The 72089-nt window shown below is 47.4% G+C and overlaps 1 protein-coding gene across 1 annotated transcript; it reads left to right on the forward strand.

Annotated features, from left to right (window-relative positions):
• Nucleotides 1–20619: 20619 nt before the first annotated feature.
• VEGFC (vascular endothelial growth factor C) lies at nt 20620–56337 on the forward strand (the record flags this gene model as incomplete). Its single annotated transcript, XM_029077054.2, has 6 exons — nt 20620–20836; nt 23332–23522; nt 42627–42778; nt 52415–52524; nt 53804–54137; nt 55750–56337. Coding segments are annotated over 6 exons (1119 nt in total), but the record flags the coding sequence as incomplete, so codon positions are not given.
• Nucleotides 56338–72089: the final 15752 nt, after the last annotated feature.

Raw genomic sequence — 72089 nt, forward strand, 5'->3', positions numbered from 1 at the left:
AGAGAAGTTAAGTGACTTGCCCGCAGTCACACAGCTAACTAGTGACGGAGCCGGGAGTCGATGTGACCAAAACCAAAACCTGATTAGCTTGTGCGTACCCCAGCACCTAGAACAATGCCTGACACATAGTAAGCGCTTAACAAATAACATAAAAAAAGAGAGGTCAGTCAGTCGTATGTATTGAGCACTTACTGCGTGCAGAGCACTGGTCTAAGCACTTGGAAGAGTTCATTAGAACCCTAGAACAGACACGTACCCTGCCTCAACAAGATGGCAGGCTGAAGGGGTTAAAGGGGTCTCTCACATTTGGGAAAGAAAGCCGACAAAATGTCTAAAGCAGAAAATGATGTACAAAAATTAAAAGCCCAAGTTCTCTCTTCACATGTGCACTCATTAATCTTTGCCCGAGATTTTTATTAGCATCATCTGTTCCACTCCTGTTTCCCTGTCTGGAGATTCGCACTCGTAACTTCTTACTGTTTTCCGGAGACCCTTTCCTGCTGTCTCTCCCCCTCACTCCCGCCTCCCCCCGCATCTTCCCCCAAATCTTTCCCAGCTGGGATCTTTTCTCTTCCTCTGTCGCACCAGATGAAAAGGGGGAGGGGTGTTATTTTTTCCCAAACAGTAAACTCAGAACAGTTTCTTGCAGTGATCACTGAGTTTATCTTTTTTGCCCCGCTCCCAGAGGGTTTTCAATTAAATTATGGGAAAAAGTGTGAGATGAGGGAGGGGCAAGGTGAGAACCATCATGGGTTCCAAACCCACCTCTGTGACTGAATAATGGCATTTGATAAGAACCCAGGTCCTCTGGCTCCCAGGCCTATGCTCTTTCCACTAGGCCACACAGTGTCTCTTGATAATAATAATAATAATGATGATGATGATATTAATGGCATTCGTTAAGTGATCGCTATGTGCTAGACACTGTTCCAAGCGCTGGGGTGGATACAAGCAAATCGGGTTGGACACAATCCCCGTCCCACACGGGTCTCACCGTCTTAATCCCCGTTTTATAGGTGAGGTAAATGAAGCCCAGGGAAATAAAGTGACTTACCCAAGGTCACGGAGCAGACATGGGATGGAGCCAGAATTAAAACCCAGGTCCTTCTGACTCCCAAGCCTGCGCTCCGTCCACCAGGTCATTCTGTTTCTTAGTGACTTTGCGGCCGTAGGCAAGTCTCAACTTCTCTGCCTCATTTTCCTCATCTGTCAAAACGAAATTCAAAACCTGTTCTCCGTCCCCTTTTACCACTGAGCCCCATGTAGGATGGGGTCTCTATCCCTCCTGATGTTGTCGTCAGGGCTTGGTACAACGTTTGATACGTAACATCTACTAAATACCGCAATTATCCTTGATCATACTCTGTTGCTTTGCCTATTTGTGATTTATTTTCACATGTTTCCCCCACTAGATTGTAAACCTCCTTGCAGGCAGAAATTGTATCTACCAACACTGTTGTATTAAACTCGGTGCAGCGTTCTCATCTGTCGACTGGGGATCAAGACTGAGAGCCCCATGTGGGGCATGGACTGTGTCCAACCTGATTAGTTCATACCTACCCCAGCGCTCAGAACAGTGCCTGGCACCTAGTAAGCGCTTAACAAATACCATAAAAAAAGAAAAGAGAGGGAGATGAGTCAGTCGGTCGAATTTATTGAGCGCTTACTGTGTGCAGAGCACTGGACTAAGCGCTTGGGAGAGGACGCTATAGCACTATAACAGACGCATTCCCTGCCTCAACAAGCTTGCAGCATCCGAACCCACGACCCGTGACTGCCAAGCCCGGCCGCTTTCCGCTGAGCCACGCTGCACAAGCTGAGTGACTTGCCCGAGGTCACACAGTAAGGACCACCACCACCTCACGTCCGTCACGGTGCAGAGTCGAGGCCTCGGAACCAGACCAGAGTAGCCCCCAGAGCCGCCTGCTAGCCAGTCGGGATGTCTCTGAGATGGTCCCGCCATTTTGGAGGCCTCTGACTGGAGGACAGAGTGCAGGAAGGGAATATTAGAGGTCCGGTTGCCAGCCGGTTCCCAGCCTGCCTGGAACCACCGTCCCCGTCGGGATAATGAGACGTCCCGGGAGGTCAGTCAGTGATGCCGGGATACTGGGGTGCGCTTGACTTTAGCCTTTCGGGTAGAGGAGGCTTGGAGGGTCTCAGTTAACAGCATTTTTTTGATGGTATTTGGTAAGCGCTTGCTATGTGTCAGGCGCTGTTCTAAGCGCTGGGTAGGTACGAGGTAATCAAATTGGACACAGTCCCTGTCCCACCTGGGGCTCACAGTCTAACTCAGGAGGGAATAGAATTTAATTCCTAAGTTAAAGTAGAGGAAACTGAAGCACATATGGGAGAAGCAGCGGGGCTCAGTGGAAAGAGCCCGGGCTTTAGAGTCAGAGGTCATGGGTTCGAATCCCAGCTTGGCCACTTGTCAGCTGTGTGACTGTGGGCGAGTCACTTCACTTCTCTGGGCCTCAGTTACCTCATCTGTAAAATGGGGATTGAGACTGTGAGCCCCACGTGGGACAACCTGATTCCCCTGTGTCTACCCCAGCGCTTAGAACAGTGCTCTGCACATAGTAAGCGCTTAACAAATACCAACATTATTATATGGGTGAAGTGACTTCTTCAAGGTCACAGAGCAAGGGGTTGGCCGAGCCGGGATTGGAGCCCAGGTCTTCTGACTCTCAGACCGGGCCTCTATCCCCTATTCCACGCTGCTTCTTAGTGACTTGGCAAGATGACGGCCCTGGCCTTTTCACCAGTGTCTCGGAAGGTGGCACGAAAATTCATTTCCATAGTGGTCCGGATCCGACGCGGAATCCGTGGACAGATACATCTTTTAACACTCACGGTCCTGGACTTTGATGTGATTGTTTTGCTCAGTCCATCATACTTAGGGCACAGGCCTGGGAGTCAGGTGGGCCTAGATTCGAATCCCGGCTCTGCCACTTGCCTGCTGAGTGACCTTGTGCAACTCACTTTACTTATCTGTGCCTCAGTTACCTCATCTGCAAAATGGGGATTGAGATTGTGAGCTCCAGGTGGCTCGTATCCACCCCGACCTAAATACAATGCCCGGCGCATAGTAAGCACTTAACAAATATTATCGTTATTATTATCATTATTTACTGAGTGGCTACCGGGAACAGAGCACTGTACTAAGCACTTGAGAAGGTACAGTAGAGTTTAAGTTCAGTTAATTGTATTTATTGAGCACTTATTGTGTCCAGACCATTGTATTAAGTGCTTGGGAGAGTGTAATATAACAAAGTAATAGATGCATTCCCTCAAGAAGTTGACCGTATAAAGGGGGAGAAGGACATACAGTAATTTTCAAATGGGAGAAAGAAGAGATTGGAAAGTTGGAAGTGTGAAAGACTAAATGATTAATAGTAGTGTCAATAAATGGATGTGGACAAGAATGCTCCGGTGTTTGGGAATGTATAAGTACCGTTAGCTCGCTGTGGACAGGGAATGTTCAATAGTATTTATCGAGCGCTTACCATGTGCAGAGCACTGTACTAAGCTCTTGGAACGTACAAATCGGCAACAGATAGAGACAGTCCCTGCCCTTTGACGGGCTCGCGGTCTAATCGGGGGAGACGGACAGACGAGAACGATGGCGATAAATAGAGTCGGGGGGAAGAACATCTCATTAAAACAATAGCAAATAAATAGAATCAGGGTGACGTACATCTCATCAAACAAAACAAATAGGGCGACGAAGATAGATACAGTCGAGCGGACGAGTACGGTGCCGAGGGGGTGGGACGGGAGAGGGGGAGGAGCAGAGGGAAAGGGGGGAGAAGTTTTAGCTGCGGGGAGGTGAAGGGGGGGCAGGGTAGAGGGAGCACTCTTGTACTGTCCTGTCCCAAGAGCTTAGTACAGTGATCTGCACACAGTAAGCGCTCAATGAATACCCTCCTACTCCACCGCAGCCCACACACGGGGTTCCTCTAATGCTAACCTTCTCGTTGTACATCAGTCTCGTCTATCTTGCTGCCAGCTTCTCGCCCACATCCTACCACATCCCTCCCTCCCCACAGGAGACAGATAATTGCTCTCCCCCACTTCAAAGCCTTATTGAAGGCACATCTCCTCCAAGAAGCCTTCCCCGAGTAAGCCCCCCTCTCCGCTTCTTCCACTGTGGAGGTCGGGGAGAGCTTTGTCAGGGGAGTCCGGGGGCCGTGGTGGTAATGGGAAGCCCCTCATTATCCTCGTCGACCAGGACCCACCACCAACTCCTCCCTATCTCCTTCCCCCTGACAGCTGGAGCTGAGGTCAAGAAGACCTGCTTAGTGGAAGAAGGCAGCCTGAAACAGCGTGGCGTGGTGGGAAAAGCCCAGGCCTTGGGAGTAAAAGGATCTGGGTTCTAATCCCGACGCTCTCTTCCTTACTGTGTGACCTCGGGCAAGTCACTTAGCTTGTGCAGCGTGGCTCCGTGGAAAGAGGCCGGGCTTGGCAGACACAGGTCATGGGTTCGAATGCCGGCTCTGCCACTTGTCAGCTGTGTGAGTGTGGGCGAGTCACTTCACTTCTCTGTGCCTCGGTTACCTCATCTGTAAAATGGAGATTAACTGTGAGCCTCACGTGGGACAACCTGATTACCCTGTATCTTCCCCAGCGCTTAGAAAAGTGCTCTGCACATAGTAAGCGCTTAACAAATACCAACGTTATTATTATTGTCTGGGCCTCAGGTTCCCCAACTGTAAAATGGGGATTCAATACCTGTTCTCCCTCTTACTTAGACTGGGAGTTCCATGTGGGTCAGGGACTGTGCCCAGGCTGATTAACTTATATCTTCCCCAGAGCTTGGAACAGTGCTAGACACACAGTGAGTGCTTAGCAGATACCATAATAATATTAAGAAGGCAGGTCTGAGGGTTTACATGTCAGTAGTATTTTTTAGGATGTATCCTCATCTCTGTAACAGCCAATAGAGGCCAAGACCTGGTCTTCTTTGTAGTAAATCTTGACTTTTGGGATTCCCCCAAAATTGAATTCTACCATAGATAAACTCTGTTGACCTTCATGATGCCCTGCTGGGACCACCAAGACCACCGATTTAAAAGCCAATAGAATAGGAATACCTGGAAAATATTTAGAAAGGAAGCTGTCACGGTCTTCCTTGTTTATAACTCCTTTAATTCTTTTCCATGCTATTCAGAATTTTCTGCTTACTGGGGAAACATTCCACTTTAATCTTCTTTTGATTTTCCTTTTTTTTTTTTTTCACTTTAGTTTCCGGAGGCACTCAGTGCTTTATTTAGGTCAGCAATTCACTGCCCGCATGAAGTTGGTGAACCCTGAACTGACCCTAACCAAATAAAATAATTCTTACAATAACTGTGTATAAATCATTGCATAGCTCTGAAGTTGAGTAAAGGGAAAAAAGTCCTACACTAGATTCTGGAACTTAAAGGAGGTGACTTTCTCTTCCTTTCATTGACTTTTCCAGGTGTTTGAAAAGTAACACAATGAAAGAATTAGCCAGACGTATTCTGCCTTGTCAGAATTTAATGTATTGTGGGAAATAAGGGTGAGCCCTTTTTCAGTGGAGTCAAGCAAAGCGAGGGAGAATTGAATTTATTTTCAACCGTCACCTCAGTGAACTCCTTGGAATAGTTGCGAGAGATGAATTGATGTGACTTTTCCTTTCTACCTTGAGTTTCAAATTATTTTTTATTCTCTACTCCATGTGGTTCAGCGGTCGTATATACCGAAGCTGTCAATTGAGCCCCTAATGCTGTTTTCCTGCTGCGACGGGACTGTTCCGAAAGGGAGTTCAGATTTCTCCGCTTTAGAGCTCTCAGGGTAAGAGGGGGATATGCGGGATTTACGATCCCAGGACACCCCGTCCCGCACCCCTTGGTCGGTCTGTCCCCTCTCAGGGTTCGCATTTCTGCAGCACCATCTGCTCAGCGTCATAGGTCTTACCCCTAAGATGAGAACAATTCTCTCGCTCCCTCCTGCTTCTTATGGGAGACACAGTGTGACCAGCTGGAAAAGAGCACTGGTGTGAGAGTTAGGAGTCCTGGGTTCTAATGCCGGCTCCGCCACTTGTCCGCTGGGTGACCTCGAGCAAGTCATTTCACTTCCCTGGGCGTCATCTGCAAGCTCAGTAGGGGCAGAGAATGTGTCTGCTATTCCAAGCGCTTAGAACAGTGCTCTGCACAAAGTAGAGCACTCAATAAATATTGTTGATTGATCATGATTGACCTGTAAAAAGGGGATCCAATACCTCTTCTCCCTCGTACTTAGAATGTGTGGGACAGGGACTTAATCAGACCTAATAATAATAATTATGGTACCTGTAAAGTGCTTACTATGTGCCAAGCACTGTTCTAAGCACTGGGGTAGTTACAAGGTAGTCAGGTTGGATAGAGTCCCTGCCGCACGTGGGGCTCGCAGTCTTAATCTCTATTTTACAGATGAGGTAACTGAGGTACGGAAAAGTGAAGTAACTTGCCCAAGGTCACATAGCAGATGTGATGGAGCCAGAATTAGAATCCAGGTCCTTCTGACTCCCAGGCCCACATTCTAACCACTAACCCATCCTGCGTCTCACTAAGGAACTCTTCTGTTTTCTACCTGATCTGATTAACTGGTATCTACCCCAGTGCTTGGCACATAGTAAGCGCTTACCAAATGCCACGGTTCTTATTATTGTTATCCTCAAGCTCATTGTGGGCAGGAATGGGTCTGTTGTTATATTGTACTCTCTCTAAGCACTTAGTACAGTGCTTTGCACAGAGCGCTCATTAGATACATTGAATGAATCAATAAATATCATTAGAGTGTCAGGGCAACGCGGCTTGGTTCATTCATTCTTTCATTCAAGTGCTTCCTGAGTGCTTCCTGAGAGCCCAGTGCTAGGACTCAGGAGACTGGGCTACTCTTCCCAGCTCTGCCACTAGCCTGCTGGGTGACCTTTGATAAGTCACTTAACCTGTCAGCTCCTGGTAGTCAGGGCCATGTCTTCCTCTTCCATTATACTTTCCTGAGCATTTAGACAATAAATGCGTTCCTGCTATTTCCACTTAACCTCTCTGGACCTCAGTTTCCTCGTCTGAAAATTGCTTCTCCGTGCTCTACGGCTTAGTTAGTGAGCCCCGAATGGGTTAGGACCTGTGTCTCATCTGATGGTCTTGTCTCTAACGCAGTGTACATAGTAAGTTCTTAATAGAGAAGCAGAGAAGTTTAGAGAAGCAGCATGGCTCAGTGGAAAGAGCCCAGGCTTGGGAGTCAGAGGTCATGGGTTCTAATCCCGGCTCCGCCACCTGCCACTTAAGGGCAAGTCACTTAACCTCTCTGTGCCTCAGTTCCCTCATCTGTAAAATGGGGATTAAGATTGTCAGCCTCACGTGGGGCACCCTGATTACCCTGTATCTCCCCCAGCGCTTAGAACACTGCTTGGCACATAGTAAGCGCTTAACAAATACCAACATGATTAATAGATGCCACAGTCATTATTATGAAGTCAGAGCTGATCGGGACACAAAAGACATTCATACCCAAACCCTTGTCCACTCACTCCTGCCAGAGAACTCAGCTGGACCTCTAAAATGACAAAGCAGTTCTCCCTGCAGATGTTTCCTTTTTCTTAATTCTTGACTGGAAACGAAGGATTTTTGAGAGGCGTCACTGTAAAGAGCACAGGAACGGGGATCCAGGAGACGTGGATTCTAACCCGGCTCTGCCACTTGCTCACTGTGTAACCTCAAGCAAACCACTTAACCTCTCTGGTGCTCGGTTTCTTCATCTGTGGGGATTCGGTACACTTAATTCACTTCTCCTTAGGACTGTGAATCCCATGAGACACAGGGACTGGGTCCTGATTATCTTGCATCTACCCCAGAGCTTAGCACTGTATTTAGCATCTAGTAAGTACTTAACAAATACCACAATTATTATTTATTTTAAAGCCCATAACATTGGCCGGGGAATCCCCTCGGTAAGTGCAGAAAGGTATCGTTAGATGTGTTTCTATATAGCAATCATCATCATCATCATCATCATCATGGCTCAGTGGAAAGAGCCTGGGCTCGGGAATCAGAGGTCAAGGGTTCAAATCCCGGCTCTGCCACTTGTCAGCTGTGTGACTGTGGGCAAGTCACTTCACTTCCCTGTGCCTCCGTTATCTCATCTGTAAAATGGGGATTAACTGTGAGCCTCATGTGGGACAACCTGATTACCCTATATCTACCCCAGCGCTTAACAGTACTCTGCACATAGTAAGCTCTTAACAAATACCAACATTATTATTATCATTATCATCATCAGTGGTATTCCTTGAGGGCCTACTGTGCGCAGAATGCCATATTAAGCGCTTGGGAGCATACAATACAGCAGAGTTGCTAGACACCTTCCCTGCACACAATGAGTTTACAGTATTTCACTTTGTGTATATCCAAATTGGCTGGATTTTTCTTGCATCCGCATTGGCCGGATCTGTCCTATATTCATTCATTTTGGCTGGATCGATCCTGCATCCGGACTGGCTGGATCTATCCTGTGTCTGGATTGACTGGATCTATCCTGCATCTAGATTCCCCATTTGGAGAATGGGAGGAGGGATTTGCTACTGCCCCAAAATAGACGTTCCTATTAGGGAGACACCCCTACTGTAAATAGAATCAATCAATCGATGGTATTTATTAAGGGTTTATTCTGTGCAGAGCACTGTACTAAGCGCTTGGGAAACTACATTCCAGCAGAATTAACGGACATATTCCCCACATTTCCCAGGAGTTTACAGTCTAGAATTCAGACAAAGTCTCGGACACCTGGCATCGGCCACCTTGGGCAACTCCCCTTCTAGACTGTAAAATCACCGTGGGCAAGGGAAAGTGTCTGTCTATTGTTATACTGTACTCTTCCAGGAGCTTAGTACAGTGCTGTGCTTACAGTGAGTGCCCGATAAATACATTTGACTGACTGACTGACTTGGTCATAGTTGCCCTGCCGTCTTGGCAGGAAACTCAAGGATGGCACTGTTCCCGTCTCATTTAAAATGCCCGGAACGTCTACCTCCATCGGCTCCAAGAGGAAGTGAACCTCTGTCTCCTTCCGTGGTTGCCAAAGTCTCCCCGGCCCCACCAGCGGCTCTGAGAGAGAAATTCTGCTTGCTGATAGGGGCTCTGCAGCGGTGAGGTTGCATTTTCTACATTTTCCAAATAATTGGAAGCAGCCAACTCCATCCAGATGTTGTCTTGCAAAAACAGGACCCGGGAGTCTCTGTTTTGCCCCGACTATGTGTCGCGTGCAGAATGTAAATATTGAACCGTGAATCATTAGTTTTTACGAGCAGCCTTGCCATATGTGGTTAACCATCATGGAGCAAAGTTAAAGACAACACAAGGAACATCCTGCAGGCATCAAGGGGTCCCTTTTTCCTCTTAACCAGCGGTGTCTGAGCAATCGATCGGTCAGTCGTATTAATTGAGAGCTTACCGCATGCAGAGCGCTGTACTAGGTGGCTAGGTGAGAAGCAGCGTGGCTCAGTGGAAAGAGCACGGGCTTTGGAGTCAGAGGTCATGGGTTCGAATCCCAGCTCGGCCACTTGCCAGCTGTGTGACTTTGGCAAGTCACTTAACTTCTCGGTGCCTCAGTTACCTCATTTGTAAAATGGGGATTAAGACTGTGAGCCCCACGTGGGACAACCTCATTCCCCTGTGCCTACCCCAGCGCTTAGAACAGTGCTCGGCACATAGTAAGCGCTTAACAAATACCAACATTATTATTATCAGGTGCTTGGGAGGCTACAACAGAGTTGGCATATACGTTCTCTGCCCACAACGAGCTTATAGTCTAGAGAGGACCTGAACTGCCAGGAGCCAGAAAAGTGGGCTCGACTGGGTTGTCATAGAGCAGTGTGGCCTCGTGGGTAGAGAGCAGCGGGCCTAGGAGTCAGAAGGACCTGCGTTCTATTCCTGGCTCTGCTACTTGTCAGCTAAATGACCTTGGGCTAGTCATTGAACTTCTTCTGGCCTCAATGACCTCATCTGTAAAATGGGGATTAGACTGTCAGTCAGTCCATCGTATTTATTGAGCTCTTACTCTGTGCAGAGCACTGGACTAAGCACTTGGGAGAATACATTATAACAAACAGAAACTGTCCCTGCTTACAGTGAGTTTACAATCTACAGGGGGAGACAGACGTTAATAAATAAAATACACATACACACACACACACACACACACATGTGTGTGCCGTGGGGCTAGGGGATGATGAAAAAGGGAGCAAGTCAGGGCTACGCAGAAGGGAGTAGGATAAGAAGAAAGGAGGATTTAGTTAGGAAAGGCCTCTTGGAGGAGAGGTGCCTTCAAGAGAACTTTGAAGTCGAGGAGGAGAGTCATTATCTTTTGGATCTGAGGAGGGAGGGCGTTCCAGGCCAAAGGCAGGATGTGGACGAGAGGACGGTGGCGAGATAAAGGAGACTGGGGTACAGTGAGAAGGTTAGCATTAGAGGACCAATGCGTGCAGTCTGGGCTGAAATAGGAGAGCAGTGAGGTGAGGTAGGAGGGGGCAAGGTGATTGAGTGCTTTAAAGCAAGTAGTAAGGAGTTTCTCTTTGATGAGGAAGTGGGACGGCAACCACTGGAGTTCCTTGAGAAGTGGGGAAACATGGCCTGAACGTTTTTATAGAAAAATGATCCGGGCAGCGGAGTGAAGTATGGACTGGAGTGAGGAGAGACAGGAGGTAGGGAGGCCAGCAAGGAGGCTGATACAGTAATCGAGGTGGGATAGGATAAATGATTGGATTAACATGATAGCAGTTTGGATGGAGAGGAAAGGGTGGATTTTAGTGACGTTGTGAAAGTGGAACCGACAGGATTTAGTGACGGATAGAATATGTGACTTGAAAGAGAACGTGGATTCAAAGATATGAGAGAGGAAGGATGGTGGTGCCGTCTACGGTGATGGGATAGTCAAGGGGAGGATAGGGTTTGGGAGGGAAGGTAATGAGTTGTATTTCAAACATGTTAAGCTTGAGACGACCAGAGGATAGCTAAGTAGAGATGTCTTGAAGGCAGGAGGAAATGAGAGACTGGAGAGAAGGAGAGAGATCAGAGCTGAAGATGTAGATTTGGGTATCATCCACATAGAGGTAATAGTTGAAGCCACAGGAGCGTGTGAGTTCTCCAAGGGAGTGGGTGTAGATGGAAAATAGAAGGGGACCCTGAACTGAACTTTGAGGGACCCCCACAGTTAGGGGGTGGGAGGCAGAGGAGGAGTCTGTGAAAGAGACTGAGAATAAATGGTCGGAGAGATAAAACGAGAACCAGGAGAGAACAGTGTCACTGAAGCCGAGGTTAATAATAATAATAATAATGTTGGTATTTGTTAAGCGCTTACTATGTGCCGAGCACTGTTCTAAGCGCTGGGGTAGGCACAGGGGGATCAGGTTGTCCCACGTGGGGCTCACAGTCTTAATCCCCATTTTACAGGTGAGGGAACTGAGGCACCGAGAAGTTAAGTGACTTACCCAAAGTCACACAGCTGGCAAGTGGCAGAGCCGGGGTTCGAAACCATGACCTCTGACTCCAAAGCCCGTGCTCTTTCCAGCGAGCCACGCTTTTCCAGAAGGGGGTAGTCAGCAGTGTTGAAGGCATCTGAGAGGTCGAGGAGCATTAGGATGGAGTAGAGGCCGTCGGATTTGGCAAGAAGGAGATCACTGGTGACCTTTGAGGAGGCGGTTTCTGTCGAGTGAGGGGGAGGGAAGCCAGATTGGAGGGGATCCAGGAGTAAATTGGAGAAGAACTTGAGACAGCGGGTGTAGACAACTCGCTCAAGGAGTTTGGAGAGGAATGATAGGAGAAAGATCGGGTGATAACTGGAAGGAGCCGTGGGATCGAGGGAGGGATTTTTTTAGGATAGGGGAGCTATGATGCGGGTTTGAAAGCGGTGGGGAAGAAGCCAATGAAGAAAGCTTAACAAATATTGCAAAAAAAGCAAGGTGAATAGTCATTCAATTATCTATTCAATTTTGTAAAAAAATTTGATTACCCTCTTTGTAATGCTTTTATACCTAACTCCCCTACTAGTGAGTAAGCTTCTTGTGGATAGAAAATGAATTACTCCCAACCACTTACTACTGTGTATTGCATCCAGTGAGTACCCAATAAAACTCTCACTAACTACTAATAAAGCAAAGACTAAACTAAACTAAACTAAAGCAAAGGCCAAACTATACTAAGCGCTTACTGGTGGAAATGTGATGGGTCAGTGGGTTGAAAATATATACTTCTTCATCTGACCAACATAATCCCGTGAACTTCTCAAGAAACCGAATAACCGGGGCCTTATCCTTTCAGACTATTCCAACTGGAAAGTCTTGAAAGAGGATCCGTCAAAGGAAGTATGTTGGGAAAGGTAGCCCGTCACGTCAAACGAGGGTGCAGACCTCTGAAACATGGCCATTAGGGACATCTTGTATCCGTTCCTGCCATAGTTAAATGGAAGAGGTGAAAATCTTCTGTGTTTTTAGACATCGTGCTTCTGGTTAAATAATTCAACTTCTGTTTAATTCAACAATGTTTCCTAGCAACCAACTTTCTTCCTTGCCACTAAAGCAGCTCATCAGGAATCCCGTCAGCAGAGAATCAACCCGAAATTCAGTCTGGAGAATATATAAAACAGGTGTGCCCCTAGACTTCAAAGAGCAGCTGCAACATCTAATATCATAGACTAGATTGAAAGGGCTGAAATTGCACTGTAAGTGGCTCTCGGACTATCCTGGGGAACGAATTGAAACCATCCCGCTTTATTTCTGCTCCATCTTCACCTCGATAAACAGATTTTTTTTCAAGTGATAAATTCCTCTGCCACGGATTGATGTTTGTCATGTCCATCCAAATTCTCCCAGAGCCAAAAGGGCTCTCCCAAACACATTTATCTACATTTACATATCATTTACAGAGATTTTTGACTTGTTGAGAGCATTCTCACTTCAAGCGAGGGGAAAACAGATTCCTGGGGAGAAGCTGTTTGATTCATTTCAAAGTCAGAGAATGGGGTTTGAGTTGGAAGGAGTATTTCATTCATTCAATCATATTTATTGAGCACTTACTGTGAGCAGAGCACTGTACTAAATGCTTGTAAGAGTACAAGACAAAACAGACACATTCCCTGCCCACAGCAACCTTCCACTGGGCCCATTAGTAAGGATTCATTATAGAACGTAATTCTTCAACAGGTCTCTCTGGTTAGGTCTGACTCTCACTCACCCTGCTATTTTTTTTTTTTTAATAATGAGAAATTTTGTCGACAAAGGATCCCAATAAAAGTGGAATCTATAACTTCTTTGTGGATCGTGAATTTTTGATTGTGAGCCTCCTGAGGGCCAGGGGCCACATCTGATTCCCACCTCTGTTTTGATTCATGCATTTAATCTTATTTACCGAGTACTTACTGTGCGTGGAGCACTGTACTGAACGCCTGGGAGAGTACAATATGACAATAAACAGGCACGTTCCGTGCCCACAATGAGCTTACTCTTTCCAGTGTTTAATACAGAATAACTCCAGTGGTTGCCCATTTACCTCCGCATCAGACAGAAACTCCTCACCATTGGCTTCCCTTCTCACCTCCCTCCTCTTCGTCTACAGCCCAGCCCGCACACTCTGATCCTCTGCTGCTAACCTCAGCTAATATAATATGCCTCGTTCTCACCTGTCCCGCCGTCGAACCCCTGGCCTACATCCTCCCGCAGTCCTGGAACGCCCTCCTTCCTCACATCCTACAGATCATGACTCTCCCCCTCACTTCAAAGCCTTATTGAAGGCGCGTCTCCTCCAAGAGGCCTTCCCTGACTATTCCTTTCCTATTCTCCCACTCCCTCTGAGTCGCCCTGACTTGCTCCCTTTATTCAACCCCCCACCAGCCCCACACCACTTACAGACATATTCATTCGTTCAGTCGTATTTATTGAGTCCTTACTGTGAGCACAGCACTGTACTAAGCGCTTGGGGGAATAGCAGACTATAGAGTAGATATAAATGATCCCTGTTCACAATCAGGCCCTGAGGCCTATTAAAGTCTAGTTCGATTCTCTATAACAAGGGAGTGAATGTCTCCCTCTGAGACGGGGCTTTGGAAAACCAGCGTCCATCATTTTGACAAATGCTTGACAACTGTGAGGGAGAAAGATTTGAAAAATATAATGTTCTTACGTCTCCCCTTCCTAACAAGAGGTTTGCTTCCTCAAGCAGCCAGGCAGTCACATATTTGCTGAAATGGCTTCTGCCAGGAAGCATTTACAAAATGCTGGCTTTGGCTCCAACAGCTAGAGAACGTTTAAATTTCCTTCTTTTTAAAAAAAAAATCGTATTCACAGTCTTAATCATTTATTTATTCCTATTAACATCTGCCTGCCCCTCTAGACTGAAGCTCATTCTGGACAGGGAATGTTTCCGTTTATTGTCATATAATACTCTTCCAAGTGCTTAGTAGAGCGCTCTGAGCACGGTAAGCGCTCGATAAATGTTATCAAGTGAATGAATGTTCGTTAGTTATGGCTTTTCACCTACCCACCTCGGGAAAACATCTTGATTTTTTCCGAGGAAAGCACCGTAGTGAGTCCCCTTTCCCTCTTCTATGAGTCTGGTAACCACAGCAAGTGAGCAATTGCTCTTTTCTATTCTGGGTGTGAAAGGAAGCTAAGGACTTCAGCCCATACTGCCAATGTGGTCAAGGCACGAGGGCCTGTGTGCAGTTGTGCATTGTGAGGCCTGTTTCCAATCCCTTCTCTTTATCTGGAGAGGACATGTGCTTTTAGGTGTGGCAGATAGTTTAGGCACGATTGCTCCTTTTTCTTTTCCATGAATTTCTGAAACTTCCCAGAAATTGTGGAGCGAGTGAAACAATTAGAAGCTGAAGTGACACTTACATCGCTCGAAGTTGGCAAGTCAGTGGTGTGGACACCCGGCATTTGGATTTCAGATGACTGACTGCCAATTTCCACTTGGCTGGCTGGCTCAGATAATAATAATAATAATAATAATTATGATACTAGTGCCACGCACTGTTCTAAGTGCTGGGGTAGATACAGGTTAATCAGGTTGGACACAGTCCCTGTCCCACATGGGGCTTACAGTCTTAATCCCCATTTTACAGAGGCAGTAACTGAGGCCCAGAGAATTGAAGTGACTTGCCCAAGGTCACCCAGAAGACAGGCGGAGTAGCTGGGATTAGAACCCAGGTCTTTCTGACTCCCAGGCCTGTGTTCTAACCACTAAGCCAGATGCACAGGTAACTGTAGTCCTTACAGGACGGAGCAGTGTGGCCCACTCCAAAGAACACATGACTGGAAGTTGGAAGGCCTGGGTTCTAATCCTACCTCTGCCATGTGACCTTTGGCAAGTCCCTTAACCTCTCTGAGCCTCGGGATCCTCATCTGGAAAGTGGACTAAGGTACCAGAAGTAACGTGGTGTAGTGGAGAGAGCCCAGACCTGGGAGTCAGAAGGTCATGGCTTCTAATCTCGACTCCACCGCTTGTCCGCTGGGTGACCTTGGGCAAGTCACTTCACTTCTCTGGGCCTCATCTTTAAAATGGGGATTGAGACTGTGAGTCTCACGTGGGACAGGTACGGTGTCCAACCTGATTTGAGTGTATCCACCCCAGATCTTAACACAGTGCCTGACACATAGTAAGCGCTTAACAAATACCACAGTCATCATTATTATTACTTGCTGTCAATCAATCAATGGCATTTATTGAGTGTTTACTGTATGAGTGCTTGGCCCACTGTAAACACTTAACAAGTACTATTATTATTACAGTGTAAGCTGTTTGGCAGACATGTTTTTTTTCTGTTTTTTAAAATGCTATTTGTTAACCATCATAATAATCGTGTGACTTGTTAAGAGCTTACTCTGTACGCAAGTGCTGTGGGGCTGAGAGAAAGGTGATAACCATTCAAATCAAGTCCAGGAACGAGACCCTTTCTTCAAGCAGAAGGTCTCACCCTGTGAGTAAGTAATTCATACCCAAAAGGAGAACATTCGTCTTTCTAAGATGCTTGCTCGCTCTTCAAAATAGGGGAACCTCTAAAATAGCCGTGGCGAGAACCCCGCCAAGCAGGCGAAAGAAAAGCAGAGCCTTAAAGAAATTTTAACGAGGAATGTTTAGAAACCTAGCCCTTGTGGTTCTGAAAAAATGAATCCGGTTATATTCCGTCCAGGAAAAACCCTCGGGGTCTTGGGCTAACCTAATCGGAAATGGGGAAAATTCTAAATTCCACAGAAATTCACTTATTGGTCTCCGCAATTAAGCAGTGAACTAAAACGCAAGGGCATTTTTGGAAAACAGCCTCCTAGAAATGAAGTGTGACTGTGTGATATTTTTTATTTCTATTAATGTCTATTAACCCCTCTAGACATACGCTCATCGTGGGCAGGGAATGTGCTCATTATATTGTTATATTGTACTCTCCCAAGCGCTTAGTACAGTGCTCCGCACATAGTAAGTGCTCATTAAAAGCGATTGCCCAAGTGACTGACTAGAATCCCACCCAAATGAGGTAAATTCTTGTCATGTCTGGCGTTAGGTCATCGAGTCATTTCCGACCCATAGCGACACCACGGACCCATCTCTCCCAGAACGCCCCGCTCTTCATCTTCAATCTTTCTGGTAGTGGATCCAGAGGGGTTTCTTGGTAAATATCCAGAAGTGGTTTACCATCGCCTCCTTCCTCACAGTAAACTCCAGTCTCTGCCCTTAACTCTCTCCCATGCCGCTGCTGCCAGCACAAGTGAGGTTTGACTTGTAGTAGGTTGCCTTTCACTCACTAGCCACTGCCCAAGCAAGTAATGGAATGGATGGGCCTCTGCTTGCCTCTCCCTCCCGTAGTCAGGACCAGTAGAGTACTGGAAGTTCTCCAGGTGTGACCTTGAGAGTGAAAGGTAAATTCTTACAGAAGGAGAAATGACAGAAAATGAAATTTCTAGGCATCACGACCATTCACTCTCACCTGCTCTCTTTTCTTCCTCAGCAAGAGAAAAGTCCGTGTCAGCTCACTGGTGACTGAATACATTCTCTGTTTTGTATGAGAGAAGCAAAATATTTATGTAATAAAGACCAGTGTACTGCATTCCTCTGCCAATCAAGTCTAGCCGATCAGAGGGTTAGTCTTGCTAGAACAGATAGCGAACTTCGGGAGTAGCGGCAGAAGCCACAAGTGGCCACCACATGATCCAAAGGATGATGTATACGTGCACACGGGAGTGGGAGTTTTGTCCAGACACTTGCAAATATGGAGAGGAATTCACTTTCAGTAGTATCAAAAATAAGAGGGATGTTGCTCCACGACTTGTCCGCTGTGTGACCTGGAGGAAGTCACTTCACTTGTCTGGGCCTCAGTTACCTCATCCGGAAAATGGGGATTAAGATTGTTGACCCCATAGCGGGACAGGGACTGCTTCCGATGGGATTTGCTAGTAACCACCTCAGCGCTTAATACAAGGCCTGACACATAGTATGCGCTTAACGTACACCACCATTATTATGCATGTATTTTCTCTGCCCCGCTCTCTCTCCCTCTCTCTCTTCCCCTGTCATTTCCCTTTTTTCCTTTTGGGAGCTGGACTGAAGAGTCTTTTCAGTCTGAAAAGACAGAGGCAGAGGGGAGACATGTTAAAAGTTGGTCAAACTATGGCAGAGAGGAAAAGGAGAACCTAGAATTGTTATTCACCAAATCCCACCCACCTGGAAGGAATTTGGGGGGGCACCGAAGCTTGCAATGGTACCTTTTACTCATCCTCTTCCTCCCCCTTCTCCTCTTCCTTTTCCTCGCCGGTTGCATTTATCCAGTGCCTACTGAGTGAGCAGCTTTTCTAAACTTTTGGAAGCGCACAGCAGAAACCAGATACTCGATCACTGCCCTCTGGGCTTACAACCGAAGGCAGGATGTGGCAGATTCCAAACAAAAGAAAAGACTTCTTCACCCAGCTGGTGAAAGGATATGGAATGTGTAGCCACAGCCTGCTGTGCAGCTGAGAATCTGAGCATGAGCCAGAGGGGCTTGGATAAGTTTATGGGAGAGAAGTTCACGATTGATTACCAGGGGAAATGTTAGGGATGAAACAGGGGAAGAGTTAGGGAGATCGGAAGCTAAATTCTACTTCAACATTATTTATTTAAACTTTTTGATCGTACTCGTTAAATGCTTATTACGTGCCAAGCACTGTTCTAAATGCTGGGGTGGATACAAGTTTGTCAGTTTGGACACAGTCCCTGTGTCACGTTGGGTTCACAGTCTTAATCCCTATTTTACAGATGAGATCACCAAGGCCCAGAGAAGTGAAGTGAGTTGCCCGAGGTCACAAAGCAGACAAGTGGTGGAGCCTGGATTAGAACCCTGGTCCTTCTGCCTCCCAGGTCCCGGCTCTCTGTCTTCTAGGCAACAGTGCTTCTCAGCAATTCCTCTGAGCTCCTTTAAGACAGTACATGTCAGAGAGCGAATGCAATACCCTGCGGGTTTTCTGACCCAGTGGTATTTGTTAATTTATAGAGGTCTTTGTACCTCAATCTGTGACCTTTGGGCACTTGACCTTCTCCCCACCCCTACCCCCCAGCACTTATATACATATCTTTAAATTATATATAATAAATTGCTTATTGATTCATATTCGTGTCTGGCTCCCCTCTAGACTATAAACTCGTTTTGGGAAGGGAATGTGTCTGCTAATTTTGCTGCACCGTACTCTCCCAAATGCTTAGTACAGTGCTCTGTACATAGTAAGTAGTCAATAAATTGATTGATTGATCAGTACGTACTAAGTGCCAATCACTGTTCTAAGCACTGGAGTAGATACGAGTTAATTAAGTTAATAACTGTTTAGGAGAGGCATTGGGAATACTGTGTATAGGCTGAGATACTCAAGCAGTCATTTAGACATCGGACTCTTTGAAAAAAAATTGGCACTAATCAATTTTGACAATGAAGTAGTATGTCTTTCATGGGGAAAAAAGTATTAGTTGTATCTGTAATTCCATGACACTTTGTCATCACATTTTCAAATCCACTCGAACCACTCTATTTTGGAATTCACGAGTCACCATTTGTGCTCTGGACTTAAGCAGCTCCTAAATTTTAGCAGCAAAGCCTAGCCAATCAGTCAATCAGTATTGTGTGCTTACCATGTGCAGAGCACTGTACTAAGAACTTGAGAGAGTCCAGTAGAATTGGTATGCATGATCCCGGTCTCAAGGAGCTTCCAATCTAGAGGAGTAAGCACTCAATAAGGGCTCAATAAATACGATCGAATGAATGAAGGAGAATATTAATAAAGTGAATTGGTAGACATGATTTTTGCCCCCAAGGAGCTCCCTTGTCTTATCTTATGTTGTCAGCTCCGACTCATAGCAATTCCATGGACACATCTCTCCCAGAACCTCCCATCTCCATCTGCAGTCGTTCTGGTAGTGGATCCCGAGAGTTTTCTTGGGAAGAATCTGGAATCGATTTACCATTGCCTCCTTCTGCACAAGTGAACTTGATTCTCCGCCCTCAATTCTCTCCCGTGCCCCTGCTGCCCAGCAAAGGGGAGTTTTGACTTGTGGCAGATGGCCTTCCACCAGCTCAAGCTAGGAATGGAATGGACGGGCCTCTGCTTGACTGTCCTTCCCGTAGTCGAGACTGGTAGAGGACTGGGAACTCTCCAGGTGCCACCCTGAGATAATAATTACTACCGGACGATCGATTGACTGATAAGAAATGAGCAACCTGGCTCTCTCACCCTTAGAGCCAGAATTGGTAATAATAGTAATCATAATGGTGGCTTTTGTTTAGACAGTGTGTGCCAAGGACTGTACTGAGCGCTAGCAAAGATACAACATAATCAAGGCAGAAACAGTCCCTGTCCTTCATGAGATTCACAGCCCGCTGGGAAGGAGAACGGGTGTTTTTTTTTTCCCAGAAAAGGGAAGTGACTTGCAGGCAAGCTGCGTGGTCTAGAGGATAATAGGGGCCTGGGAATCAGAAGGACCTGGGTTCTAATCCCAGTCCCGCCACTTGCCTGCTGGGTGACATTGGAAAAGTCACTTCATTTCCCTGTGTCTCGATTACCTCATCTGTAAAACGGGGATCAAAACTGTGAGAACCATGTGAGACGGGGACTGTATCCGACCTGCTTAGCTTGTAAATCAATACCTCAGAGCTTATTCCAGTGCCCGGCACCTAGTAAACTCCTAAGAAGTGCCAATTAAAAAAAAGGGGGGGGGGGGGACAGAGTCAGGATTAGAACCCAGGTCTTCTCCCTTGCTGGTCTGTGCGCTTTCTATTAGGCCATACTTGGTGGAAACCATAGCCATCTACGCCTCGGGTACCCGGGGAGGAGGAAGCAGCATGCCATAGTAGCTTCAGAGTCAGAAGGTCATGGGTTCTAATCCTGATTCTGCCCGTATCTGCTGCGGGACCTTGGGCAAATCACTTCGCTTCTCTGGGCCTCAGTTCCCTCCTCTGCCAAATGGGGATTAAGAGGGTGAGCCTCACGTGTGACGGGGACCATCCAACCCGATCTGCTCGTACCTACCCCGTCGCTTCGTACGGTGTCCGGCACCTGGTAGGCGCTTAACGGATAGCACAACTCTTAACTGACCTCGCGTGTCTCTTTAACAGGCTCCCGCAGGCAGCGAACTGGAGGAGCAGTTACGGGCCGTGTCCAGCGTGGATGAGCTCATGACGGTTCTCTACCCGGAGTACTGGAAAATGTTCAAATGTCAGCTGAGGAAGGGCGGGTGGCAGAGGCCCCGGGAGCACGCCACCTTCGACGCCAGGACCGAGGACACCGTCCAATTCGCCGCGGCCCACTACAACACCGAAATCTTGAAAAGTAAGCGCGGCCCGAGAAGCGGGAGACGCCGATTCCAACTGGAGGGCCGGTTTGGATCGGATGGTGTGACGGGTCACCTACCGTGACCCCGAAAGAAATGGAGTCCGCCTTGAGATGTTTAAACTTCCGAGCCACCGAGTCGCGTGGACTTTGTCCGCGTTGACTAAAGGAAAAAAATTGACCTCTTAAAATAATCCATCCTGCGGGCCGGGCTGTCCCGGGGGTGATCTCCCGAGTGAACTCTCGGGCTGTGGATCCCTCCCCGGTGAAAGGAAGTGAGCCGTAAGGGGAGTTCTCCTGGATGCTCCGTTCTTTCGTCCGGATCCTCGGTTCGGTTCGAGGGGGAGAGATGTCAGCTTTAGAGCCCTCAGGCGGGACTTCAGAAATCCAGCCCTCCATCCATACATGCCCCATCCCCTCTCCGGGCTCTTTGGGATAGTCAGTCAGTCAATCAATCATATTTATTGAGTATTTACTGCGTGCAGAGCACCACACTTAGGACTTGGGAGAGTACGGTATAACCATATAAAAGACTTTTTCCCAGCCCACAATGAGCTTCTGGTCTAAACTCCACATAGAAGTATTCCCCAACCGTGATGAGGCAGAAAAGAGCTGATTCGATCGTTCATTCATTCGATCCTATGTGCAGAACACTATCCTAAGCCTATCCTTACAGTCTAGAGGGGGAGACGGACATTAATAGAAATAAATGCTTAAATTATAGATATGTGCATAAGTGCTGTGGGGCTCCTCCCTCTTCTACACTGTAAACCCGGTGTGGGGCAGGGATTGTCTCTCTTTATTGTTGAATTGTACTTTCCAAGCACTTAGTACAGTGCTGTGCACACAGTAAGCGCTCAATAAATACCACTGAATGAATGAATGAATGAATGAGGGGGGATAAATAAAGGAAGCAAGTCAGGGTGACAGGGAAGGGAGAGGGGAAAGGAGGACTTAGTGAGGGAAAGCCTCTTGATCTTCAAGGCCTTCGCTGGAGGCCGATGGATTTATTACAGCCGTTTAGAGAACCCATTTTTGTCTGGAAGCTTCCGTGGCACCCCGAGAGGTTGATTGGACGGACCGGACTGTTGGAACCAGGGTCCCCCTGGGCTGACCAGGCAGTGCTGCGCTTGTTTCCTCAGCCAAAATTTCTCCTAAGGCCCTGGGGGGGGGTTGGGATGGAGCCATGGCCAGAAGTAGAATACCCATCCATTTTCTGCCACGCCACGGTCAGGTGGGAACGTGCGTCTGCACAGATCTTCCGGCCCCAGGTGGACCCAGGTGGTTTGTGTGTATGTGGGTGAGGGGGCCTGGCTTTCTGAAGTGCTGCCTGAGGACTCTAAACCTGACACCTCTCCCTCTCGTACCGAGGATCCGGAATAATGCAGAGTTCACTCAGGAGAACTCTCCTTGTGGCTCATTTCTGTTCACCGGGGAGGGATCCACGGCCCAGGTATTTCGGTCCCCGGGGCTCCGTCCAGATGCCTCGCTGGCACACATTAGATGAGGGAAAGGGGTGGCAATAGAGATCTCTCAGAGATCCCAGCCCGAGTCACATTTTCCAGGGCATTTAAGTGCCCTGAAAAATGAAGGCTTGGTGCTGCTTATCTGTGCTCAGAAACCTCCAAAAAAGTGCCTACCCAAACAGACTTAGCTTCATCCCTCAGGGCACCCGCCAAGGCAACCAGCCATCGAGGTCTTATTCTAAAGCTAGGAAAAGCCAAACACTGAAAATATGTGGTATTAACAAATACCACAATTATTATCACCATTATTATTATTATGACACCCGTTCCGAGGGGGAGGCCGATAGTGAAGGACGGCTTGGAGTTCCAGGCAGCGGCGCCTGACATTCTAACAGACCAAGCTAAAAATTGGGCCACGGGGGAGGAAATGCAGAGTTTCCTGGGGGTTTCCTTTTATAAAATTGCAATTTCTTCTGGTAAGGGGGTTGGGGGCGGAAGGGATTTTCCCCCACAGAGCTGCAGACTGGCAGCGAAAATCCCCGAGACTGACCTCACGGATCTGGAAACAGACGGCAGCAAGCCACAGTCTCAATCAATCAGTCGATCGTATTTACCGAGCGCTCGCTATGTGCACAGCACCGTTCTGAGCGCGTGGGAGAGTACAATACAACGGAAATGCCCCTGCCCTTAACGAGCTTCCAGTCCAGAGGGACTACGGTCTAGTCTCCTCCCCTCCCCTTCTAATTGCCGGAGGCAGAAGTCCCTCTCCCCGGTCCCCCCAGGCGAATGAATGACCGTCACCCCTTTCCCTCGTCTAATGACAGGAGTATGGGATCCCCGTCAGATCCGTCATCCACCGCCTCTGGGTTTCACAGAGCAGATCGGGGCCTCTCCTCTGCCTCTTTCTGCAGCATAAAACCCTCCCAGGTATAAACTCATGTGTTGATCTGCTTCTAATTGTGAGTTCCTGCTGCTGTGTTTTCTCTCTTAGCTTCTTTATGACTTATGGACTTCCCTATAACTCGGCAGGTATTGATAATGAGTGGAGAAAAACTCAGTGCATGCCACGTGAGGTGTGTATAGATGTGGGGAAAGAGTTTGGAGCAGCAACAAACACCTTCTTTAAACCCCCATGTGTATCCATCTACAGATGTGGGGGTTGCTGCAACAGTGAGGGACTACAGTGTATGAATACCAGCACAAGTTACATCAGCAAGACGGTAGGTGTATCCTCTGTGCTTCTGAGTTATTCTCGCCATTCCATCTGTTAACCACGTGGAGAGTTAAGGTGGTTTCCGGGGCTTCACTGATCGCCTCTTTCGTCCCGTTATGACGGTCGCAGAAAACTTGGGTTGTATTTACTCCTGCGGGAATACTAACGGAAACGAGATTTCTTCCAGGTTGATGATGCTTTTCATTTTAGACAAGAGTTGCCTCGCCAGGATTGGTAGATTAAAACGTCACCAGGGTCCACTTCTCCCGCTGGATAACGCTCAAAAGGAAGATCGTTCCCCTTTTCCTCGACTGCTGTGGGTCGGGAAGCCACACTTAGACCGGAAATACTGACGTCGTCTTCCAGTAACGTCTTCGGACTTCTCCAGTAGGTCCGGAAATCACCCTCGTTCCCATTTTCTTCAGACTTTTTCCAAAACAAGCGTGATTTCCTGGAGCGCCAAATTGTGTGTTGGTCTCCTGGAAGGATTCGGTCTCCCGGAAACGTTGGTTCCCTGGCATCGTTCATGATGGTCTCCGAGCAACACGTCGGTCTCCCAGAAATGTCGGTCCCCTGGCACCGCTCGAGTTGGCTTCCTAGCAACATCGTGGTCTCCCAGCAACGCTCACGTCGGTCTCCTGCTAACCATTTCTTGCATCAGCAGGTTGCCTTGGCATGACACAGGTCTCTAATTCTCCCCATATTGAATCCTCAAGAAGTGTCTCCTTAAACAAAGTGACTTGCCCAAGGTCTCACAGCCTGTTTAGAGAGACTTCCAAGTAAACCAGCTCAAAAGGTCAAAGATGGGACAAGGTAGTCAAATAAGTGTCCACCAACCTCAACTGTTTGAAAGCCAAGAAAGAGGGTTCGTTGTATATGAACCAAAGTTAGACTCCTTGATACTTTTGTAGCAGGGTGTCTAAAACACAGAAGAGTGTAGCGCTTGCTTTCAATTGCTAGGTTGTTGGATGAACTGATATCAGCTTACAAGGTAACTGACCTAATTTACTTCTGAAGGAGAAATAACTTTTATTTAATCCTTTTGGAGGAGTTGTGAGCAAAGAGAGCGGAGTTAAAGAGGACTTTAGCAAGGCAGAGGAGGCTGCAGAGACCTGTGAAGACAATATTTCCAGTTAATGAGTTGGGGGGAAATCTACAAAAGAAAAAGAGCCAGACCCACCTCTTGACACATTCTTATCTTGGCCAGTTAAAAAAAGAAATCTTATTGTGGAAATCAATCTTGCAGCACCAGAGGGCAGAGCTCTTTCTGAAGATATGCGGTTCACAATTCTGTTGAATTAAGTGAGATTGAGGAGAGCCACTATTCTTGATCCTAAATTTAGTAGCCCATATTACAGAATTCAAATTAGCCAGCTGTTGTTTCTTTGGGTTTTTTTAACAGTGTTTGTTAAGCACTTACTGTGTGCCAGGCACTGTGCCGGGGTAGATAGAAGTTAATCATATTGGACACAGTCCCTGTCCCACATGGGGTTCACAGTCAAATCTCTTTTTTACAGATGAGATAACTGAAGGACAGAGAAGTGAAATGACGTACCCAAGGTCATACAGCAGACCAGTGGTGGAGCTGGGATTAGAACCCAGGTCCTTCTGATTCCCAAGTCCATGCTCTATCCATTTGGCCAAACCGCTTCCACTCTTAAACTACTTAATCCCCATTTTTACAGATGAGGCAACTGAGGCACAGAGAAGTTAAGTGACTTGCCCAAGGTCCCCCAGCAGACAAGTGACAGAGCTGGGATTAGAATCCAGGTCCTCTGACTCTCAAACCTGTGCTCTTTCCTCTAGGCCACTTCTCGTGTATAAAGATGTATCTTCTCAGTGGAATTCTGCAGAGTGGGGATGACGTCAGCCATCCAGCTAAAATTAGTGGAGATGTTTTTTCCCTTATAATTTAATGTTAATTTTGGTATTTAAGTTCTTACTATGTGCCAAGCACTGAGGTAGAGTATAATGTCCCATATGGAGCTTGCAGTCTAATAGGGAAGGACAACAGGTATTGAATCCCCATTTTATTTATGGAGAAATTGAAGAACAGAGAAGTAAAGTGACTTACCTATTGGTACACAGTAGGCATGAGGCAGAGCTGGGTTTAGAATTTAGGTCCTCTGACTCCCAGATAATAATAACAATAATAATTCTGGCATTTGTTAGGTACTTACTATGTGCCTGTCCTAAGTGTCGGGGTAGATACAAGCTAATGAGTTTGGACACAGTTCCTGTCCCACATGGGTCTCAAATTCTTAATCCCCATTTTGCAGATGTGGTAACTGAGGCCCAGAGAAGTTGAATGATTCGCCCAGGGTCATCCAGCAGACAAGTGGTAGGGATGGGATTAGGAGCCGGATCTTTCTGACTCCAAGTCCCATACTCTAACCACAAGACCACGCTGCTTCTCTTCCACGGAGGCAGATAACTGTTTTTGGATCCAGAAAGCACGTGTGCTGCCTCCAAAGTCTCCTGTCCCCGAGAGGCCTGAGAATCATTTAGGTCCCTGCCCCGTAGCCCTCAGTACTCTGAGGCAGCAGCTGTCAATCAAGCAGACTTCTAGCCAAACGGGAAGCGTGCCCAAGTAGTAATAATAATAATGTTGGTATTTGTTAAGCGCTTACTCTGTGCAGAGCACTGTTCTAAGCGCTGGGGGAGATACAGGGTCATCAGGTGGTCCCACGTGAGGCTCACAGTCTTAATCCTCATTTTCCAGATGAGGTAACTGAGGCACAGAGAAGTTAAGTGACTTGCCCACGGTCACACAGCCGACTAGTGGCAGAGTTGGAATTCGAACCCATGACCTCTGACTCCCAACCCCAGCCTCTTTCCACCGAGCCACGCTGCTTCTGCCCAGAGCAAAAAAGAGCCTTGCATGCATTGAATTTCAGCTAACATTATGCCTTTCTTTGCTTATGAGACCAAGGAGTCTGGGATCGATCTTGAATAACAGTGGTGGCAAGGATTAAATACTTATTATAATAATGATGGTATTTGTTAAGCCCTTACTAAGTGTGAAGCACTGTTCTAAACGCTGGGATAGATACAAGGTAATCAGATTGTCCCACGTGGGGCTCACAGTCTTCATCCCCATTTTAGATGAGGTAACTGAGGCACAGAGAAGCTAAACGACTTGCCCAAAGTCACACAGCTGATAAGAGGTGGGACCAGGATTAGAACCCATGACTTCTGACTCCCAAGCCCGGGCTCTTTCCACTAAGCCACATGCTAAGCGCTAGGGTTGATATAACATAGGCCGATTAGATACAGTCCAGTCACTCAGTCTAAGAGGGAGTGAGAACTGATATTTAATTCCCATTTTACAGATGGGGAAACTGAAGCTCAGAGAGGTCAAGTGATTTATCCAAGGTCATGCAGCAGGCAGGAAGCAGGGTGGCCTAGTAGAGCGCCACGGGCCTGGGAGTCAGAAGGGCCTGAATTCTGATCCTGGCTCTGCCACTTGTCTACTGTGTGACCTGAGGCAAATCACTTCACTTCTCTGTGCCTCGTTTCTCCCATTTCTAAAATGGAGGTTAAGACTGTCAGCCCACCTGATTAGCTTGGATCTTCCCCAGTGACTTAGAGCAGTGCATGCCAAACAGGAAAGACTTAACAAATGCTATTTATTATTATTATTATTAAGTGACAGGACCAGAGTAGAAGCCAGATCTCCTAACACCCATTAGTGAGTTCTTTCCACTAGGCCACACTAAATCCCAGTATTCAGGCAAGGAGAGTGTCTGTTGTATTGTTGTACTATAGTCTCCCAAGCACTTAGTACAGTGTTCTGCACCGACTAAGCGCTCAATAAATATGACCGGCCGACAGACCGAGAGTGGAACGATGGCATGGTGTGGCTGAAAGCATAAGACATTTCAAAGAGCCATCTTCTTAAGGAATTCACTTGATTCTGAAATTTAATCTTTCCCATTCACCCTAAAATAATTGCTTTGAAAGCAACACAGCTGCCCTTTGCTACTCACCAGGAAAGAAAAATGACCCTACACCTTTGTCTTCTATTCTCATGCCTAAGAGGAAACTGGAAAATTCTATGCCAGCTAGGTAGAATGAAGAGTGTTATGCCAAAACACTTACTCTTAATCCCGTTTCTCGAAATCCATGCAGGCTGTTGGGAAACTAAAGGGCAAGCCGAATTTATAATACAGGAAATGGAAACCACTTATTCGTAGAGCTATTGACCATGCTGATGGTGTTAAATCAATTAATCGATTGACTGTATTTATTGAGTACTTACTGTGTGCAGAATACTGTACTAAGCCTTTGGGAGAGTACAATATAATAGAGCTGCTAGATACGTTCCCTGCCCACAGTGAGTTTACAATCTAGAGGAGGAGCTTAAAACCAAAACTATTTGGTTCAGCTGTGCTGATTTGTAGTTTCTCTGTCCCATCAGTTAATTTTAGCCTTTGCATAGCCTGAGCACTCAATTTTCCTGTTGAAATTCTGGAAGAAAAATAAAAATCCATAAATTCTCAGAGCTGATATATTATCAAAGAGAAGAGTGAAGTGAGAATTTTACCAACATTCACATCCCTTACTCTGAAAGGTTTTACAGGAGCAAGTATTTTTGTCAAGAACATAAAAAGCAGGCAGTTTACCTCAGGAGTTTTATTTCTCGACACCCCTTAGGATTTTTATATTTTAAAAAAGAATACGCATTTCCCTGGAGGGAGTTGAGGGTAAATTCCTCAGAGGACTTTTCAGTGAAAACAGAGGTTTTGAAAGGAGAGAAATCCTCCCACCAAGGAACAGTGTGTTTACACCTTTGATATGAAACCAGCTTATCAACCTTTTAGACTGTGAGCCCATTTTGGGGCAGGGATTGACTCTATCTGGTGCCAAATTGTACATTCCAAGCGCTTACTACAGTTCTTCTCTGCACACGGTATACGCTCAATAAATACGATTGAATGAATGAATCTGCCACTAGAAACACACTTTATGCACAGGCCAAGGTTGGCGACCATACCAAACTGCCAACACCAGCCTTTTAGAAGGCCAAAGAATCTTTACAAATCCTGCACCTTTATTTACATTTGCCATTTCACCTTCAAGCTAATCAAAGAGTTGGTCACCGTCATCATCAGTAGTATGGTTTGAGTGCTTACTGTGTGCAGAGCGCTGTACTGAGCTCTTGGGAGAGTACGACACGACAGATTTGGGAGACACGTTCCCCAAGCGTGGTTGGCTAAAGTGTTAAATTGTCCTAGGGGAACTGCTATTTTTGCTTAAATGGTGGTTAGGATGTGCTTGGTATTAGTAGGTTGTGGGGGAAGGGGCAGGGTGCTGTGTGATTGACAGGTGATGCCGGGAGATTCTCCTGGATCCGTCGCCTCCCCTCCTCTACACTGTCAGCCCTTGAAATCTGGGCCGACCCAGCCCAGGAGTGTGGTGGAAGGGGAAAATTTAAGGGAGAGAGGGGGGATAATCCAGAAGAGATATGGGTAATTGAGGCAGGCAATTGTGCTGATGTCATGGAGGTTTTGGAACAAGAGCTGCCTGCCTGCTTTGCAGCTGTTCCAGCTGCCATGTCGGCCTGCCCTGTGTTGAATCGTGGCTGAAAGTATCTTCAAAGGAAAACTCCCCTCCCACAGCCCGTTTCATTCAATCATATTTACGGAGCGCTTACTGTATGCAGAGCACTGTACCTAGCGCTTGGGAGAATACAATGTAACAATAAAAAGACACATTTCCTGCCCACAGTAATAATAATGATAATGTTGGTATTTGTTAAGTGCTTACTATGTGCAGACCACTGTTCTAAGCACTGGGGTAGATACAGAGGAAACAGGTTGTCCCACGTGAGGCTCACAGTCTTCATCCCCATTTTATAGATGAGGGAACTGAGGCACAGAGGAAGTGAAGTGACTTGCCCACAGTCCCACAGCTGCCAAGTGGCAGAGCTGGGATTCGAACCCATGACCTCTCACTCCCAAGCCCGTGCTCTTTCCACTGAGCCATGCTGCTTCTCCAAGGAGCTGTGGAGTCCTAGAACCCTCTAGTTGGAAGGAGTCAGGAATTCTTCCTGTACCTTCCTCACCGAACTCCGGTTTCGAAACCACAGCTCTGCCAAATATTCATAGCAATGATAATAATAAACTGTGCCTAGTGGATAGAATTCGGGCCAGGGAGTGAGAAGAACCTAGGTTCTAATTCCGGCTCCGCCGCTTGTCTGCTATGTGATCTTGAGCAAGTCACTTCACTTCTCTGTGCCTCAGTTCCCTCATCGGTAAAATGGGGATGAAGACTGTGAGCCCCATTGTAGGACAGGGACTGTGTCCAACCTGACTAGCTTGGGTCTAGCCCAGTGCTTAGAAAAGTGCTTGACACATAGTCAACACTTAACGAATATCATGGTTACTTAGAGCACCCAATCACCTCTCTCTCTCCCCCACCTGATCTGGCAGATTTCCTCCTACGACCCAGTCCACACATTTTGTTCTTCTAACGTCAACTCATTCGCTGTACCCCGATCCCGTCTATCTCACCACCCATCCCTCATCCACATCCCGTCTCTGGCCTGGAACTTCCTCCTGCTTCTTATATGACAGACCGCCACTCTACCCGCCTTCAAAGCCATATTAAAAATACATCTCCTAATTTCCCCGACTCCTTCTCCCTTCTGCATCACTTACGCACTGGAATCTCTAAGCTTTAAGCAGTTTGCTCTTCACCCCACTTTCAGCCCCTCAGTACCTGTATCCCTCTCCATAATTTCTAATATCCGTCTCCCCTTCTAGATTGTAAATTCCTTGTGGGCAGGGAATGTGTTGGCCAACTTTCTTGTACTGTACATTCCCGAGGGGTTTAGTACAAGGATCTGCACACAGTAAACACTCAAATGCTACACTCAAATACAATGAGTGAGGATTAAAACCCATCATAAATGAACAAAATTGGCTACTCGGTTTGTGCCTGAATGACCTGGGTTACTTGTCTTGTTTTAATGGTATTGGTTAAGCACTTACTGTTCTGAGCTCGGAGGTAGATAAAAGATAATCAGGTTGGACCCAATCTCTGTCCCACATGGGGCTCACAATCTTCATCACTGTTTGACAGATGAGCTCACTGAGGTCCAGAGGAATTAAGTGACTCGCCCAAGATCAAACAGTGGGCAAGTGGCATCCCAAGCGCTCATCCCAAGCGCTTAGTACAGTGCTCTGCACATAGTAAGCGCTCAATAAACACTATTGAATGAATGAAAAGTGGCAGAGCCGGGATTAGAACCCAGCTCCGTCCACTAGGCCATGCTGCCTTTCGGAACCTCCCAGGATCCACATACTTCTACAACTCTGCTTTAGTCTGACGGGTCAGTCTGACCAGCAGGTCGTCACTGGGAAAGGGAAGGGAACTCTGTTCGGTCATCCTGGGGTTAAGGTGGCATGGGGCAAACCCAATTTTAGATTGAAATCCAAGTTTAAATCCCCAAATCTGATTCGGGAAAAGGGCTGGCACTAAGGGGATTTGCTCCCAGATTCTGGTCAGCGCTTAGCACAAATGTTAATAGTTTCCAGTTAACAACAATTGTGGAATTTGTTCACTCGATTGTATTTATTGAGCACTTACTGTGTGCAGAGCACTGTACTAAGTGCTTGGGAAATACAGTTCAGCAACACATAGAGATCATAATGATAATAATAATAGTAACTGTGGTATATGTTAAGCGTTTACCGTGTGCCAAGCGCTCTTCTAAGCACTGGGGTAGATACAGGGAAATCAGATTGTCCCATGTGGCGCTCACAGTCTTAATCCCCATTTTACAGATGAGGAAACTGAGGCACAGAGAAGTTAAGTGACTTGCCCAAGGTCACACAGCAGAGGCGGGAATAGAACCCACGTTCTCTGACTCCCAAGCTGGGGCTCTTTCCACTAAGCCACACTAAGCTTCTCTAGCCACGCTGCTTCCCTGCCCACAGTGGGCTCACAGGTCTAGAAGCGGGAAGGCAGACATCAAAACAAGTAAACAGGCATCAATGGCATCAATATAAATGAATAGAATCATAGATGTATACACATCATTAATAAAAATAAGTAGAATTATAATTATAAATATATACATACATACACAAGTGCTGTGGGGTGGGAGGGTAGAGCAAAGGGAGCAAGTCGGGGTGATGGGGAGAGGAGGAGGAGCAGAGGAGAATAGGAACTTGGTTGAGCATTTACCAAATGCCAATCACCATACTAGATACGGGGGTAGATTCAAGATAATCAGGTCGGACACATTCATTTTCTCACATGGGACTCACACCCTAAGGGAGAGGGAGAACAAGTATTTACTCCCCACTGTACTGATGAGGTAATGGAGAAAAAATGTCCCACAGTCCTGATTAGAACTCAGGACTCCTGACTCCCAGGCCACTGGTCACTGCTAGGCCACGCTGCTTCCCAAGAAGAGATGGGACCGACAGGACCTGGGTGTGGGGATCGAGTTTGAGATGATTTTCCCCTTGGGGAAGGTCCTCTACGGGCCAGGCACCAGGCAGAGAGGGGGAGAAAAGGACAGGGGTGTGAGCAGAGGATAGAGGCAGCCACGAGCTCCTTGAGGCCAGCGAATATGACTAGCAACTCTGCTGTGCTCTCCCAAGCACTGAAATAGAAACTTCTTACTATCGGCTTTAAAGCCCTCCTACCTCACCTCACCTCTCTCCTACTCCAACCCACCGGGCACACTTCACTCCTCTAAATGTTGGCATTCTTCTCCCTGTACCTCTGTTTTGTCGATTTCACCTCCGACTTCTCACCCACCTCCCGCCTCTGACTTGGAACACCCCCCCGCCCCACTTCATATTCAACAGCCAATGGCTCTCCCTTACTTCAAAGCCTTATGGAAGGCCCATCTCCTCCAAGAGGCCTTCCCTGACTAAGCCCCCTCTTTCCTCTTCTCCCACTCCCTTCTGCATCGCCCTGACTTGCTCCTTTTATTCATTCCCCCCCTCCAGCCCCTCAGCACTTAGAGATTGTAAGGTCGTTGTGGGCGGGGAATGTGTCTGTTTACTGTATGTAGTGCGTTCCCCAGTGCTTAGTACCGTTCTCTGCACACAGTAAGCCCTCAGTAAATATGATTGATTGACTGACTGACTGAATGAATGATTGATTATAGTGCTCTGCACATAGAAAGTGCTCAGCAAATACCCCTGGTGATTGAATGGGGACTTGAAAGATCCCGCTGTCATTTCTCAGGCTGGGGGATGGGTTGACGTCAGAGTTGCTCAGATGCCCTTTGTACCAGGGCTAGTGAACCAGAGCGTGGCTCAGTGGAAAGAGCCCGGGCTTGGGAGTCCGAGGTCATGAGTTCGAATTCCGGCTCTGCCACCTGTCAGCTGTGTGACTGTGGGCAAGTCACTTAACATCTCTCTGCCTCAGTTACCTTATCTGGAAAATGGGGATTGACTGTGAGCCTCACGTGGCACAACCTGATTACCCTGTATCTACCCCAGTGCTTAGAACGGTGCTCGGCACATAGTAAGCGCTTAACAAATACCAACATTATTATTATTATTATTATTATTCCCTGACTAAACCCTCCTTTCCTCTTCTCCCACTCCCCTCTGCATCTCTCTGACTTACTCCCTCTATCCATTAGGCCATGTTGCTCTCCCCGCAGCAGCTAGGAGCCAATCCACTCCTTGGCAGGTTATCAGGGGAGAAGAAACATTGACTAGCAGATAGATCAGGCCTGGGAGTCAGATGGACCTGGATTCTAATCCCAGCTCCGCCACTTGTCTGCTGTGTAACTTTGGGCAAGTCGCCTCACTTCTTTGGGCCTCAGTTACCTCATCTGTAACATGGGGATTAAGAATGTGAGCCCTGTGTGGGACAGGGACTGTATCTCACCTTGTATCTTCCCTAGTGCTTAGTAAATGCCTGGCACATAGTAAGTGCTCAACAAGTACCATAAAAAAAAAGGAAAGACATATATGCCATCTACTCACGATTAACATTAAATTCAGCAATGGAATTTACTAAGTGTCTACGCTTTGCCGAGCACCGTACTACCCACTGTGGATAGTGAAGAGAGGACAGGACTGAGACTCGGGAGATGTGGGTTCTAATCCCAGCTGCCCCACTTACCTGCTGTGTAACTTTAGGCAATTCGCTCTATTTTCTGTGCTTCGGCTTACTCATCTGTAAAATCAATCACTGGTACTTATTGAGCACTGACTGGGAAGTAGAATATACTTGACTCGGTAGATACGTTCCCTACCTACAATGAGCTTACAGGCTAGAGGGGGGACAGACATTAGTATAAGTAATTAAATTACAGATATAATAATGATGGTACTTGTTAAGTACTTACTGTGTGTCAAGCACTGTTCTAAGCGCTGGGGTAGATGGTACAGTCCCTGTCCTATATGAAGCTCACTCAGTCATTTTACAGAGGAAGTAACGGAGGCACAGAGAAGTGAAGTGACTTGCCCAAAATAACAGAGCAGAGATATGGCAGTGCTGGGATTAGCCGGGATATGTGCCTAAGTGTCAAGGGACTGAAGGAGGGGGGAATAAAGGGAACAAATTCAAGTGCGAAGGCAACACAGAAGGAAGTGGGAAGGAAGAAATAGGGGTTTAGTCAGAGAAGGCTTCTTGGAGGTGATGCGCTTTTAATAAGTCGATGAAGGTGGGGACAGGGATCGTCCAGTCGGATGTGAAGAGGGAAGGCGTTCCAGCCCAGAGGCAGGACGTGGGAGACAGACTGGGGGCAAGTCAGATGAGAGGGAGGTACAGTGAACAGGTTGGCATTGGAGGAGGGAAGCCAATGGTCTGGGGGGTAGTAGGAAATCAGGGAGGTAAGGTAGGAGGGGACAAGATGATCTACTGCTCTAAAATGGAGATTAAACAACTATTCTCCCATTCCCTAGGCTGCCAACCCCATGTCGGACAAGGACTTTGTCAGATCTGTGCTTGCATAGAACTTAGCGTGTATACCACAGTTGTCGTCATCAATAATATCAAACTCTTCGGAGAGTACGTTAGAGTCTAAGTAGACAAGGTCCCGACCCTCAAGAGCATCTAATATTGCTTAAATCCGCTCTTGTAGAACTCTCACTGATTCTCCCTCTTTCAGATAAGCCTTTTATGGAGCCTCATCATTTTTTTTTTTCTAGCCCAGCTTTACAACACTGTTTTTTAGCTTGGACAATAGGGAGTCACTTCTCTTAAATGCAGATGTTTCCAAAAATGCGTTGGAAAAAAGATTTAGAAAAAGACGGCTAACTAAAACAGAGTGCAGGTTCTAATCCTCTTTATGATGGAGAAACTCTCCTGGGGTAGGCGAGCTGAGGATTGTTTGGTCTAAGCTGGCAAGGTAACACTCGAAATCATATTCACCGAAATAACCATGTGTCCTAGAAACGAGTAAAACGAAATTTTTGAATCCAAACCGCTCGAGAAGCGGTGCATTCTCCTTGCCAATGAAATGCGGTAACTTATCTCGGCAGACCGGGAAGTCTGCTAATCATTTCAAAGCGAGACCGTGGCATTTTGCATTCCAGAGGCAGCGGATTGATAATACCTTGCTTCAAAGGACCGTTCCGCTATTTTTAACCGGTTTTATCTGAAGAGTTTGAAAAATGACCTAGATAAAGAGTTTTTAAATATCTTTTGGATGGCTAACGGAAAAAAACCAACAGCCCCAGAAAGAGGGTTTTTGAAAGCGGGAGGTATTTTTCTATTCTCTTTTGTTTTTGATTTTAGAGGCATTCGTCTAGAAAAAGTTTCAGTGTCATCCAATGCCCTTAAAGAACCTGGGCTGCGATCGGGCTGGCGGGTTAGAAGCGGGTACCAGGATCCAGACCACAGTCAGTCCCTCAATAGCAGCACGGCCTAGTGGATAGAGCACGGGCCTGGCAGTCAGAAAGGACCTGAGTTCTAATCCCAATTCCACCACTCTGTCTGCTTCACGTCTCTGGGCCCCAGTTACCTCATCTGTAAAATGGGGATGAAGACTCTGAGCCCCATTTGGGACATGGACCGTGTCTGATCTGATTATCTTATATTTACCCCAGTGCTTAGAACAGTGTCTGGCACATAGTAAAGGCTTAACAAATACCATACAAAATGGCATTTACTGAGCACTTACCATGTGTGCAATCTTCTCTCTCATCGAATTATATTCGATTGCAATTGCCTCCCGGACAGGGAACATGTGCCAACCTACTTGTGTTGACCCTTTCTAAACATCTAGGACAATGCCTAGTGCTCAGTAGCTGCTCAATAAATCCCACTCATTGATGCTCTAAAATAGAAAATTGGGAATCATCATGAAGTTGGGTGGCATTGTGGCCTTGTGGAAAGAGCCCAGGCCTGGGAATCAGGAGACCTTGGTTCTAGATACTCATTTTTTTCACAAACCAGAACTCAAATGGCTGAAAACTTTTTATGTCACTTCCAACGCCCGCAATCACTGTTGAACCCTAACAAGATACTTTCCTTATTGGATTATTTTCCTTTTTTAATTAAAATGTCAGATTTTTTTTTTTTTTTTTTTTGGAATAAGGAAGTTGATCTTCAGGGGCCCTTATTCCTGACTCTAATAACAATAATAATAATTGTGGAGTTTATTGAGTTTATTTAGCACCTCAAAATGTGCTAAGCACTGGGGTGGAACGGATCATCAGATCATTCTGTCCCTGTCCCACATGTTCAGGAACTTGGTGTAGTGGATAGAGCATGTGCCGGGAAGTCAGAAGGTCACAGATTCTAATCCTGACTCTGCTACTTGTCTGCTGTGTGCTCTTGGGCAAGTCACTTCGTTTCTCTGGGCCTCAGTTATCTCATCTGTAAAATGGAGATTGAAACTGTGAGCCCTACATGGGACTGGGACTGTGTCCAACCCGATTTGCTTGTATCTAACCCAGCACTTAGTGTAGCACGTAGTAAAAGCTTAACAAATAGCACAATTATTATTTTTATCATAAGGCTCAGCTCCTCTGGCTTCAGATACCACTTTATAATAATGTTGGTATCTGTTAAGTGCTTACTATGTGCCGAGCACTGTTCTAAGCGCTGGGGTAGATACAAGGTGATCAGGTTGTCCCACGTGGGGCTCACAGTCTTCATCCCCATTTTACAGATGAGGTAACTGAGGCACCGAGAAGTGAAGCGATTTGCCCAAGGTCACACAGCTGACAAGTGGCGGAGTCGGGATTAGAACCCATGACCTCTGACTCCTAAGCCCATGCTCCTTCCACTGAGCCATGCTGTTATTAGCAAGCCAGGCACTTACTAGACCTTCTTCTTGTGGGCAGGAATCTAATCTACCAATTCTGCTGTATTGTACTCACCCAAGCACTTAGTTAATAATAATAATACGTTGGTATTTGTTAAGCGCTTACTCTGTGCAGAGCACTGTTCTAAGTGCTGGGGTATACAAGGTAATCAGGTTGCCCCACATGCGGCTCACAATCTTCATCCCCATTTTACAGATGAGGTAACTGAGGCACAGAGAAGTTAAGTGACTTGCCCACAGCCACACAGCTAAGTGGCAGAGCTGGGATTCGAACCCATGACCTCTGGCTCCCAAGCCCATGCTCTTTCCACTGAGCCACGCTGCTTCTCTAAGCATTTAGTTCAGTGCTCTGCACACAGTAAGTGCTCAATAAATATACGGGATTTATTCCTCAGTTTTCAAGCGCCCATTCTTAAGGTAGAGAATACAAGGGCTGCTATTCAGCAACCCCCTCAAAACCAGTTTGTTTTTTTTCCCCTTTCAAACTTCTGCTCAGACCCAGAAATTTCAAAATCACAAGGCTGCCAGTGAGGCTGACTGGGAAGACAGTAGCCAAAACCCTAGTAATAGGTCCTGCCGTTATTGCAATTTTGATTTTTCAAAGGAATACAAGTGGATGTCTGTGTGATGTCACACCTGGCTTCACGGTGGCAACAGATGTGAAATCCATGCAAGATCCATTGAAAACTCAGGCCCAGAGGGGAAAATAATTTCAATAGGAAAGCAAGGAATGGAAATAATACTCAATCATAAATCAAATAACCACTGGATCCCAGGATTCATTCATTCATTCATTCATTCATTCATTCGGATAAATTGAGCACTTACTGTGTGCAAATCACTGTAATAATGATGTGGGTATTTGTTAAGCGCTTACTATGTGCAGAGCACTGTTCTAAGCGCTGGGGGAGATACAGGGTGTCATCAGGTTGTCTCACGTGAGGCTCATAGTTAATCCCCATTATACAGATGAGGTAACTGAGGCAAAGAGAAGTTAAGTGACTTGCCCACAGTCACACAGCTGACAGGTGGCAGAGCCGGGAGTCGAACCCATGACTTCTGACTCCAAAGCCCAGGTTCTTTCCACTGAGCCACTGTACTGAGCGCTTAGGAGAGTACAATATAACAGACACATTCCCTGCCCACACTGAGCTCACAGTCTAATGGGGGAGACAGATGTTAATATAAATAAATAGGTAAATAAATAAATTACAGATCTATACAGATATATATATATATATGTGTGTTTGTATATATACATGTGTGTGTATATATATGTGTATATATATATGTGTGCTGAAGGGATGGGAGGGGAGGATGAATAAAGGAGCAAGTAAGAGCGGTGCAGAAGGGAGTGGGAGGAGAGGAGGGAGAAATCAAAGGGATACTAATTTAGTGACTGCACATGAGAGTACTAAAATTAATCAGGATACCTTCTCTTTAAGAGATTTTGGGGGGAGGGTTAAACCGGACAACGAATGACTTTGATTCCATTTTGCATTATACTTTGTTTCAAAATAAGGCTCTGGTGGGTGAAACTTCGAAGGGTGAGCAAGTTACCTGTTAAGCAAGATGCCAATTCCTCTTGGTAGCTAGGGTTTGATCAGAAGGATAGAGAGTCCAATTATTTGCGGCATACTTAAGTGGCAGGGTAAATCCCTCGCTAGACTGTAATCTCTTTAGGGCTCTACAAACTCTATTGCACTTTCCCAAGTGCTTAGTAAAGTGCTCTGCACACAGTAACAGGACCCAGGTCTTTAGTTCCCTTCGAGCTACTTCGTTCATCACCTCTGAGAGAACTGGAAAATCGACTGACTGCCTTTCCAGACAACCAGCTGGTTGATCGATCATCGATGTAGTCACTCGTCAACTGATTAACATTATATTTTATGACTTTCGTTATGGTGCTCGTTAAGAGCTGATTAGGTGCCCGGCACTGTACTGAGTGGTGGGGTCCATACAAGATATTCAATTTGGACACCATCTCTGTCCCACAGGGGCTCATAGTGTAAATCAGAGGGAGAAAGATTCAATCCCTATTTAGCAAGTCCAATTGGGAGGGAGAAGTGGTATTGAATTCCCATATTACAGATGGGGGAATTGAGGCCCGGAGAAGTGAAGTGACTTCCACGAGGACACCCAGCAGACCCGTGGCGAAGCCGGGATTAGAACCCAGGTCCTCTGACTCCCAGGCCCGTGCTCTTTCCAATAAGCTACTCTGCTCCCGTGACCCGGAACCATAACTTAATGCATTCTTGTAATTACTGAAGGAATGTATACCTTTATGCTGACTCTACGATGTCTTCGTTTAGCTCCCTTTGAAATGGTATAGCTCCTTCAGGGCCAGATCTGGTGGAGTCTTTAGTATTTACCTCATGCTCGCTGTCGATATTTAACGGATTCTCGGCCTACTGTCCAACTGGAAAAATGGGGGCTTTCGTCTTTTTTGGCAAACTTTTATAGAGATGAGTATTCCATCGGCACACAGAAGATCGAAAAGGTTTGTTCCCGCTTTTTTTTTTTTCCAGCCCAAATGTCAAAGCAATATTTCTCAGCTTCCACACTTTATCCTGAAAGGCATCGGTGCCATCTGGACAAAGTTTGGGGAAAGTCAGAGCTGCAAACTTACAAAGGCAGATGGGTCATGTTATTAACCCTGCCACGGGGTCAGCAAGAGTGTCAGCAAAGAGCTTGGGCTAAGACTGGAGAAAGTGCCTTTTTGGAGTTGGAGACAAACCCACTGTAAGAATAACTGTGGTATTCTGAAGTGCTTACTCTCAGCTAAGCACTGAGATAGACACAAGGGGAAGCAGCATGGTGTAGCGTTCAGAGCACGGGTCTGGGAGTCAGAAGGTCATGGGTTCTAAGCCCAGCTCCGCCACTTGTCTGCCGGGTGACCGTGTGGAAGTCACTTCACTTCTCCGGGCCTCAGTTCCCTCATCTGTAAAATAGGGATTGAGACTGTGAGCCCCACATGGGACGGGGACTGCGTCTGACTTGATTTGCTTGTACCCACCCCAGTGCCTGGTGCAGAGAAATCCCTCAACAAATACCATCATTATCCAGTTGAATCAGTCACTGTCCCGAGGTATTGAATCCCCATTTTACAGATGAGGAAAGGGAGGCTCAGAGAAGGTGAAGAACGTGCCCGAGGTCACGCGGGGGGTGGAGCCGGGATTGGGAGGATGTCTCCTGACTTCCAGTCCTGTGCCTTGCCACTAGACCACACTGCTGCTCCTTCGACGTCAGTGAGAGGTCATCCCGGGGCTGATGTTGTCTAGTTAGACTGGAAAACAGACAATGGATTAGAAAATGTAAGCTCCTGGAGGGCAGGGGCTGTCTCTACTCTTCATCAAGACATCCCAGCATCTCATAAGGAACTGGCCACCCAAGGGGCCCCATCCCCTCGCACGTGCACCTCGCCATCAGCTCTATCTTCCTCCAGGACACTAGATTGTAAGATGCCTCCCATTAGGCTGTGGACTCCTCCACTAGACTGTCAGCTCCTTGAGGGCCGGGAGAGTGTCTAACAAATCCGTTCTCTCCCGATAACTTCAATCGTTCATTCAATCGTATTTATTGAGCGCTTACTATGTGCAGAGCACTGAACTAAGCACTTGGAATGGACAATTCGGCAACAGATAGAGAATATCCCTGCCCAACAACAGGTTCGCAGTCTTAATCTGGTCTCTTCTCTCCACACAATAGATCCTCAATAAATATGAGGAGATATTTACAGGAGAAGCAGCCTGGTCTAGTGGATAGAACCGGGGCCTCGGAGTCAGAAGATCGTGGGGTCTAATCCCGACTCTGCCCTTTGTCTGCTGGGTGACCTTAAACGAGGCACTTCTCCTCTCTGGGCCTCAATTACTTCATCTGGAGAATGGGGATTGAGACTGTGAGTCCCGTGTGAGACAGGGACTGTGTCCAACCTGATTTGCTTGTACTCACCCGGGTGCTTAGTACAGTGCCTCGCACATAGTATACACTTAGCAAACACCATTATTATTATTATTACTATTATTATTTCATCTTGACGGATGCCTGCGTGCCTTGCTCCTCTTCAACTCCTTGTCACATTCTCTCCAGATGAAAACCTGGAGCAGTTTCCTTGTTGCCTCTGAGCAGCTTGGCCTAGTGGATAGAGCACAGGCCTGGGGGTGGGAAAGACCTGGGTTCTAATCCCTGCTCTTTCGCTAGTCTGTTGCGTGACCTTGAACGAGTCACTTCTCCTCTCTGGGCCTCAGTTATCTCAACTGGAAAATGGGGATGAAGACGGTTAGCCCTGTGTAGAACAGGGACTATGACCAACTCAGTTACCTGGTATCTACCCTAGTGCTTAGTACATTCATTCATTCAATAGTATTGAATGTTGAGCGCTTACTATGTGCAGAGCACTGGACTAAGCACTTGGAAAGTACAATTAGGCAACAGAGAGAGACGATCCCTGCCCCTTGACGGGCTTCCGGTCTAATCACGGGTTTACAGTCTAATCGTTCCTGGCACATAGTAAGTGCTTAACCAGTAGCACAGTCATTATGATTATAGTGATTAGAGAAGCAGCGTGGCTCAGTGGAAAGAGCCCAGGCTTTGGAGTCAGAGGTCATGGATTCGAATCTCGGCTCTGCCACTTGGCAGCTGTGTGACTGTGGGCGAGTCAGTTAACTTCTCTGCGCCTCACTTACCTCATCTCTAATGGGGATTAACTGTGAGCCTCACGTGGGACAACCTGATTACCCTGTATCCACCCCAGCGCTTAGAACAGTGCTCTGCACATAGTAAGCGCTTAACAAATACCAACATTATTATTAGTGACAAGGCGCATTCTTGGAGGATGAGCTGTGTTCTTCATGATTCCAACGACGATCTAATTTGAGTCACCTCACCTCCCATTCCCGGATGTAAATCACCAGTACACTTTAAGAAGTCCAAAGAAGTATGGGAATTTCAACCGGACCTACTCTCATGATTGATTGATTGTTGTTTCTGCATCCTGTTGGGAAAAAAAATACGGGGCAAGATGGAGAAATCGGAATTCTACATCCTCCGGACGGAATCCAAAACGAAGCCTTTTCTCACTAAAATGGCCAGGAGCCAGCCCTGAAACCTAACCAGGAGGCCCCCAGAATTTTACCCAGCGCTTCACACTGGGCCAAAGAAGTCGACTTTCTGCTCCAAATAAGAATGTGCTGACTAGTTAACGCAGGAGATTATTTTATTTTAAACAAGATGGAATCCCCAAGGGTTGTGAGATTCTGTTACGGATTAGCGTCAAACCGATCCAAAGTGGAAAATTGAATTGGAAACCTTGCAGTACTAGAATATGTTCAGTATATGCAAAAAAGGTTGGAAGAAAAGCCAGCGTTTCAGTGTTATCCACATAACTTTGTAGTTACGTAACCAAAACCCGATGTTTTAATGGCGCTTTAGAAGTATTTCTGGAAACAATTGAACGTTTGGCAACTGTGACGCTTCTAAATATTAATTTGATCTTTGAAATCGTATCATTGGATCGGATCCTTATTTTGTCCTCCGCCGCACCGTTCATTGGGTCTAGCTCTCTGCATCTGCTTGCTGTAGCGTCGTCTTTCGCATTCCTCAGATCTACAACAGGATACGGTAACAAGTGTGTGGTGTATTTAACAATTCAGAATGCTATTTTAATGACAAGTATACTAGTCTTGAGTCTTTACAGTCATAACAAACAACGCTAAGCCGTGTGGAATGGGTACGGCAATGGATAACGCAAACAAAACGACTCGTGCAACTAGCTGCTGTTGTTCTGCGGATGATCTCGAACCACCTAAACAGTATCGATAACCGTTTTTTTCTTCTCTTTCCCGCCTTTTTCCGTAGTTGTTTGAAATCACAGTGCCACTCTCTCAAGGCCCCAAGCCTGTAACAATCAGTTTTGCCAATCATACTTCCTGCCGATGCATGTCTAAACTGGATGTTTACAGACAAGTTCATTCCATTATTAGGCGTTCCTTACCAGCGACACAAACACAGTGAGTATGAACTCGGATAATAATAATAATAATAACTGTGGTATTTGTTAAGCGCTTACTACGTGCCAGGCGCTGGACTTGGAGGCAGCTTGGACACAGTCCCTGCCCCACACGGGGCTCAGGGTCTTAATTCCCATTTTCCAGATGAGGTAACTGAGGCACAGAGAAGTGAAGTGACTTACCCAAGGTCACACAGCAGACAGAGTGGCGGAGCTGGGATTAGAACCCAGATCCTCCCGACCCCCGCGGCCCACTAGGCCACACTGCTTCTCTATCTTCTCCGTCTTTCCTTCCAAAGGCAACCGTGGGATCCAGGCTTGGTCGAAGCCATCTGACAAGACCATCCTTTCCCTCAGGAAGTTTACGGTCAAACGGGGAAGACTGCTAGACACGGATCATTCATTGGTTCATTCAGTCGTTTCTATTGATCGCTTACTGCGTGCAGAGCACTGTGCTAAGCGTTTGGAAAGTACAGTTCAGCGATAAAGAGAGACAATCCCTGCCCACAGCAGGCTCATTTCATGCTGCTACATCTTCTCATGGCCAAAGAACCTAATGGAAAAATGAACTCTAGACTGTAAGCTCTCTGTGGGCAGCCAACATGTCTATCTACTCTCTTAATAATAATAATAATGTTGGTATTTGTTAATCTCTGCTTCTCTTGTATTGTAATAATAATGTTGGTATTTGTTAAGCGCTTACTATGTGCAGAGCACTGTTCTAAGCGCTGGGGGAGATACAGGGTCATCAGGTTGTCCCACGTGAGGCTCACAGTCTTAATCCCCATTTGACAGATGAGGTAACTGAGGCACCGAGAAGTGAAGTGACTTGCCCACAGTCACACAGCTCACATGTGGCAGAGCCGGGATACTCTCCCAAGCTGTTAGTACAGTGCTCTGCACATAGTAAGGGCTAAATGAATGTCATTGATACCGACGATGTTTATTCGAGGACGGTCTCTTGGAGATATAATTCATTCGATCGTATTTATTGAGCTCTTACTGTGCGCAGAGCACTGTACTCAATCAGTACATTGGAGTCACTGTGGGTCAGAGATGACTCTACAGCATAAGACCAGTCGGGAGCTGGGGCTGGGGGGGTTATCAAGTGCTTCAGGGGTACGGATCCAAGTGAATAGGTGACTCAGAAGGAAGAGGGAGTCGGGGAAAAGAGGGTTTAATTGAGGAAGGCCTCTCGGAGGGGATCTGATTTGAGAAGAGCTGTGAAGGTGGGGACCGTTAGACTGAAGGATGTGAAGTGGGAGGATTTCCAGGCCGGGGAGAGGATCTGGGAGAGGGGTTGGCAGATCCTCTCTGAGATCAGAAGGCCTTGATTCCTATTTATTGCTATTGTTTTTGTCTGTCCGTCTCCCCCGATTAGACCGTAAGCCCGTCAGAGGGCAGGGACTGTCTCTATCTGTTACCGATTTGTACATTCCAAGCGCTTAGTACAGTGCTAAGTGCACATAGTAAGCGCTCAATAACTATTATTGAATGAATGAAAGGCTGTTAATGGCCACGGTCGGTCGTAGCCCAAGTGGGAAAAAAATTCTAGGCGGGAGGAAGGACGAAGGTCGTTGCGGGCAGGGAATGTGCCCGTTTATTGTATCGTACTCTCCTGTATGCTTAGTAGAGCGCTCTGCACAAAGTGAGCGCTCAATAAATAGAATTGACTGACCGACCGACTGAAGAAGAGGTCGGGGAGGGGAGAGGGGAGGATGAGACCAGACAGGAACGTAGGGTGCGAGCATGAGTGTAGTGGGAGGGAGAGAACTGAAGTTTAACACCGAAACTAATGGAGGTTTTTGAGAAGTGCGTACAGTACTAGACTTGAGCTCACTGTGAGCAGGGAATGCCACTCTTTATTGTTGTTCTGTACTCTTCCAGGTGCTTATTACAGTGCTCTGCACACAGTAAACGTTTCATCAATACGATGGATCGAATGAATGTGCTAAGTGTTGGGATTGACACAGTGCAGACATGCGGAACATGGTTCAATCACTCATGTTTATTGAGGAGCACTTACTATTCATTCGTTCACGAATCATATTTATTGAGCGCTTACTTCGTGCAGAGCACTGTACTAAGTGCTTAATAATGTTGGTATTTGTTAAGCGCTTACTATGTGCAGAGCACTGTTCTAAGCGCTGGGGTAGACACAGGGGAATCAGGTTGTCCCACGTGGGGCTCACGGTCTTAATCCCCATTTTACAGATGAGGTAACTGAGGCACAGAGAAGCTAAGTGACTTGCCCACAGTCACACAGCTGACAAGTGGCAGAGCCGGGATTCGAACCCATGGCCTCTGACTCCAAAGCCCGTGCTCTTTCCACTGAGCCACGCTGCTTCTCTGTGCTTGGGAGAAGGCAACACAACAGAATTAGCAGTCACGTTGCCTGCCCATAGCGAGCTTGCCGTTTAGAGGGGGAAATAGACATTAGTATGAATAAAGACATAATTTACGGTGTATAATTTAAAGATTCGTACCTAACAACTACGGGGTTCCCGTCCCACGTGGGCTCACATTCTAAGTAGGAGGGAGAACAGATATTTCCTCCCCAGTTTATAGGTGAGGACACCGAGGAACAGAGATGCTAAGTGACCTACTCACGGTCCCACAGCAGGCACGGAGCGACTTCATCGATCAGTTCAGCTTTTCCACCGAGGGGTACGGTCCCTTAATCCTGTCTGCTTATCCCACTTTTAGCCCAAATAATAGTAATACTACGACTGATAATGATAGGGGCATTTGTTAAGCGCTTGTTCTTCGCCAAGTACTGTACTAAGCACAGGTGTGGATACCAGATATCAAGTCCCACAGAATGGGCTCGAAGGATAAGTAGTCAAGCACATTCGTAGTGGCAATAGCTCAGGATCCTAACTTTTCTGACTTGTACCAGTCTCTCAGAATCAGGCACAGGATCACTTAGGGCCTCGTGAGGAATCTAGGCATTCCCAAAATCCGGTGAGGAATTAGACGAATTCCTCCTTGCTCCGATCCGACGAAGAGTCCACTGTGTGTGGTGGAAAGAAGAATTCATGATCTAGACCAAGCCAAAGACTAATTAGTGTTTTGTGTTTCTATTTACAATCTTACCATTCTTTTATAAAAATGTTCCTCATGTTTACCGCAACACTAAATAAACCACTTGTTTGCTTGGAGGGAATTACAAATGTTGGCGTTTATTGCGGGGAAATCGTATCCCCATGAGAACATTTCCTTCTGCAGAGCAACAGTGGATTTATGACCGAGTTCGTCCTCATCTCCCCGGATGATCGGGCACTCCGCATCTTCAGAGTGGTCGCTTAGAGTTGGAGTGGCCATTTGCTCTGTTTGAGATGGTACGGCACCGGACCTAGGGATCTGGGGAAATTTAAGAAACGGCTGTCCTGGAAACTGGGCTTCTCTAAGCTAAACAAGTTCAATTAATTGGCCCGAAGCCCTACCCCATCCCTCTCCCACTCCCCACTTCCTCCATCCGATTTCGTTGCCTTCACATCACTCGATAATTTTTTTACTGTGTGCAGAGCACTGTACTAACACCTGGGAGAGTATTCTAAGACAAAGATAATAATGGCGTAGTGCACAGAACCCGGACCTGAGAGTCAGAAGGTCATGGGTTCTGATCCCGGCTCCGCCACTTGTCTGCTGTGTGACCTTGGGCGTATCACTTCACTTCTCCGGGCCTCAGTTTCCTCATCCCTAAAATGAGGAAGGAGACCGTGAGCCCCACGTGGGACAGGGACTGTGTCGAACCCAATTTGCTTGTACCCGCCCCAGCACTTAATACAGTGCCTGGCATATAGTAAGCACTTAACAAATAGCACGATTACTAATATTGATATTATTATCATCACTATTAATAGTACATTCTTTCACTTGTTCGTATTTATTGAGCACTTACTGTGCGCAGATCACTGTACTGAGCACTTAGGAGAGTATGATTTAACAATAAACAGGTATATAAACAGGTAAAGAGGTTATTATGTGCCATGCACTAGAGTTGATGGGGGTCGATGACGATGGTATTTGCTGAGGACTTACTATGTGCTAAGCACTATTCTAAGACCTGGGGTAGATACAAGGTAATCAGGTTGTCCCACATGGGACTCACAGTCTTAATCCTCATGTAACAGATGAGGTAACTGAGGCACAGAGAAGCTAAGTGGCTCGCCCAAGGTCTCAAAGCCAGGTGGCGGAGCCGGGATTAAAACCCGCATCCTCGGATTCCCGAGCCCGGGCTCTTTCCACTAAAGTATAAGGTATAAGGCTCACATTCTAAAGACGAGGAATACATGTATTGAATGCCTGCTTTGCAAATGAGGAAACTGAGGCGCTGAGAAGTTAACTGACTTTCCCAAGGTCACCCAGCAGACAAGTGACAGGGCTGGGATTTAGAACCCAGGTCCTCCGAGCTCCAGGCCCAGGCTCTTTCCACTAGGCCACGCTGTTTCCGGACTAGGTAGATTAGAAATTCATTCAGTCGTATTTACTGAGTGCTTGCTGTGCGCAGAACACTGTACTAAGTGCTTGGGAAAGTTCAATACAGCAATTCAGCTTGGCTCAGTGGAAAGAGCCCAGGCTTGGGAGTCAGAGGTCATGGGTTCGAATCCCAGCTCTGCCACTTGTCAGCTGTGTGACTGTGGGTGAGTCACTTCACTGGGCCTCAGTTACCTCATCTGTAAAATGGATATTAACCATAAGCCTCACGTGGAACAACCTGATCGCCCTGTATCTCCCCCAGCGCTTAGAACAGTGCTCGGCACATAGTAAGCGCTTAACAGATACCAGCATTATTAATGCATACCCGCAACAGGCCATCTGCCCACAAGGAACTGACGGTCGAGATGCTTAAATGCTTGGACCGCCATACTAGGACTAGAGGTCCTGGTGTCCATTCTCTATGTCAAACCCGTAACAGTCTGGGAAGAGAAGAACTGCCATCCCAGAATGCTAGGGAATTCCAACTCAAACCTCTCCCTCCCCTCAACTCTCATGGTCCTCAAGCCAGAAGGGGTGGTACGCCAGTTAAAGTGGGAAAAATCTCCCCAGATCCTGGTTTTCTGCCTCTATTTAGAATCCAGAGTCGCCCATTCATTCATTCGATCATATTTATTGAGCGCTTACCGTGTGCCGAGCACCGTACTGAGTACTTGGAGTGTACAATCGGTTCCCTCATCTGTAAATTGGGGATGAAGACCGGGAGCCCCACGTGGGACAACCTGATTCCCCTGTGTCTACCCCAGCGCTTAGAACAGTGCTCGGCACATAGTAAGCGCTTGACAAATACCAACATTATTACATTACCTAATCAACAGCTTTTTTTTTTTTTTTTTTTTTAAAGCTAACATCCTGAAGACTCAGAGTCTAAACTTACCAAACGATGAGACAGGAGATATTTTCAAAGGGGAAGCGGCTGTTTTGGAAGAGAACAAATATTTGATCAAAATAGAGAGCAAGTTCAGAGTATGAGCATGGAACTTAACTGTAGGTCAGTTTGGAGAAAGAATCCTTCTCTGTAGAAACAAACATCGTATCTGCTGCGCAAAAGGATATAGAAAGATGTTGATAACAGCTAATTATTTATCTGGGCCAAGCTCTGTGCTCAATTCTGGGGTAAATGAGGTCATCGGGGCAGAGTCCCTGTCCCGTGTGGGGATCACAGTCTAAGGGAGCGAAGGTCTTTGATCGCCATGTTGCAGATGAAAAAACCAAGGCCCAGAGAAGTGAAATGACTTGCCCGAGGTCACACGTCGGGCAAGATGGTGATGTGGGATTAGAATCCAGGTCCTCTGACTCCCAGACGGGTGCTCTCTCCACTAGGTTTTGAGAAAAACCATACTACCCTTTGATCACCTAGACGGTTACCCGTGGTCTTCCCTGTCTGAGAAGCACCGTGACCTAGTGGATAGAGCGCGGACCTGGGAGTCAGAGGACTTGGGTTCTAAATCTGCTTCCTCCACTTGCCTGCTGCGTGATTCTGGTCACATCACTTCATTTCTCTGAGCCTCAGTTCTCTCATTTGCAAAATGAGAGAACTTAGACGGTGAGCCCCTACTCAACCTAGGAGCCCTATCAGGGATACGATCGTCTTGTATCTACCCCAGCGCTTAAGATAATACTAGGCCTACAGTAGCACTTAAATATCATCATTATTATTATTGGTCTTTTAAACTTCACGGTTTAAAGAGGACCATCTCGCCACCCTGGGAAAATGGCACAGAATATTGGAGTAACTTTCCCTGAAGTCCAAATCCAAAAAAAAAAATTCCGTCTCAAAGAGATTTGACCCGAATGATAAAAATTGGGTTTCACTGATAAAATTCACCACCACTTATAATAATGATTGTTATGGTATTTGTTTGCGCTTACTGCAATGCTTTCACTGCAGTGTACTAAGTCCTGGGGTAGATACAAGATCATCAGGTGAGAAACAGTCCCTGTCCCACCCTAGGGCTTCGGCATTCTGATTTCTATTAATAATAATAATCACCGTGGCATCTGTTGAGCACTTACTGTGCTAAGCACTGGGGGTAGAAACAGCGTGGCTCGGTGGAAAGAGCCCGGGCTTGGGAGTCAGAGGTCATGGGTTCGAATGCCGGCTCCGCCACTTGTCAGCTGTGTGACTGTGGGCGAGTCACTTCACTTCTCTGGGCCTCAGTTACCTCATCTGTAAAATGAGGATTAACTGTGAGCCTAACGTGGGACGACCTGATTCCCCTTTATCTACCCCAGCGCTTAGAACAGTGCTCGGCACATAGTAAGCGCTTAACAAATACCAACGTTATTATACAAGCAGATCGGTTGGACACAGTCCCTGTCTCACATGGGGCTCCCAATCTTAATCCTCCTTTTCCAGATGAGGTCATTGAGGCCCAGAGAAATGAAGTGACTCACCCAAGGTCACACAGCAGACAAATGGAGGAGCCGGAATTAGAACCCAGGTCCTCCTGACTCCCAGGCACAGGCTCTAACCATTACACTGCTTTCAGCCTGCTTGGTGACCCAGCCTGTGTCTACATCACAAACCAGAACACGGATTTTATTTAAAACTCCGGTTTACCTTTCATATTAAACCTGAGGATAGTTTTTCACCCCCACATTGCCGCTTGGAATTTTATTTTAGAACAGCAGTTCAGGAAGAAATATTTCAGATCGATAAATGTTCCGACAATGCAGGTCAAGAGTTGGACCTCCGAGCCCCTTCAAGAACATTTTTTTGGTGTACTTGGCAGTCGCTTCTGTTTTTTTTCACTAATGTAATGACAAGCGATTTCGGCGCCAGGAATCTGCTGCTTATTTATTGGTCAACCGTTGTGAGGAATCATAAAAATGCATTTCATTCAAATGTTCTCATCTTCAGTTGGACAGAATCTCTCTGAGCCTCAGATTTGGCCTCCCAATTATAATTTTTTGTTTTGTTTTTCTATGTGAGGCCATGCACCCTTTTGGGCAAATTCCCCACACCACTTACAATAATAATAATAATAATGATAGTACTTCTTAAGCACTTACCATGTGCCAAGCACTGTTTTAAGCACTGGCGTAGACACAAGCAAATCAGGTTGGACACTGTCCGTGTCCTACATGGGGCCCACAGTCTTCATCCCCATTTTACAGTTGAGATAACTGAGGCACAGAGAAGCGAACTGATTCGCCCAAGCTCACACAGCAGACAAGTGGGGTGGAGCAGGGATGTATATATCTGTAATTCATTCACTTATATTAATGTCTGTCTCCCCCTCTAGACTCTAAGCTCGTTGTGGGCAGGGAATGTCCGCTAAGCCATGCTGCTTCTCATTATAATAATTATAATAATTGTAATAATAATGATAATACCAATCCCAACAATATTAATAACCATACTGTTTTTTGTTAAGTGCTTGCTATGTGCCAAACACTGTACTAAATGCTGGAATAGATTTGAGATGCCCTGGCCTGGCATGGGGCTCACAGGCTTAAGTAGGAGGGAGAACGCTGGTCTTGAATCCCCATTTTGCTGATGAGGAAACTGAGGCACAGAGAAGCAAAGCAACTGGCCCTAGTTCACCCAGCAGGGAATCAGTAGTTTTCGTTTTTTTCAAGGTATCCGTTAAGGGCTTTACTCTGTTGCAGGCACTGTGCTAAGCGCTGGGGTAGATGGAAGCTGAGCGGGTCGGACACAGCCGCTCTCCTGTATGGGCTCACAATCTTAATCCCTGTCTTCTAGGTGAGGTAGCTGAGGCCCAGGGACGGGAAATGACTTGCCCAAGGTCACACAGCGGCCAAGTGGCAGACCTGAGATTAGAACCCAAGTCCTTCTGCCTGTGCTCTTGCCGCTAACCCACGGTGTTGGTATTTGTTAAGCACTTACTAGGTGCAGAGCACTGTTCTAAGCGCTGGGATATACAGGGTAATCAGGTTGTCCCACATGAGGCTCACAGTCTCAATCCCCATTTTACAGATGAGGTAACTGAGGCAAGAGAAGTGAAGTGACTTGCCCACAGTCACACAGCTGACAAGTGGTAGAGTCGGGATTCAAACCCATGGCCTCTGTCTCCCAAGCCCGTGCTCTTCCCACTGAGCCACGCACGGTGCTCCGCTGTTGTGTTGGTGACAGTGCTTAGCACACAGTGAACACTTAACAAATACCATCATTACTATAGAGGGAACTGTACTAAGCGGTTGGGGGGGTACAATACAATCCCTTCATTCATCCTCCCTCCTATTCCCAAAACACATATGTATAAATCTCAAGTTTATTTACTCATGTATCTATTTATTTATATGTATTAATGTATTTCTATCCCTCTAGACGGTGAGGTCGCCGTGGGCAGGGAATCTGCCCCTTGTTGAATTGTACTCTTCCAAGTGTTTAGTACAGTGCTTTGCACACACTAAGAGCTCAGTAAATGAGCAGCGGTGTCTCCCGGTGGATAGAGCACGGGCCTGGAAATCAGAGGACCTGGCTTCTAATCCCAGCTGCGACACATCAATCGATCATTCAATTTATTGTATTTATTCAGCATGATTCAGTGGAAAGAATCCGGGCTCGGGAGCCAGAGGTTGTGGGTTCTGATCACGCCTCCGCCGCTTGTCAGCTGTGTGACCTTGGGCAAGTCACTTAACTTCTCTGTGCCGCAGTTTCCTCATCTGGACAACCTGATGACTCTGTATCCCTCTCAGCGTTGAGAACAGTGCTTGGCACATTATAAGTGCTTAATAAATACCCATATTATTATTATTATTATTATTATTATTTATTCAGCACTTACTCTGTGCCAGGCACTGTACTAAGCTCTTGGGAGAGATCCCTGCCCACAACGAGGTTACAATCTAGAGGATGAGCTGACTGTCACTTGTCTGCTGTGTGACCTTGGGCAAGTCACTTCCCTTCTCAGCGCGTCTGTTCCCTCATCTGTAAAACGGGGATGAAGGCGGTGAGTCCCACGTGGGACAGGGACCGTGTCCACCCTGATTAACTCGTATCCACCCCAGCGTTTAGCACGGTGCCCGGCACCCAGTGAGCGCTTAACAGACACCATTAAATAAGTCGATAGACACGACCGATGGATCGACTGGCCACAGTTCCTCCTCTGAGGATTCTTTCCCGCCGGGCTCGGCCGGCTGACCGGCTCCATTGTGCTTTTGCCCTCAGGTGTCACTCGGCGAACGAAACCTGTCCCCAGAACTCCGTCTGGGACAACAGGGTCTGCAGGTGCCTGACTCAGCACGACCTCAGTTTCTCTTCCAACGCCGAGGATGAAGGTGAGCAGAGAGATTCCCTTTAAAATGCCTTTCTTCAGTTGCACCTTCGGTCGTGTGTTCGAAGGGCTCGGCAGATATCTATATGTGGGCAGGAGAGGTGTCTTTTCTTTGTCTCCTAATCCCCCTCTAAGACCGCAGACTCGTCGGGGACAGAGAACGTGTCTGCCGACTCCGTTATACCGTCCTTTCCCAAGTGCTCGGTACAGCGCTCTGCACGACGGTAAGCTCCCGATGAATACCGTCGATTGATCGATGTCTACTTCCCAGGGGCTTTAAGACGGTGAACTCTGGGCCTTGGAGTTAGAGGACCTGGGTTTTAATCCTGGCTCCCTCAGTTGCCTGTCACGTGACCTCGGTCCTCAAAAGCGGCGTGGCTCAGTGGAAAGGGCCCGGGCTTGGGAGTCAGAGGTCACGGGTCTGAATCCCGGCTCTGCCCCTTGTCAGCTGACTGTGGGCGAGTCACTTCACTTCTCTGCGCCTCAGTTACCTCATCTGTAAAATGGGGATTAACTGTGAACCTCACGTGGGACAACCTGATTCCCCTGTATCTACCCCAGCGCTTAGAACAGTGCTCTGCACATAGTAAGCGCTTAACAGATACCAACATTATTATTATTATTATTATTATTATTATTATTATTACCACCGTGGGCCTGTGTAACGTTTCTGGCCCTCGGTTATCTCGTCTGGACAGTGGGGATTCAATCCTCTGCCCTTCTTCCCTGACTATGGGGTAAAATGGGGATTCAATCCTCTGCCCTTCTTCCCTGACTGTGGGGTGAAATGGGGATTCAATCCTCTGCCCTTCTTCCCTGACTGTGGGGTGAAATGGGGATTAAATCCTCTGCCCTTCTTCCTTGACTATGTGGAACAGGGACTGGGTTCAACATAATCATCTCGTATCTACCCCGGCGCTTAGTACAGTCGCAGTTTGCAATCTAATAGTACTTCTAGTACAACTCCCGAGTGCAGAACACTGGGCTAAGGGCTTGGGCAAGCACTATAGAGTAAGTAGACCTGATCTCTGCCCTCAGGGAGCTTACAGTACTTGTCCATCTCCTGTGTGCACAGCACTGTGCTGAGTACTTGGGCAAGCTACGAACGAAGTAAACAAAATCCCCGTCTTCGAGGAGTTTGCGATCTAATAGTATTTCTTGGGCCTCTCCTGGGTGCAGGGCACTGGGTTAAGCACTTGGGCGAGCACCATAGAGTGAGTAGAGAGGATCCCTGCCCCGGAAGAGCTTCCGGTCAGCGTTTTCTGTCCCCGGTGTTTCCGTAGACGCGTCAGACGATTCCCAGGCCATCTGCGGGCCCCACAAGGAGCTGGACGAAGACACGTGTCAGTGTGTGTGTCGCGGAGGCCCGAGAGCCTCGAGCTGCGGCCCTCACAGGGAACTGGACAGGACGTCGTGCCGCTGCGTCTGCAAGAACAGGGTCCTCCCCGCCTCGTGCGGTGCCCACCGGGAGTACGACCGTGACACGTGCCAGTGCGTGTGCAGGCGGGCCTGCCCGCGCCATCAGCCCCTGAACCCCAACAAGTGCGTCTGCGAGTGCACCGAATCGCCCAACAAGTGTTTCCTCCGGGGAAAGAGATTTAACCAGCAGACCTGCAGGTGAGGCCCCACGGAACACCCGGGGGGCTCCCAGACTCCGCTGGGACTGTCGGACGGCTGGGACCACCAAATAGCTCCCGGGCTCCTCTGGGGCTACCAGACGGCTCCCGGCCTCCTCTGGGGCTACTGTCCGGCTCCCAGCCTCCTTTCATTCGATGGTACTTATTGAGCGCTTACTGTGTGCAGAGCACTGTACTAAGCGCTTGGAAAGTACAATTCGGCAACAGATAGAGACAATCCCTGTCCAACAACGGGCTCGGGGTCTAGAAGTCACAGCCTCCTCTGGGGCTACCAGACCACTCCAGGCCTCCAGATTCCCCGACCGTCCTTGCCCTCCTCTTCTCTCTGAGACCGTTACCTGCTCTCGGAAGCCCCAGGGTGGGGTGCAGGCACGAATGAGCCACAAGCCCCGAGCCCCGAGCCCCTAGCCAGCCACTAGAGCAAATCCAAACCCCACAGACCGACCAAAAAGCACTGGCATCTGAACCAAAAGCCAAAATTCTGGGACTGGTGGAGCGCTCGCCTATATGCTGAGCGCCGGGGAGATGGGGAGAAGCAGCTTGGACTAGCGGAAAGAGCCCGGGCCTGGGAGTCAGAGGACCAAGATGCTAATCCCGGCTCCGCCACTTGTCTGCTGCGGACCTCGACCGAGTCACTTCACTCCTCTGGGCCTCAGTTGCCTCGTCTATAAAATGAGAATTAAGACTGTGAGCCCAATTTGGGAGAGGGACTGGATCCATCTTGATTTACTTGTACCCACCCCAGCGCTTAGTACGGTGCCTGGTGCTTAACAAATATCATAATTATTATTATTATTCATTATTATTTCTTCCGCTATTATCCTCTCATTTCTTCCTCCCTCCTCTCCTCACCCTCACGCTGGTCTACTTAGAACCCTCGAGGGCGGCTGCCGGAGGGTTCAGCTGCTCTCCGTCGGCCCTCCGCCGACGGGGAGAATCAGCCTGGGCGGATAGCTTGAGCTAGTGGTCGGCCCCGAGTGGGAAAAGGGCCGGGATCTGAGCCGATCAGCTAAAGAGGCTGAACGTAGTTCTCATAATAATAATAATAGTAATAGTAATGATAATAATGTTGGTATTCATTAAGCATTTACTTTGTGCCAAGTACTGTTCTAAGCGCTAGGGTAGATACAGGGTAATCAGGTTGTCCCAAATAGGGCTTACAGTCTTCATCCCCATTTTACAGATGAGGTAACTGAGGCACAGAGAAGTGACGTGACTTGCCCAAGGTCACACCGCCGACAAGAGGCAGAGCCGGGATTAGAACCCATGTCCTCTGACTCCCAAGCCCTGGTTCTTTCCACTAAGCCACGCTGCTTATCCCACCTGGGGTTCCCAATCCCCAGTTTGCAGATGAGGTAGCTGAGGCCCAGAGAAGTGAAGTGACTTGCCCGAGGTCCCACACCAGACAAGTGGCGGAGCTGGGAATTAGAATCCAAGCAAGTCCTTCCGACTTCCGGGCCCGTGCTCCGTCCATCGGGCCACGCCGCCTCTCTCGAGCACCTAGTACAGTGCTCGACGTCCAGAAAACCCTCTATAAATCCCATCGAGAGACAGACGGATTTCACCGGGCTCTGTCCGCTTGTGTTTTCCAGTTGCTACAGACCGTCGTGTTCGGTTCGAACGAGGCGCTGCGACCCAGGATTCTCTTTCAGTGAAGAAGTCTGCCGTTGCGTACCTTCATACTGGAAAAGACCGCACGCTAACTAGGCCAGGAAATCCCACCGGCCAGTGGCCGTGCAATTCTCCAACCCGAACGCGAGACTGTTGCCCACCTTCGGGATTAACCGTGACCCAGAAACCCGGTCCGGATGACGGGAGGACCACCCGGTTTCTGGAACTCTGAGAAAAAGAGTAGAGAAGCCAACCGGGGCTCATTCACGCTAAGCGCTTAGTACGGTGCTTTGCACACAGTAAGCGCTCAATGAATACGATTGAATGAATTAAAGGACTCACCAAGGACCCATTTCCCACCCGGCGACCAAACAGCCTAATATTTTCTCTTTTGTGATTTTTTTTTTTTTTAAAGATAATGACTATATAATTTATTTCCACTAAAAATATTGTGCAGCATTCCTGTTTATAGCAATAACAATTGTTAAAGCTCACTGTGATCAATATTTTTATATCATGCAAAGTATGTTTAAAATAAAATGAAAATCGTATTATATGTTGGCAAACACGGTCAGTCCATCCTCCTATCATCATTCAGTTTAGAGGATACAGCACCGACTTGGGAGTCAAAGGACGTGGGTTCTGTTCCCGGCTCTGCCAGACGCCTGCTGCGTGACCTCGGACGAGTCGCTTTGCCGCTCTGGGCCTCAGTTACCTCATCTGTAAAATGGGGGTTAAAAGTGTCGGCCCCATGTGGGACGGGGACCGTGTCCAACCTGATGAACAGGTTGGATCGAGAAGCCGCGTGGTTTAATGGAAAGAGCCCGGGCTTGCGAGTCAGAGGTCGTGGGTTCTAATTCCGGCCCCGCCACGTGGCAGCTGTGTGACTTTGGACAAGTCACTTCAAATCTCTGTGCCTCAGTTACTTTCTCTGTAAAATGGGGATTAAGACCGTGAGTCCCTCACGGGACAACCTTGTATTTACCCCAGCGCTTAGAACAGTGTTTGGCTCATAGTAAATGCTTAATGAGTACCTTTTCATAATAATCGTTATCATTATACCCCGGCTAATCCCGTATTATGGATTAGACTTCCCCAAACCCTGAGCATCAGAGTTTGGAACCCCCTCACACCTTCAAAGGGTGAATGATTATAAAAGGAAGGATCAACAGGACAGTCAACCACATTCTATTTTGATTAAACGCTACTTGCAACAATAGTCGATCAACCAATGGTATTTATTGAGCGTTTACTCTGCGCAGAGCACCAAACTAAGCGCTTGGGAGAGCATAATCCAACAGAATTCGTACACACGTTCCCTGCTCACAGAGAGTTTACAATTTACAAGAACTGGGTGGTTTGTTCTCAAAGCTGTGGTCAGTGGGGATGGAGCCAAGCCCCAGATAAGGCAGCATCCATTTGAAAACTGCAAGTCAGTCGCAGTTGCGATCAAGACAGGAGCCGCTCTTTTGGAGCCAAAAAAATGTAAGGAGGGAAAGACAAGGAGTCAACGGGAAAACGGCTGCAGGGACAGGAGGGATTAAACATCACGACCCGACAGAGGACAGAGTTTTACATGTGCCTAGTGTAGCCAAGACTGGTTTCCACATTGCCCTTCTCATCCATACACGCGCTCCTAGGTGAACTTCACTTTCAATAGAGAAGCAGCATGGCCTAATGGAGTGAGCATGGGTCATGGGTTCCAGTCCAGGCTCGGCCACTTGTCCGCTGAGTGACCTTGAGCAAGTCGCTTCATTACTCTGTGCCTCAGTTCCCCCGTTTACAAAATGGGGATCGAGAATGTGAGCCCCGTGGGGGACAGGATTCTATCCAACCCGATTTGTTTGTATCTAGCTCTTAGTATAACGCCTGGCATGTAGTAAATGCTAAACGAATGCCACAGTTATCATCACTATTGGTGTCGTCTTCGAATTCGCAGGATGTACATAGCGAGTCGACCGTATTTCATGGGAGATTCCTATAGAGGGCCACTGACGTTCTCCGGTGTTTGGATTTGTAGGTTTTAATAATAATGTTGGTATTTGTTAAGCGCTTACTATGTGCAGAGCACCGTTCTAAGCGCTGGGGGAGATACGGGGTCATCAGGTTGTCCCACGTGAGGCTCACGGTTAATCCCCATTTTACAGATGAGGGAACTGAGGCCCAGAGAAGCGAAGCGACTCGCCCACAGTCACACGGCTGACAAGTGGCAGAGCCGGGAATCGAACCCATGACCTCTGAGTCCGAAGCTCAGGCTCTTTCCACTGAGCCACGCCGCTTGACATCGCTGAGGGTCGGGAGGAGTTAACTGGGCACGTGGTATCTGATGTGAGTTGCCTCGTTGACAAACGCCAACGAGTGGTGACTTCCAAAGCTGTGTGATGGCGCCAGAGGTTGTGTTCGCCCCCATTCACCTAAGAGTTGAACTCTAAAGGAGCCACGGGCTTAGACCCCTAAAGCCGGCAAAGTCCAGGAGACATCTTCCCAGGGCCAACACGAAATCAGTCAAGGGGCCTGGTTCACATGGCATTAGAAGGGAACGTAATCCCAGCTAAGAGCTAATCTTTCTGATTGTGAGTTTATTAAATCGTAGTCAAGAAGAGTTAATAGAAGGGTAAACTACAGACTGGAGACCATCATTTTGTGCTGTGAAATCCATAGGCATCCTAAAGTCCTTAATTCAGGTGCATCCCACAATCCAGTCAGAAGGCATCCCTCCAGAACGTGGATGGGCCGTGAATGACTCTAACACGGGATATGTTTTCCCTTCGACGTACGCGCAATCCACGTACATATAGAAGCAGCGTGATCTAGAGAGGTAGCATAGCCCAGGGGAGAGACCCCGGGTCTGGAAGTCAGAAAGAGCTGAGTTCTAATCCCAGCTCCGCCGCTTATCTGTCGCATCGTCTCAGGCAAGTCACTATACTTCTCCATGCCTCAGTTACCTCATCTGGAAAATGGGAATTAAGACTGAGTCCCACGCGGGACATGGACTGTGTCCAACCCGATTACTTTATACCTATCCCTTTACTTACAACGGTGTCCGGCACACATAAGGGTTCACCAGATGCCATTAAAAAAAATCAATCAATCGGTGGCATTTGTACACAGGGCACTCGGGAGAGCGCAATACAACAGGGTTGATAGACACGTTCCCTGCCCGCGTTGAGTTTACGGTGTTTGTGGTAATGTGATGATAAACGTGGTATTTATTAAGCACTTACTATGTGCCCCGCACTAGGCTAGGTACAAGATCAGCAGGCCAGAGGCAATCCCTTTGCCCACATGGGGCTTACTGTCTAAGGGAGTTGGTGCGATTTGTTAGGTTCCATTCCAGAAGCAACCTGATGTGATAACGGAACCCAATCAATTAGTCAATCAATGGTACTTATTGAGTACTTTCCCGTGGCTCAGTGGAAAGAGCCCGGGCTTGGGAGTCAGAGGTCATGGGTTCGAATCCCGGCTCTGCCACTTGTCAGCTGTGTGACTGTGGGCGAGTCACTTCACTTCTCTGGGCCTCAGTGACCTCATCTGGAAAATGGGGATTAACTGTGTGCCTCACGTGGGGCAACCTGATTACCCTGTATCTCCCCCAGCGCTCAGAACAGTGCTCTGCACATAGTAAGCGCTTAATACCGACATCGCTATTACTATTATTATATGCAGAGTCCAGTACTAACTGCTTGGGAATATACAAAAGAGTCAGTAGACGTGATCCTTGGCTTTAAAGGAACTTACAGTTTGAAGGTAGAATTTAAAATCTGATACCAGGGAGTAAAAATTACACTCTAAATTCCTCCCTATCAACCTCCTCCTCTTGTTTACACCCTCTCCCCTCTTCCTAGGGGCTTTCCCCACCACCGGTCCCCAGTGTCAACACCCTCCTTCCCTTCGTTCCCACCCAAGCTATAGACAAGGCTAGATCTCAGGGCATATTTATCTCATAGACTTGCATGTGTCAAGTGAGCTCTTTTTAAAAACTCATGAAAAATAATATGAAATTCCTTTATGTACTTTATATTCTTATATTAAGCAGTATTAACCTATCGTTTAGTCTTTATTAAGATAATTCGGTGTCCTACATATTAACTAAATGAGGAATCGTCTTCTGATTATGAGTCCGCATGAAAAAGTAGGAACTCGTTTGGAATGATTGTGGTTTTTCCTGCTTTAGAGGAGAGTGTGTCTAACTGAGATTGACCAACAGCCTTCTTCTTGCCTCCATAAATTTTCTCCTAACAGGCTAACTCCTTCCGAAACCCTTTTCTCACCTTTGAATTCCTCTCCTGTCAGGGTCTTCTGCAAAATGAATTTATCCGCCTTTCTCCAAAGTTAATGCAGGACTTCTTAATCCCAAACTATTAGTTGGCGGTGGAAATCTTAGGCTTTTGGGAGATATGTACGAGGGTGGGGCTAAAATCTGGAACGTGCCTGTCAAAAAATGGATCGTGGTGCTTTGTGGCTTTGGGGTTGGATAAAGGGATGGATCGATGGATGAAAAGATGGATGAAAGGGATGGATGGATGGTTGGATGGATGATTGGACAGATGGATGAATGGATAGAGGGGTAGGAGAATGGATAAGATTCCGGTCTTGTCTACCACCTCTTTGTCCTGGAAACAGAGACCATTTTCAAGTTTGTAGAAACTTAACTCAGGTATGTCGCAACTACCTTTCCATTTTGTACAAGAAAAAGTCTCCAAAAATTTAATTCCATCTTAGCCAAAATATTACAGGCACACTGCTCAAAAGAAAAATAATAGGTGGAAATGTTCTGTCATTTTTATAGGTGGCTTGGAGAGAAGTTATTTATTTTGGGCGTTGAATTATTTCCTTCTTTTGGTAAATCCTCTAGACTGCAAACTCGTCCTCTAGACTGTGAGCTCACTGCTGGAAGGGAATATGGGCGGGGACCGAGGAGTCAGGAGATCAGGGTTTTAGAACCCAGCTCTGACACTTGCCCGCTGTATGACCGTGGTAGATTAGTTACCTTCTCTCTGTCTCGGCTTCCTCATCTGTAAAATGGGGACTAAAGGAGCTGTAAAATAGGAAAACAGTGTGGCCTAGTAGAAATAACACAGGCCTGGGAATCAAAGGACCTGGGGTCTAGTTCTTTTTCTGCCTAATGTCTGCTGTGTGAGAGAAGCAGCGAGGCTCAGTGGAAAGAGCCCGGGCTTGGGAGTCAGAGGTCATGGGTTCAAATTCCGGCTCGGCCACTTGTCAGCTGTGTGACTTTGGGCAAGTCACTTAACCTCTCTGTGCCTCAGTTACCTCATCTGTAAAATGGGGTTAAAGACTGTGAGTCCCACGTGGGACAACCTGATCACCTTGTATCCTCTCTAGCGCTTAGAACAGTGCTTTGCACATAGTAAGCGCTTAACAAATGCCATCATTATTATTATTATTAACTTCTGTGTACCTCAGTTCCCTGATCTGTAAAATGTGGATTAATACTATGAGTCCCTTGTGGGACAGGGACTGCGTCTGACCCGATTAGCTTGTATTTACTCCAGTGCTTTGCATAGTGCTTGGCCCATAGTAAGTGCTTAACAAATATCATTAAAAAAAAAAAAAAACAAGACACAAATAAAGACCTGGTTTTCCCTCCTATTTAAATTGTGAATCCCATGTGGGACAGACACTTTGTCCGATTGATTATCTTGTATTTAGAGAAGCAGCATGGACTAAGTGGAAAGAGCATGGGCCTGGGAGTCAGGGAAAGTGGATTCTAATCCTGGTTCTTCCAGTTCTGCTCTGCTTTGTGACCTTGGACAAGTCACTTCACTTCCTCTGTGCCTCAATTACCTCATCTGGAAAATGAGATTAAGTGTGGGAGCCCCAGGTGGGACATAGACATGGAGAAGCAGCGTGGCTCAGTGGAAAGAGCACGGGCTTTGGAGTCAGAGGTCATGAGTTCGAATCCCAGCTCGGCCACTTGTCAGCTGTGTGACCGTGGGCGAGTCACGTCACTTCTCTGTGCCTCAGTTACCTCATCTGTAAAATGGAGATTAAGACTGTGAGCCCCACGTGGGACATCCTGATTCCCCTGTGTCTACCCCAGTGCTTAGAACAGTGCTCAGCACATGGTAAGCGCTTAACAAATACCAACATTATTATTATAGACTGTGACCGACCTGATTAGCCTGTATTCGTAGCCCAGTGGAAAGAGCACGGGCTTGGGAGCCAGAGGTCCTTGTCAGCTGTATGACTTTGGGCAAGTCACTTAACTTCTCTGTGCCTCAGTTACCTCATCTGAAAAATGAGGATTAAGACTGTGAGCCCCATGTGGGACAGCCCTAATCACCTTGTATCCTCAGCAGCGCTTAGAACGGTGCTTTGCACATAGTAAGTGCTTAACGACTGCCGTTATTCTTATTATTATTTGCCCCATTTGCCCCATTGCTTAGTGCAGTGTCAGGCACATAGTAAACTCTTAGCAAATGCCATAAAAATACTCTAAACCGGTATTTAACTCAGGCCCTGACATGTAGTAGTAAACAAATTTCACCATTATTACCATTACAATGATTATTATTAATATTAATGTATGGCAAGCACTAAAAATTTAAGGTGACTCAAAGAGTTGTTTTCACAGTCATTCTTTTGTACCTTCCTTATTTTTTTCAAAAGAAATCAATGCTGACTTCCATAACGTTGCCATTGCTCACTGGGTGCCATTTTTCTCATTCCCCTCTGACCCGCGTAGGTGGCTATGTGGACAGAACAGGGTGCCGCCTCCCAACCGAGGGCCACGCCAGGGGCATCGTGATGGAGAACATGAAAGAAGAAAGGTGGTCACTCAAAGGGGCATGAAAGGATCATCGTGGAGAAGAACTACGACCACCCAGAATCTTCTCCTGCAAGTGACGGTTTGAGGCCTCCTCAGCAGGTGAGAAAGCAAAGAGAAAGAAGGAGGAGAGAGAAGGAGGGGAGACCCCAAGGAGGGAGAATGAGCTGAGAGAATGGGGAGAAAGAGTTAGGTAAGGGAACAGGAGAAGAAAATAAGGTGACAAAAGAACGAGTTGAGAGTATGAGAGGGATCGAGGCCGGAGGACTAGGAAAGAGAAGGAGGTAAGAGAACGTGGAAGGAGGACAAGGAGAGGGAATGAGGTGAGAGAAAAAGGAGGAAGAACAAAGTGAGAGAACGGGAAGAAAAAATGGGGTGAGAGAATGATGAGAGAACAAGTAGGGAGAACAAGGAGAGAGTGAGGAAAAGGAATGAGGTGGGAATGATGAGAGAACGAGGTTTGAGAATGAGGGGAGAGAATGAGGAGAGGGAATGAGAGAAAATATGAGGTGAGAGAAAAGGAGAGAATGAGAAGAAAAATGAGGAAGGAAACTAGGCAAGGGTGACGAGAGAACCGGGAGAAAAATGAGTCAAGAGAACATGGAGAGAGCACGAATGAGGTGAAAATGAGGCAAGAGGTGAGAGAATGAGTTGAGAGAACAAGCCTAGAGAGTGAGGAGAAATAAAGAGAGAAAACAAGGAGAGATGAAGCCAGAAAGAGAAGAAAAAATGAGGTGAGGGACAAGGTAATAATAATAATAATAATAGTAATTGTGCTACTTGTTAAGCACTTACTACGTGCCAAGCACTGTTCTAAGCTAGGCAAGAGAATGTGGAGAATGAGTAGTGAATAAAGAGAGAACGAGGAGAAAAATGAGTACAGAACATGGAGAGATAGCAAGTGAGAGATGGAGGAGGAAATGAGAAAAAAGGATGAGTTGAGGGAGGGAGGGAGGGAGGGAAAGAAGGAGGGAGGGAAGGAAGGAAGGAGGGAAGGAAGGAAGGAAGGAAGGAGGGAGGGAGGGAGGGAGGGAGGGAAGGAAGGAAAGGAAGGAAAGGAAGGAAAGGAAGGAAAGGAAGGAAAGGAAGGAAAGGAAGGAAAGGAAGGAAAGGAAGGAAAGGAAGGAAAGGAAGGAAAGGAAGGAAAGGAAGGAAAGGAAGGAAAGGAAGGAAGGAAAGGAAGGAAAGGAAGGAAAGGAAGGAAGGAAGGAAGGAAGGAAGGAAGGAAGGAAGGAAGGAAGGAAGGAAGGAAGGAAGGAAGGAAGGAAGGAAGGAAGGAAGCCCTTGTATCTTGTACCACCCCCCCCCCCCAGTGCTTAGAACACTGCTCTGCACATAGTAAGTGCTTAACAAATACCAACATTATTATTATTAATATTATTACTAGGTGCTTGGGAGAGTACAGCACACATTGCCTGCCCATAATTCATCATTCATTCATTCAATTGTATGTATTGAGCCCTTACTGTGTGCAGAGCACTGTGCTAAATGCTTGGAAAGTACAATTCAGAAATAAAGACAGACAATCCCTGCCCATCCCGGGATTACAGTCTAGAATGAGCTTTAGGTCTAGAAGGGAGGACTGACATGAATAGAAATAAATAATGGGGAATTGGGACAGCAGTGAATCAGAGTCAAATAATAATAATAGCAATTATGGCATTTGTTAAGCTCCTACTAGGTGATATGCACTGTTCTAAGCACTGGTGTAGAGACGATATAATCGGGTTGGACACGGTCCCTGTCCCACATAGGACTCACAGTCTTAACCCCCATTTTACAGATGAGGGAACTGAGTCACAGAGAAGTGAAGTGACTTGTCCAAGCTCACACAGCAGACAAGCGGCGGAGCCGGAAATAGAACCCGGGTCCTTCTGACTCCCAGGCCCGGGCTCTATCCACTAGGCCGCGGAGTGGACGAATGGGTGGGGTGGGAAGTCATTCTTCATTCAAACACCTCAGTGGTTTGAAGAGCCAACCGGTCCCTACTCGTGGAGTGAGACAGGATGGCCTTTCGCGGACCCCAGGAGGGGCGGGGGGGAGAGCGGGGTGGCGATCGGTTTTTAAGCCATGTGTAGCGTTGGACAGACCTGCTTCCCAGGCTCCAGGCATTTCCTGATTGCCGGATTTAAATCAGATGCTCTGAAAAAAGCCTGCGGAAACATCATGTGAGAGTTTTGGAATGCAAGCCCTCCTTCTCCCAGAATAAGAGTCATGGATCTAATCGGCCCGGGGAAACAATGATCTCTTGAATTTCCATTCAGTGACTCAGTTGAAGTCTTGGACTGCTGGGGGCTTTTCCCATGTTATCTGATTATTCCCATGGAATGGGAGGTGGAAGTAGCGATCGGGATATTGAGGAAGTTCTTGCCAGGTGCAAAGCACTAATGAGAATAATTGTGGTTATTTGTTAAGCGCTTACTGTGTGCCAAGCACTGTAACGGGAAGGACGGGAACGTAGATTCAGACTCGATCCTCCTTCCCTAGGAGGCTCACAGTGGAAAAGGGAGGAGAACAGGCGCCACGAGGAATGGAACCCGCAACCATCAACCATGCCGAAATCAAAAAATAAGAAGAATGATAATTATGGTGCTCGTTAAGCACTTATGTGCCTAGCACTCTTCTAAGCACTGGGGTAGATACAAGTCAATCAGGTTGACTTGTCCCACACAGGGCTCACACTCCTAATCCCCATCGTTTTTTACAGATGAGGTAACTGAGGCCCAGAGGAGTGAAGTGACTTACCCAAGGTCACACAGCAGACAAGCGGTGGAGCCGGGATTAAAGTCCTTGCCCTTCTGACTCCCAGGCCTGTGCTCTCTCCACTACGCCACGCTGCATCTCTCTGAAACAGTTGAGTCAGGAAGGACATAGACTGGATCGAGAGGTTGCTGGTTTGATCCTGGGTTTCGGGGTGGTTGTTCTTGAGAAGCAACATGGCCCCGTGGACGGAGCACGGGCCTGGGATTCAGAGGATCTGGGTTCTACCGTCATCACTCCTGATGTGTCCATCTCCCGGCCTGTTTCCCCACTTATACTCTCCGATGGCGAGCCCCTCCAGGGACCGTGGTCATGCTTCATTCCCACCTGTGTATTCCCTCCCAGTGTTTAGTACGGTGCTTGACGAAAACTACTGTGCTACTAATAGCAGTAATAATAACTATTTGTTAAGCTCTTACTATGTGCCGGGCACTTTGCTAAGCGCTGGGGTGGATAGAAGCAAATCAGCCCCATGTGAGGCTCACAGTCTCAATCCTCATTTTACAGATGAGGAAACTGAGGCCCAGAAAAGTGAAGTGACTTGTCCAAGGTCACACAGCAGACGCGTGGCAGGGCCGGGATTAGAACCCATGACCTTCTGACTCCCAGACCCCTGCTCTAGCCACCGCACCATGCTGATTCTCCTCCTTCTCTTCCTATCATTACTACCTATTAGTTAATTGGTATCAATTATTAATATCGACACTACCCAGTTCTCCCAACGAATACTACTATTTTTATTATCCCTACCTATTAGTTACTAATTATTACTAACAATAGTACCCAGTTCTCCCAGTGAATACTATGACTAGTAACATGATCACCACTGATTAGCTATTAAGGAGTATTCGTCGTTCCTATTAATGCTACCCAGCTCTCCCAACTCTCAGAGCCACAAGTGTCTTTATGCACTCGACCCAAGGAGACGTAACAACCCCAAGGCTGGGACAGACAGAAATATTTTCTGCCTTTCAAGTTCTCCACCGGGCAGCCGTCCAAAAATCGGAAATCCACGTCACCGTGCTCTCCCTCCACATCTTCGCATTTTAACGAACAATCTCCTCACCCTGACCGGGGAGCACGGACCGACGCGGCCCGGGACCACCTGGACAGCGATGACCTCCTCCCGCAGCCGGGCCCGGGCAACGTTATCGAGGAAGCCTGGCCCGGGTCTGTCCGGCTCATCAGAGCGGGGCAGGAGGGCGAGGCCATCCGTCATCCCGGAGCTCCTCAGGGGATTCGCCTCGAAGACGGCCAACTCTTAGGCCCTCGCGGCTGGGAGCACGTCGCCCCTCGCCCAGAGCTTTCCCGGGACCCATCATCTATTTCTCTCGATTCGATTTTTAGTCACTCCCTCCTCACGGGAAAAGGTAATTTATAGAGGGCTGCGGCAACCCTGGGGGAAAGGTTCGGGAAGACGAGCAACAGAAGGCCGAGTCGACGCGGTTCAAAGCATAGTTTGTCGGGAAGGGTGAAAGGTTAGGGGGTCGAGTGGTGAGAGCTTGGACGGGGAAGGAACACTCGAACGATCAAATTCGCCCAAATTTTCTCCAAACCAAACACGAACGTTTTGCTTGAAAACAAAGCCCTCGACGCCTGCCTTTCTCGGGGCCGTCGTCGAGGGCCTTGTGAGATCGGGGTTCTGAAAGTTCCCCTGGAAGGAACATCTGCCCTGTGGACTGTGAGCCCACTGTGGGCAGGGATTGTCTCTCTTTATTGCCGAACTGTACTTTCCGAGTGCTTAGTCCAGTCCACCCTGCACGCAGTAAGCGCTCGATAAATACGATTCAGTGAATGAAAAGACCGTCCTCTCCTCCTCCATCCACCGTGGTTGATAATTATGAGAAGCAGCGTGGCTCAGTGGCAAGAGCCCGGGCTTGGGAGTCAGAGATCATGGGTTCTATTCCCGGCTCTGCTGCTTGTCAGCTGTGTGACTTCGGGCAAGTCACTTCACTGGACCTCAGTGACCTCATCTATAAAATGGGGATTAAGACCGTGAGCCACACCTGGGACAACCTGATCACCTCTATCTCCCCCAGCGCTCAGAACAGTGCTCGGCACATAGTAAGCATTTAGCAAATACCATCATTATTACTATTATTATTATAATGAACATTTGTCTGTCCAATCTGATTATCTCGAATCCACCCCAGCGCTTCCTCCTCTGTTAAAAATGGCCTGCAATAGCTGTTCTCCCTCCTGTTCACACTGGAAACCCCGTGAGGCCCCGAGAACTGTAGCCTACCTGATTATCTTGTATTCATTCAGTCGTATTTACTGAGCGCTTATTGTGTGCAGAGCACTGAACTAAGCACTCGTGTCTACCCCAGTGCTTGGCCTATAGTAAGCGCTTAACAAATTTCACAAATATAATTATGATATAATATAATGTTGGTATTTAAGTGCTTACTATTTGCAAAGCACTGTTCTAAACACTGGGGGAATACAAAGTGATCAGGTTGTCCCACATGGGGCTCACAGACTCCATCCCCATTTTACAGATGAGGTAACTGAGGCTCAGAGAAGTTAAGTGTCTTGCCCAAAGTCACACAGCTAAGTAGCGGAGGTGGGATTAGAACCCATGACCTCTGACTCCCAAGCCCGGGGTCTTTCCACTGAGCCACGCCGCTTCTTAGTATAAACTCCTTCTGGGCAGGCCACACGTCATTAGCTCTTTTTGTCTTCTCCCAAGTGCTTAGTACAGTGTTGAGCATGTTGTAGGTGCTCGAACAAGCCTGGAAGCCAGAAGGACCCGGGTTCTAATATGAGCTCCACCACTTGTCTGCTGTGTGACCTCGGGCCAGTCACTTAACTTCTCAGTACCTCAGTTACCTCATCTGTAAAATGGGGATTAGGATTGTGAGCCCCACGTGGGACAGGGACTGTGCCCAACCTGATTAGCTTGTGTCTACCACAGCATTTAGTACAGTGCCGGGCACATAGTAAGCGCTTAACAAATACCATAAAAAGTCATTCGGTCAATAACTTGTTTTGTTGGAGTTCACAGTTTAACGGGGAGGGGGACAGGTGTTTATTCTTCATTTTAGAGAAGCAGCGTGGCTCAGTGGAAAGAGCTCGGGCTTGGGAGTCCGAGGTCATGGGTTCGAATCCCAGCTCTGCCACTTGTCAGCTGTGTGACTGTGGGCGAGTCACTTCACTTCTCTGTGCCTCAGTTCCCTCATCTGGAAAATGGGGATGAAGACTGTGAGCCCCACTTGGGACATCCTGATTCCCCTGTGTCTACCCCAGCGCTTAGAACAGTGCTCGGCACATAGTGAGCGCTTAACAAATACCAACATTATCATTATTATTATTATTATTCAAATCCCAGCTCTGCCACTTGTCAGCCGTGTGACTGGGCAAGTCAGTTCACTTCTCCGTGCCTCAGTTACCTCATCTGTAAAATGGGGATGAAGACTGTGAGCCTCATGTGGGACGATCGGATTACCCCGTATACCCCAGCGCTTAGAACAGTGCTCTGCACATAGTAAGCGCTTAACAAATACCAACATTATCATTATTATTATTTCATAGTTGAGGAAACTAGGGCACAGAGAAGTGAAGTGACTTGCACGAGATCACACAGCAGACAAGGGGCAGACCCTGCCTGCCTAGCCTGTGTTCTTTCCACAAAGGCCACGCTGGAGCACTCTACTGAGCGCTTGGGAGAGTATAACACAACAGAATTGGTAGCCATGATCCCTGCCCACAAGGAACTCATAGTCGAGTGGCTTGGTTACAAGTCAAGGGCCAACTTCCTTTTTTTTTTAATTGCATTTGTTTAGGGCTTACTCTTGGCCAAACACTGTTCTAAGTGCTGGGGTAGATACAAGTTAATCAGGTTGGACAAAGCCCCTGTCCCACACGAAGCCAACGGTCTTCATCCCCATATTACAGAGGAGGTAACCGAGGCACGGAGAAGTGAAGTGCTTTGCCCAAGGACACCCAGCAGGCAAGCGACAGAGGAGGGATTGGAATCCAGGTCCTTCTGACTCCCAGGCCCGTGCCTCACCCACTAGGCTTTGCTGCTCTCCCTCCTCCGTCACCAAAGTACTCACGAGCTCTTGTATTCATTCATTCAATCGTATTCACTGAGCGCTTACTATGTGCAGAGCACTGTACTAAGCACTCGTATACTTAGTTTCCGTATTCCTATTACTTCGTCTTATCGGTATTTTACCTTGAAAGTCTGGTCTGGCATGCTCGACTGTAGGCGAGCCCTACTAGTGGCTTAGTGGATAGAGCCCGGGCCTGCGAGTCAGAAAGACCTGGGTTCTAATCCCGGCTCCGCCGCGTGTCTGCCGTGCGACCTTGGGCAAGTCACTTGGCTTCTCTGGGCCTCGGTGATCTCAGCTCTAAAACGGGGATAAGAGTGCGGGACGGGGACTGCGTCCAACCTGATTAAGTCATCTCTACCCCAGCCCTTAGAGCAGTGCTTGGCACACAGTAAGCGCTTAGCAAGTATCATAATTAGTCATACTACTGTACTCTCCCAAGCTCTCGGTAGAGCGCCCTGCACAGGTAGGAACTCAATAGATACAGCTGACTGACTGACTTGGCGAAGTCAGGAAGGCGCTGACCTATAGCGGCAGGCAGGTATTTCACAAGCGACCACCTGATCCGCTGAGCAAGGTCATGACCTTGATTTTTACCCTCTTGGCAAATCATTTATTTGCCTTGAACAAGGCAAAGCAGCTTCACAACAGGAAAACCCAAGACAAATAGCGTAGGCTTTCCATTTATTGTGCTAGACCTTGTCTTCGTTAAACAGTCCTAAGTGGCAGAAATAGCTGTGTCATAAGTACGGTTTGTTTTGGCAACGGGATCCTGGGTGTATCGCTCTCTCGGCTTTCATTGTTCCACAAGGAAGGGTCGCAGTAAAAGATTTAACGAGTGTGCCTCTGTATTCTGTTCTGACATGTACCTCCACAGAGCATCGCCTGCCAATAGCCCCAGAGACAATCAGAACACCGAGTTGTTGGGGGATTTTTTTCACATCAATCCCTGCTCACCGAATTCACGGTTAAAATTCACAGCACTCACCTGTTAACCTTGAAAAACTCAAGGCAGCCGAGTTGCTGTTACCCAGGATATCTATGGAACGGGCAGCGAAAGGATGACTGAAAGATCCACTGGTTTTATCCCAGTGGATTGCAAACTCGGTCAGGTTGACATTTTACTTCTACGTTGGCGCCCTCCGATAGCTTACGGAACCAGAGTGGGCAAGTTATCGCATGAGTTCAAGGAGCGCCGTTGCCAGAAAAGAGATGATAAATGACACAGGTAAAACGGCAAGACCTCGTGGAAGGAGTTCAAGCCTGGCAATCACCATTTTAAAGATGAGGAAACTGAGGCACAGACAAGTTAAGTGGCTTCCCCAAGGTCACACAGCAGGCAAGCAGGGGAGTCGGGATAAGCTCACTGGGGGCAGGGAATGTGTCTGTTTATTGTTGAATTGTAATCATTGTAATTATGGTTTATTTGAATAATAATGGTGGTATCTGTGAAGCGCTTACTATGTGCAGAGCACTGTTCTAAGCGCTGGGGGAGATACAGGGACATCAGGTTGTCCCACGTGAGGCTCACTGTCTTCATCTCCATTTTAGAGATGAGGTAACTGAGGCACAGAGAAGTGAAGTGACTTGCCCACAGTCACACAGCTGACAAGTGGCAGAGCTGGGATTCATTCAATCCTATCTATTAAGCGCTTACTGTGTGCAGAGCAGTGTACTAAGCACTTGGAAAGTACAATTCAGCAACAAAGAGAGACGATCCCTACCCGCCATAGGCTTCCAGTCTAGAAGGGGAGAGGAAAACATCAAAACAAGTAAACGGGCATCAGTAGCACCGATATAAATGAATAGAATTATAGATATATACACATCGTCAATATAAATAAATAGATACACAAATGCTGGGGGGCAGGGAGGGGGTAGAGCAAAGGGAGGGAGTCGGGGCGATGGGGAGGGGAAGGGGAGCAGAGGAAAAGGGGGCTTAGTCTGGGAAGACCTCCTGGAGGAGGGGAGGCTTCAGAAGGGTTTTGAAGGAGGGAAGTGTGCTTGTTTGAGGAAAGGGAGGGCGTTCCTGGCCAGAGGTAGGACGTGGGCCAGGGGTCGACGGCGGGACAGGAGAGAACGAGGCCCAGGGAGGAGGTTAGCGGCACCAGAGGAGCGGAGCGTGAGGGATGGGACGGAGAAGGAGAGAAGCGAGGTGAGGTAGGGAGGGGCAAGATGATGGACTGCTTTAAAGTCAATGGTGAGGAGTTTTTACTATGTTCCAAGCACTGTATTAAGCGCTGGGGCGGATGCAAGCAAACCGGGTTGGACACATGAGTTCGAATGCCGCCTCTGCCACTTGTCAGCTGTGTGACTGTGGGCGAGTCACTTCCCTTCTCTGTGCCTCAGTTCCCTCATCTGTAAAATGGGGATGAAGACTGTGAGCCCCACGTGGGACGACCTGATTCCCCTGTGTCTACCCCGGCGCTGAGAACAGTGCTCTGCACATAGTAAGCGCTTAACAAATACCAACATTATTATTAGTATTATTACATCCCTGTCCCATGTGGGGCTCACAGTCTCGATCCCCCTTTTACAGATGAGGGAACTACTCTCCCGAGCGCTTAGTACAGTGTTCTGCATAGAGTAAGCACTCAATAAATATGTTGGAATGACTGAATGACCTCAAGTCCTCCGATTCCCAGGCCCGTGTTCTTTCCACTGGGCCATACTTACTTCCCCTGCTTAGTACGTCGACCGTGCTTTCCCTTACTGGATT

This window comes from Ornithorhynchus anatinus, chromosome 12 (genome assembly GCF_004115215.2).
Source record: "Ornithorhynchus anatinus isolate Pmale09 chromosome 12, mOrnAna1.pri.v4, whole genome shotgun sequence".
NCBI classification, from domain to species: domain Eukaryota; kingdom Metazoa; phylum Chordata; class Mammalia; order Monotremata; family Ornithorhynchidae; genus Ornithorhynchus; species Ornithorhynchus anatinus.